General features: G+C 43.1%; 2 protein-coding genes across 3 annotated transcripts in view; one reads left to right on the forward strand and one right to left on the reverse strand.

The window, feature by feature from the left end:
* The first annotated feature begins 1,836 nt into the window (after positions 1-1,836).
* Positions 1,837-48,761, forward strand: ABCF3 (ATP binding cassette subfamily F member 3). Its single transcript, XM_077487716.1, has 21 exons — positions 1,837-1,992; positions 7,382-7,529; positions 7,662-7,738; positions 14,122-14,174; positions 17,907-18,004; positions 21,200-21,322; positions 22,811-23,077; positions 27,104-27,184; positions 27,259-27,318; positions 30,891-30,947; positions 31,055-31,077; positions 31,487-31,542; positions 31,630-31,830; positions 35,409-35,485; positions 35,574-35,618; positions 35,708-35,840; positions 35,930-36,018; positions 37,062-37,153; positions 45,076-45,208; positions 45,297-45,384; positions 46,728-48,761. Exons 1-21 carry the CDS (start codon positions 1,920-1,922, stop codon positions 46,884-46,886), a joined length of 2,133 nt encoding a protein of 710 aa, XP_077343842.1. The 5' UTR covers positions 1,837-1,919; the 3' UTR covers positions 46,887-48,761.
* A 2,376-nt stretch (positions 48,762-51,137) lies between these two features.
* LOC143988271 (uncharacterized) overlaps positions 51,138-72,089 on the reverse strand; it is a 25,406-nt gene continuing 4,454 nt past the window's right edge. Inside the window, exons 2-3 of one of the 2 annotated variants that reach the window (XM_077487718.1) lie at positions 60,584-60,649; positions 51,138-52,428 (exon numbers count right to left, since the gene is read on the reverse strand). In XM_077487718.1, coding sequence (XP_077343844.1) covers positions 51,288-52,403 — 1,116 coding nt within the window. In that variant the 5' untranslated portion in view covers positions 52,404-52,428; positions 60,584-60,649 and the 3' untranslated portion in view covers positions 51,138-51,287. The remainder of the gene's footprint in view (positions 52,429-60,583; positions 60,650-72,089) is intronic. The other variant, XM_077487717.1, reaches the window with a different exon arrangement.

Raw genomic sequence — 72,089 nt, forward strand, 5'->3', positions numbered from 1 at the left:
GTTCTTCTGGTTTGGACGATACAGCATAATAAAAATGAACATTATGCCCAGGCTATTATATCACTTGCAGGCCCTACCAGTTACGATTCAGAGTGCCTCCCTTAAAGCGGCGAATCGATCACTTGTCACGTTGCGTTAAATTTTAAAGTAGCTTAAAAGCGCATTAACATGCCTATAGTGTTAGTGAGCATTTAGGATGTGTTGTACAGGCTTTCATGTTGCAACAGACAACACTTCTCAAACACCCTGTGTATTTTTTTTTTTTTTTTTAGCCTGAAATGAACGAACGTCCAATCGCTTAACCTGTTGCCGACCACCCGCCATCATCATACGGCAGCAGGTTGGCATGGCTGCGCAAACCTCCGTAAGCGTATGTCGGGCGCTTTAGGAGTTGTGGGAGGCCGCGATGTCCGCCGGCCACCCGTGATTGTTCCACAGGATGAGGATCTGTCAATGTAAACAGACAGATCCCTGTTCTGACAGGTGAGGAGAGAGAGATCTGCTGTTCCTAGTAATCAGGAATAGCGATCTCTCTCTCCCCCTCCAATCAGTCCCATCCCCCCCACAGTTAGAAACACCTCCCAGGGACACACATTTGACCCATTGATTGACCTCTAGTGTTAACCTCTTCCCTGTCAGTGACATTTATGCAGTAATCAGTGTATTTTTTTTTTTTTTTAGCACTGATCACTGTATAAATGTCAATGGTCCCAAAAAAAGTGTCCGATCTGTCCGCTGCAATATCGCAGTCCCACTAAAAATCGCTGATCACCACCATTACTAGTAAAAAAAAAAAAATAATAATAATAATAATAGTAGTAATAAAAATGCCATAAATATAGCCCCTATTTTGTAGACGCTATAACTTTTGCGCAAACAAATGAATATACACTTATTGAGATTTTTTTACCAAAAATATGTAGAAAAATACATATTGGCCTAAACTGATAAAGAAAAATTTTTTTGGGATCATTTATTACAGAAAAAAAAAATAAAAAATATTGTTTTGTTTTTTCTAAATTGTCTGTCTTTTTTTGCTTATAGCGCAAAAAATAAAAACCGCAGAGGTGATGAAATACCACCAAAAGAAAGCTTTATTTGTGGGGAAAAAAGGACATAAATTTTATTTTAGTACAGTGTTGCACAACTGCGCAATTATCAGTTAAAGCGACGCAGTGCCGTATTGCAAAAAATGGCCTGGTCAGGAAGTGGGTAAGTCCTTCCGGGGCTGAAGTGGTTAAAGTATAACTAAAAGGCAAAAAGCATTTATTTTTTTTACTTTTAGATAGACCGGAGAGGGATTAGGTTGCTTGTCAGTTTTTATCGCTGAGACTCACTTTCTCTATTATCGTTGTACGTGAAAGTAAAAGAAAATCCCAACGTTTGGGTTGTCCCCCAGAACAGTAATAAATCTTCCAATGGTGACACTAGTTCTAGTGATCCCAAGGAATTCCCTTAATTTGTAGGGATTTCCTCTCACTTCCTCTTCTGACTTAGGGACAGGAAGTGAAGGGAAATCTCCCCAATGGGACACAGATGGTACAAAAGAAAAAAAAAACAGGGGTTATAACCCACCCTTCTTCTATCCAAAATTGAAAAAGGTTTTGCCCATAGTTTAACGCGTCTAAATGCACCAGAAAAACACGGCTTATGTGTATTTTTGATGCTGTCAGGGGAAATAAGCCATTTAATGTGCATAACGCCTTACTCACACTTTTTTTTACACCTCATAAAAACGAACTACCCGTGCTCACTGTATATCCATCGTAGCCGTCACACCTATTCTATTCCCACCCTCTCTTACCTCAGCTTCCCTCGCCTGACTGCAGTCACCACCTACCAGGCCGGCGAACTACATTTCCCGTCAGCCTCTCCGTTCCCGGTGTTCCTGTACTCATGCGCGTTGCCGGCCGGCCAACATGGCGACCTTCGTGGAGATTCTGAGGAGCGAGTTCCCGCAGCTGGATGCCGAGCTTTTCCAATACGTGACTGGTGAGAGGAATGGCTGAGACTGGAGCTGTGTCTGGAGGGCATACCCCGGCCACACCGACCTCACTGCCCCCCCACAGACACGTACCCGGCCTGAGTATTTCATGGCTAGGACACTGGAGCGTTAACACATGCGCCTCCTGTCTGGGGATTTCCTATAGGAACACGTAGCCGATCAATCTATGCTGAAACTACAAGTCCCAGCATGCCTTGCTAGCCAGAGGCGACCTACTGAAACTTGTAGTCCCATCGCAGCTGGAGGCGCCCAAGTAGACTCAATGGAGATCCTAGTCCCCATGTAAAAGTCAGCCCTCCTTGTATGAATAGTAGTGATGAGTGGTTATGGGAACTAGAAGAATTGTAACATCTTTCCGTTTTTTTTTTTTTGTAGTTTTATTGATCTGAATATCTGCAATCAGAAGCTGATACACTAAACGACTGTTATGCTATGTAAAATAGGAGAACTAGGGCAGGTTTATGACCTCCAGAGGAGTTCTGAATCTTCATACAATGAAGATCGCTCATGCCTACACATCCAGGGCTGTACATAACCTAGATCAGCCGATATCTGTTGGCAAGCTGTTTCTGATCAGCCACAGAGAGACTGTACAAATCAATAGGGATGAGCTTAGGCATCTTCAGATCCCAATCTGGATCCAGGTGCGTGAGCCTGCAGGGAAGCTGTCGCTGTCCTGACCAATCTTAAGCAGCTGAGGTATTCCCCATCCTGTGGCCCATACAAATTAATAGGGATGACCTCAGTCGTCTTCAGATCTCAAACCAGATATGTGAGCCTGCAGGGACGCTGTCGCTGTCCTGACCAATCATAAGCAGCTGAGGTATTCCCCATCCTGTGGCCCATACAAATCAATAGGGATGAGCTCAGGCATCTTCAGATCCCAAACCAGATATGTGAGCCCGCAGGGAAGCTGTCGCTGTCCTGACCAATCATAATCAGCTGAGGTATTTCCCACCCTGTGGCCCATGCAAATCAATAGGGATGAGCTCAGGCATCTTCAGATCCCAATCGGGATACAGGTATGTGAGCCAGCAGTGAAGCTGTCACTGTCCCGGCCAATCATAAGCAGCCGAGGAATTCTCCACCCTGTGGCCTGTACAAATCAATAGGGATGAGCCCAAGCATCTTCAGATCCCAATCCAGATATGTGAGCCCGCAGGGAAGCTGTCACTGTCTTGACCAATCATAAGCAGCTGAGGTATTCCTCATCCTGTGGCCCATATAAATCAATAGGGATGAGCTCAGGCGTCTTCAGATCCCAGTCCAAATCCCGGTGCGTGAACCCTCAGGGAAGTGGTCACTGTCCTGACCAATCATAAGTGGCTGAGGTATTCCCCACCCTGAGGTCTTGTCCACCTATGACTGGCTCAGTACAGTGACAGTTTTCTGACGGGCTTGCTCAGGTGGGTTGGAATAGGATCTGAACACGTCTGATCTCATCCCAACAGTGAGGGAAAAATTATTTGGTCCCACGCTGACTTTTGCCCACTGACAAAGAAATGATCAGTCTATAAGTTTAATGGTAGGTTTATTTTAATAGCGAGACAGAATAACGACAAAAAATCCAAAAGCAAGTTCAAAATAGTTATGCATTGATTTACATTTTAATGAGTCAAATACGGTGCCTTCAAAAAGTATTCACACCCCTTTAAATTTTCCACATTCTATCACAAAAAAAACGTAAATGTATTTCATTGGGATTTTATGTGATAGACCAACACCAAGTGGCACATAATTGTGAAGTAGAAGGAAAGTGATAAATGGTTTTCAACATTTCTTACAAATATGTGAAAAGTGTGGCATGCATTTGTATTCAGCCCCCCTGAGTCAATACTTTGTAGAACCACCTTTCGCTGCAGTTACAGCTGCAAGTCTTTTTGGGGATGTCTCTACCAACTTTGCACATCTAGAGTGACATTTTTGCCTATTCTTCTTTGCAAAATAGCTCAAGCTCTGTCAGACTGGATGGAGAGTGTCTGTGAACAGCAATTTCCAAGCCTTGCCACAGATTCTCAATTGGATTTAGGTGTGGACTTTGACTGGTCCGGTCTAACACATGAATATGCTTTGATCTAAACCATTCCATTGTAGCTCTGTCTGTATGTTTAGGGTTGTTGTCCTGCTGGAAGGTGAACCTCTGCCCCAGTCTCAAGTCTTTTGCAGACTCTTAACAGGTTTTCTTCTAAGTTTGCCTGTATTTGGCTCCATCCATCTTCCCATCAACTTTGACCAGCTTCTCTGTCCCTGCTGAAAAAGAGCCTCCCCACATGCTCCCACCACCATTTTTCACGGTGGGCATGGTGTGATCGGGTAATGTGCAGTGTTCGTTTTCCACCACATATTGCATTTGCTTTTAGGCAAAAAAGTAACATTTTGGTCTCAGAGCACCTTCTTTCACATGTTTGTTGTGTCCTCCACATGACTTCTCGCAAACTGCAAACGGGACTTCTTATGACTTCTTTCAACAATGACTTTCTTCTTGCCACTCTTCCATAAAGGCCAGATTCGTGGAGTGCACGACTAATAGTTGTCCTGTGGACATTTTCTCCCACCTAAGCTATGGATCTCTGCAGCTCCTCCAGAGTTACCATTGGCCTCTTGGCTGCTTCTCTGATGAATGCTCTCCTTACCGGCCTGTCAGTTTAGATGGACGGCCATGTCTTGGTAGGTTTGCAGTTGTTCCATACTCTTTCCATTTTCAGATGATGGATTGAAAAATGCTCTGTGAGATGTTCAAAGCTTGGGATATTTTTTTTTTTATAACCTAAGCCTGCTTTAAACTTCCCCACAACTTTATCCGTGACCCGTCTGGTGTGTTCCTTGGCCTTCATGATGCTGTTTGTTCACTAAGGTTCTCTAACAAGTCTCTGAGGGGTTCACAGAACAGCTGTATTTATACTGAGATTAAATTACACACAGGTGGACTATTTACTAATTAGGTGACTTCTGAAGGCAATTGGTTCCATTAGATTTTAGTTGGGAGAATAAGAGTAAAGGAGTCTGAATACAAATTCACGCCACACTATTTACATTTTGCCACTTTTGGTTGATCTATCACATAAAATACACTTACATTTTTCGTTGTAACATGATAAAATTTGGAAAATTTCAATGGGTGTGAATACTTTTTCAAGGCACTGTAAGTATTTTTACCCCTTTGCAAAACACGACTTGGTACTTGTTGGCAAAACCCTTGTTGGCAATCAGAGGTTAGACGATTCTTGTAGTTGGCCATCAGGTTTTCACACCTCTCAGAAGGGATTTTTTCCTACTCCTCTTTGCAGATCCTCTCCAAGTCATTAAGGTTTTGAGGCTGACATTTGGTAACTCGAACCTTCAGCTCCCTCCACTTATTTTCTATGGGATTAAGGTCTGGAGTCTGGCTAGGCCACTCCAGGACTTTAATGTGCTTCTTCTTGAGCCACTCCTTTGTTGCCTTGGCCGTGTGTTTTGGGTCATTGTTATGCTGAAATACCCATCCATGGCCCATTTTCAATGCCCTGGCCGAGGGGAAGGAGGTTCTCGCCCAAGATTTGACGTACATGGCCCCATCCATTGTCCCTTTTGATGCAGTGACTTTGTCCTATGCCTTAGCAGAAAAACACCCCCAAAGCATAATGTTTCCACCTTCATGTTTGTTGGTGTTCTTGGGGTCATAGGTAGCATTCCTCCTACAAATGCAGCATGTTAAGTTGATGCCAACAAGCTTGATTTTCATCTCATCTGACCACAACACTTTCACCCAGTTCTCTGAGGTATTCAGATGTTCACTAGAAAACTTCAGACAGGCCTGTACATGTGCTTTCTTGAGCAGGGGGGCCTTGCAGGTGCTGCAGGATTTCAGTCCTACAGATTGTAGTGCGTTACCAATTGTTTTCTTGGTCACTATGGTCCCAGCTGCCTTGAGATCATTGACAAGATTCTCCCATGTAGTTCTGGGCTCATTCTTCACCGTTCTTGTGATCATTGAAATGCCACGAGGGGAGATCTTGCATGGAGCCCAAGACCGAGGGAGATTGACAGTTATATTGTGTTTCTTCCATTTGTGAATAATCGCACCAACTGTTGTCACCCTCTCACCAAGCTGCTTAGCGAAGGTCTTGTAGCCCATTGCAGCCTTGTGTAGGTCTACAATCTTCTCCCAGAAATCCTTGGACAGCTCTTTGGTCTTGGCCATGATGGAGAGATCAGAGTCTGATTGCTTCTGTGGACAGGTGTCTTTTATACAGGCAATAAACTGGGATTAGGAGCACTCCCTTTGAGAGTGCTCCTAATCTCAGCTCGTTACCTGTATAGAAGACACCTGGATTACCTGGACTATAGAAGACAACTAGAAATCTTGCTGATAGGGAATCAAATACTTATTTCACTCATTAAAATGCAAATCAATTTATAACTTTTTTGAAATTTGTTTTTCTGGATATTTTTGTTGTTACTCTGTCTCCCACTGTTAAAATAAACCTACAGTTAAAATTATAGACTCCTCATTCCTTTGCCAGTAGGCAAACGTACAAAATCAGCCGGGGATCAAATGCTTTTTTCCCTCACTGTATATAGCACTGACATTGTTTGCAGCTATTAGCATGCAATCAAACACAGCTATTTACCTCCTAGGTAAGGCACAATGTGTGCCCCTAGATGCAGACATTTCACGTCCACGGGCGCACGTTTCTCCCTGCTCAATGAGCAATTACAGCTACAGATCCTATCAGCCTGTCATCGATTTGCACAGACTTCCTGCTAAATGGAAATGCCCAGCTGTACCTGGTTTAAAAATACATTATATTAGGCTATGTACGGTCCTGCGCGTGAGCTCTACATTGTGTTCATGTCCGTTATCTTATTAAAGCAGAACTCCAGGATTTCTATATTTATTTTTTTATTTTTTTGCACACTTACATTGGGCCAGCTGGGTTTGACGTACAGTATCTCACAAACGTGAGTACACCACTCACAAAAAGGAGGAATGGCCTCTACATTTACACCCGACTGCCATCTGATCCAATCTGCCAGATGGATGAGGAACTTATCCTTATGTTTTTGGTAGACAAGACTGGATCGGATTTCGGCAGCTGTCAACGGACACCTGCTATTCCATAGAGCGGACTCGAGGGTCCCATTAGGTCTGACCCATCGGTCCGCCTGCGTGAAAGAGTCCCAAGTGTGCAGGTAAAAGAAGTAGACGGGAATTCGATTTTTTACTTGAATGGATACTTTAAGTGAATATTCAGACATTTTATTGTGTGAAGATTGTTCCTCACCAATGTAAATCTACCTCACTGACTGTTGGTGTCTATAAATAGCACATCCTGATATGTAACAATATATTTCAATTCTATCCTCGTCACACTTGTAACATATTTTTCTATCCAGATGTCCTGGACAGTGGGATATCAGACTTTGAATCCGAGAATGATCTTTTTGAAGCAGTGGGGGAGCTACTACAGGATGTATCTGGAGATTCAAAAGATGACGACGATATTAAAAACATCTGTCAGAGGATGTACAGAACAATGCAGTTGTAAGTAGATCTGGTGAATGTAACTCATGAAAGCCATGAACTTTCCAGTATAGACTTCTAACTCTACAGTATATAATAGGTAATACAGTTCACACATGTAAATTAACATTGTGATATTTTAATTTTGCTAAGGGAGAATCATAAAGTTCCTTCACAGGACCAGGTGTTACTCGAGGCTCCAATACAGTTGTCCCAGATTGGTGATTACGGTAAGACTTGTTTTTGACTATCAGAGCCTATGTTACTTTCTTTGTAATAAACCTTTTTGGTCAGTTGATTAAGACCTAAATCCAGGTTTACTTTCACTTTAAATAGTTAGTGTTAGGATCCACATCTGTATTAAAAATAGTGAACTATTTAGGGTGTTTACTGGTTTAGGGAGAAATTAGACATAATACTCTAATTTAAAGGTGTGGTAATGTGAGGGGGGGGGGGGGGGGGGAGGAATCTAGCATTTTAAAGGATTTTTTTAATAGTGGATTGTGATTGCATATGTGATTGTCGATGTTGTAACATCTGGAATCAACTGTGCTGGTTTTGTTTGTTCTTGTTTCTCTCAATAAAATCTTTTGAGAAAAAAGTGTTCACCTATTCAGAAAAAAATGATTAGGTAAGTGAACACCCCTCCCCCGTTACCTCTGTGGGTGATGCACTGTCAGTGCTCAAGCAACCAGTGTAGCAGTCCAGGAATTAAACATCCCCACCTTTCTCCCTTTTTATTCTCTAGGGCAGTATTTCTCAACCTCTTTTTCAGTCAAGGCACCTGTGACTAGAGTCACTATGAGCGGGGGGCTGGTGGAACCCAAATCCTTTGGAGAGGTTGGGAAACCCTTGCTTCAGCTACCCATGCACCTCCTATGTCTTAGTCACCCTGTGTCTATTAGGGGCACAGGGTGACCAATAAAATATTGGACATTAAGAATGTGGCTTGGATTACATAAAATGGAACAGTAATATTTATCCACAATATCTCTCAGGAAAAATACAAAGACTATTCCTGGTTTGTTTGATTCTGAACTATACATGTTAATTGAAAGAACTGATCACATTGGCCTCTGTACAATGTAGGAAACGATCCGTCTGCTTCTGAAAGCTTTGCTATTGTGTGAAGGTGTATTGTGTTTATACTTGTGATAATGTATAATCTACTGTGTGAGGCTTGGTGACTACAAGTCTGACCTGTAGTGAAATCCTGATTAATCACAACAATGGCCAGGTGGGAGTCACCTTGGCTGCTTTAAGGGACTAATTAATTTGCTATGTTAATTCTGTTTCTGGTTAAAGTTTGTATTGCTAGGGTAATATGATCAGAAGGGGGGGGGGGGGGGGGAGGAGAGATGTTCTCCTGGTTTATATATTTGGGTGTGTTTGTTCAAATAAACATTCCATGTTCACGCTTTATAACTGAGCTAGTCTTGCCTGTTTTTTAGTAACCATATGTGTGGCTGTAATATCTGATAGTCCAGACTGAAGGAGGCTATATACTGATGGAAGCACTCAAGCGGAGTACGATGGGGGTTCTGTGACCTTATTCTTTAGGGCAGTGTTTCTCAACCTTTTTTCATTCAAGGCACCCCATTCTAAAATTTAAAAAACACAATGTATAGCTTTTCATAATGCAGCCACACCCATATGCGTAGGACTCCCAACATTAGCAGTGGTTTATTCTTCCACAGCAAACACCTTTGCACACTGGTACTGACTAGTATTAAAAGGTTTCTCTATCTCACTCAGCTAATATGACCCCAGTCTTGATGCAGAGGGACAAACGAGGGTGCTGTGCAGGTGCCCAATGTGCTCCTTATCGGCTGATTATGTCCTTGGTTATTAGGACACTGGTAGCTAGAAGGTTGTAATGCTGCGCAATGAAAACCTGTGGCTTTAGGTAACTAATAGGCAGGCTTGATCCACCTGTTGGCTTGTGTACAATTTTTTGGGGTATTTTCTAGGCATTTTGCCAAGACACCCCTGAGGACACCTTAAGGCACCCTGGTTGAAAAAGGCTGCTGCTTCTGGGACAGATCAAAACACTTCTTATTGGTCAGCACCAGTGTCGGCTAATCAAAAGTGCTCTGAGGTAACCTGGAATCCCTGCAGAGTAAAGGGGGAGAAGAGCAGAGATTTTAAATCCTTCAAACAGCTGCACACCATCTGCGTGGGCACTGACCATGTATCGCCCATCTTGGGTAGGTACAGCAGGGATCAGGGGATGGAGAGTGTAGAGCAGTGGTTGTCAACTTATGAGCTAAAGGGAACCTTAAATGCGGCCCTTGACATCACCAAAAGGGCCAAACATAATGTTAAATATATGTAATGCTTGAGAAGACTGAATACTTGAATATTGCCTGAATACAGGCTTCCTGTGAATGGCTGAAAAGTGCTCTGCCCGACTCAATTTCTTTCGAACTGCAGACAGGAAATCCCCGTACCTCTGCCAGAACACAGAACAAAGCACAGTTGCATCTATTGGTAAAGGAAATATTTTGTTTGGGCCAGCTTGGCCATTTTTTTTCGATTCGGCACTGCGTCGCTTTAACTGACAATTGTGCGTTAGTGCGACGCTGCACCCATTTTATTTTTGTTTTAAAAAGCAAATTTTTTTCTCAGTTTAGGTCGCTATTTAAAAGAATATTTTTGGTAAAAAATCACAATAAGCGTATATTGATTGGTATGTGCAAAAGTTATTTCATCTACAAAATAGGGGATAGATTTATAGCATTTTTATTTATTTGTCGGGACTGCAGCATTATGGCGGACACATCGGACAATTTTTTGACACATTTTTGGGACCGTTTACATTTATACAGTATACTAAAAATTAGAGGTCGACCGATATGGGTTTTTCTCTGGCCGATGCCGATATTTAGAAATCGCCACGGCTGATATATGATGCCGATTTTTTTTTTTTTTTTTTTTTTTTTTTTTTTTTTTTTTTTTTTTTTTTTTTTTTGGGGGGCCGATATGTTAGGCAGATTTATTTTTTTCCCCTTCATCTCATAAAATCTAACAGTTAGACACCTTTCCCACTGGGGCGTTTTTCAGGCGCTTTAAAATAGCGCCTGTAAAGTGCCTGCAAAACTGCTCCCCTGCAGTCTGTGTGGAAGCCCGAGTGCTTTCACACTGAGGAGATGCGCTGGCAGGATGTTAAAAAAAAGTCCTGCAAGCAGCATCTTTCGAGTGGTGTATACCGCTCCTCCACCACTCCTGCCCATTGAAATGAATGGGCACCGCTGCCGAAGCACCTGCAATGCGATTTGGAAGCGGCGCTTCACGGGCACATTTAACCCCTTCCTGGGCCGCTAGCTGAATTATAAGTGGCCCGCTAAAATGACGGTAAAGCGCCGCTAAAACTGGCAGCGTTTTACCATCCACGCCTGCTCGCTCCAGTGTGAAAGCAGCCTTAAGACCCCTTTCACACCAGGGCATTTTGCAGGCGCTATAGCGTTAGAAATAGCGCTTGCAAAACGCCCTAAAGAAGCTGCACCATTGTGTGTAGTGTGAAAGCCCGAGGGCTTTCACACTACAGCGGTGCGCTGGCAGGACGTCAGAAAAAAGTCCTGCCAGCAGCTTCTTTGGAGCGGTGAAGGAGCGGTGTGTTTACCGCTCCTCCACCGCTGCTCCCCATTGAAATCAATGGGGCAGCGCTGTAATACCGCCGACAAAACTCCGCTATTGTGGCGTATTGCCGGCGGGTTTAACCCTTTCGCGGCCGCTAGCGGGGGTAAAAGCGCCCCGCTAGCGCCCGAAATACGCGGCGGTAAAACGCTGCTAAAAATAGCGGTATTTTACCGCCCACGCTATCGGCGGTGTGGTGTATATAATTACACAAAAACAGGTAATCAAAACTTTTGGATGAAAAAAAAAATGGGCTAACTTTTTACAGTTGTGTTTTTTTTGGTTTGTTTTTGTTTTTTTATCTGTGTATTTTTTCCAAAAAAGTTTGAAAGACCGCTGCGCAAATACCGTGTGACATAAAATATTGCAACAAATGCTATTTTATTCCCTAGGATCTCTTCTAAAAAAATATATATAAGTTTTGGGGGTTCTAAGTGAATTTCTAGCAGAAAATACAGGATTTTTATTTGTAAGCATCAAGTGTCAAAAAAGATTTAGTCTTTAAATGGTTAAACTGAGAACTCTACACACTGAGTTGAGTTCATTCATTCAAGTGTAAACATTGTATCTTTTTGATCTTTTCTTGGCAGACTGCCCAGAGAGGAGACAAGTCACTTCACTCAAGTCTCCAGGCAACTTGCACTGACTTCTATTACTGAAGTCATTTGCAAGTTGTGCGCCTTTTTTAACAGCACAATCGGCCGATGCCGATTAACCACTTGGGTACCGCGCTATTGCCGAATGACAGCATTAGCGCGGACCTAGATTTCCGGGACTACGTCTATTGACGTCGTCCCGGTTACGAGCGGCCTGCGCGCCCCCTGAGGGGCGCGCGCGGCGCGCTCTGTGATCGGCGAGTCCGTGAGACTCGCCTGATCACCGATCCGTGTAAGGGGTCGATCCCGACCCCTTATCACGTGATCAGCTGTCAGCCAATGACAGCTGATCATGTGATAGAACGGAGCCGGTAATCGGCTATTATTCCTCCTCGCGCTGACAGCGCGAGGAGAAAAAAAAAAAGCTGATCGCCGGCGGCCGTGATCGGGACATCAGTCCCGATCACGGCCAGCAATGAAAGTCACCACATGCCACCTGCCAGTGCCCACCTGCCTCCCGCAGTGCCATCCTGAAGTTTAACAAAGTAAAAGTAAGTGCCCCCCGTCTGTGCCCATAATGCCCACAGTGCCACCCACAGTGCCACCCAATCTGCCTCAAAGGTGCTGCACCCCAGTGCCGCCCATCAGTGCCCAGCAGTGCCGCCCATCAGTGCCCAGCAGTGCCGCCCATCAGTGCCCAGCAGTGCCACCTATCAGAGCCACCTATCAGTGCCACCTATCAGTGCCCATCAGTCCCATCTATCTGTGGTACCTATCAGTGCCCATCCGTGCCACTTATCCGTGCCACCCATCCGTGCCATCTTATCTGTGCCCATCTTTGCCCATCAGTGCCGCCTTATCTGTGCCCATCGGTGCCGCCTTATCTGTGCCTATTAGTGCCGCCTTAACTATGCCTATCAGTGCCCACCAGTGCAGCCCATCAGTGCCCACCAATGCAGCCCATCAGTGCCCACCAATGCAGCCCATCAGTGCCCACCAATGCAGCCTATCAGTGCCGCCTTATCAGCGCACTTCAATGAAGGAGAAAAATGACCCGTTTGCAAAATGTTATAACAAACTATTAAAACATGATTTTTTTTTTTTTTTTTTTTTTGCATCTTTTTTTGTTTGTTTAGCAAAAAATAAAACTCCGAGCTGTAACTAAATACCACCAAAAGAAAGCTCTATTTGTGGGGAAAAAAATGATAAAAATTTCATTTGGGTACAGTGTTGTATGCCCGCGCAATTGTCATTCAAAGTGCATCAGCGCTGAAAGCTGAAAATTGGTCTGGGACTGAGGGGGGTTTAAGTGCCCAGTAAGCAAGTGGTTAATTAAACTCCAAATATTAGCCGATATATCGGTCGACCTCTAGAGCACACCCCCAACATGATGCAGCCAAAAAATTACTCCTGGCAGGAAAAATAAATAGATTTAGTAGGCAGACCAATAACAACATGGATTCAAAGAAGTGAGGCTTTGTAACACAGGAAGTCATTAGGGAAGGAAATTAAGCAACCTCCAGATACTGCAAATTTCATAGCTCTCCCTGTGGACCAGACAGCAGGCCAACAATGGAGACTAATATTTTCACAAAGCAGACATTGCTACTTGTTTGCAGAAAAAAGGCTAGTCCCAGTCCCAGTGACTAGTAGTTCATCTTGTACAAAAGTTAAACGTAGTATTGTTCACCATAGGACAGTGATTTGTGTATGGTGTTAGTCATACATTCAAATTACTTCATTTTTTTACAATTAATAAAAGGCTAGAAGGAGGAATGGTCATATGTTTTCTTTGGGGACTCATCTAGTATGATGTCAGAAAGATATTTTTCCTTATTGCAGATATACAGTCGGCATTATAGCTAATATTACAGGGGTTGTAAACCCTTTGCATTTAACCTTTAATGCATTCTATGAATTAAGGTGAAAAATCTTCTGTAGTGCAGCAGCCCCCCTTTTACTTACCTGAACCCAATCGTTTCAGCGATGGGGACGAGCACAGCAGCTCCAGCCGCTGTCTCGTGTCCTCGGTGAATAGATTGATAGCAGCAGGAGCCATTGGCTCCCACTGCTGTCAATCAAATTCAGTGACTCGGCAGTGCGCCCGCTTGAGTGCCCCCTTTGAATGTGTCTCTCCATGGGGGGCACTCGAGAAGAGGACGAGCCAGGAGCGCCATTGAGGGACCCCAGAAGAGGAGGATCGGGGCTGCTCTGTGCAAAACCCTTGCACAAAGGAGGCAAGTATGACATCTTTGTTAAAAAAAATAAATAAATAAATAAACCTTTACATCACCTTTTAAGCTGTAGGACTTATTGCTGTATTGTCTGTTCATTTCTAAGTGTAATGCATTTAATGCTTTTTCTTGTGTGTTTTGTTTTAGATGTTGAACCTGAGATTTTGAATGTCTTGCTTATGAAGAAGGGCCAGGGCTCGGTAAGATCATGCTCCTTTATTGAACCATGCAGTTGTAGTGTGCTTTTTATTTTATTTTTTTTATGGATCCGGAAAAACGTGACATGTGCCACTCTGCCATTCTGAGTCAATCGCCACAAGGTTAACTATAACCATTGCAGATTATAGTTCACACTCGTCCAGTTATTTGCTGACCATCTGCAGAGGCTACAAGCTCCCATGCCATCTGTAGATTCTTTATCTGACTTGCCTGCAGCCTTAGCGGCTTCAGAGCCATTAGCCACATAATCTGTCTGATTCTTAGTTGCTACAGTCCCTGACTAATGTGCTCTCTGCTAATTCTGTGAGTTCTTCTAGGACTTTTCTACATCAAGCGACTGTTTACCAGATTTTCCAGTCTGCTATATGTTCTCTTCTGTTCACACATTCTCTTAAGTGTTACCCAGTGGATGTTTTGGCCTCATCTGATGTCAGCTTTGGGTGTAAGGTCGTTCAGCTTTAGGCTGTAAGCAGTCCTCAGTTTTAGCTTGCATTTGTTTGCTGTGTTGCCTACCGATTTTTGACATCCTGAAAGTGAAAGGCTTGAGTGAACAAGAAAAAAAAATAGTATTTTGTAATCCACTTGCAAATCATTTTCCAGAAGTCAATTGAGGGAGAGATTTGTCCCACCCCTCTGTTTTAAAGTGGTAATAAACCCAAAAACAAAAATGTGCTTGTTAAATTAGTTTTCCCTTTTTTTTTTTTTTTTTTTTTCCAACTGATGATCTGGCCCATAACCCACTTCCTGTCTTAGGGTGGCTCCACTTTAGATGGAGGAGCAACAGAGCCACCCTTGGACAGCAGCTTTACCTATCTGGGGACAGGGTAGTATTCCACTAGCAGATTTAGAAGGACTTGACCAACAAATTAAAGTTGAATTCCAGCTTACACTTGAACAGGTACAGCAAAAGATTTTTTTGCTTTTGGGATAAAGGTTCTAACTGCCAATTGTGCTGGACAGCTTGTTCTGTTAAAGTGTAACTGAACCCTCCTATCCTTTATTGTTAAGGAAGCTACCATATTGGCCTCTGTTTGAGCTGCAGTTGCCATGTTTCTGCACATGTGATCAGTTATGGCACCAGTCATTTGATGGCTTGAAAGTTCTGTTGGGAGCACAAGCAACCATGACAGTTGTCATTCATGGCATGTCTTGAATGTAACTATTTTGGGAGTTGACGGGATTCATTGTGCTTTAAAGTGGGAGTAAACTCCTATGCATGAATTTTGCCTATAATAAGGCTTGCCTATAGGTACTGTAAATATCTCTTAAACTTGCACCGTTTAGGAGATATTTACTGTAAATGCAGCCGGTGACGTCACCGGTGCATGCACTCTGAAGGAACAGCCACCCGAGCTGTTTCTTCAGAGTCCTGTGCTGTACTCTGGCAACTCGCAAAGTGAGTCTGCGAACCCGGAAGGAAGACTGGGTGAAGATGGGAGTGCCTTCAGCAGTGACAGCACTCCGCTGGAAGGCTTCATTTTCAGGTAAGTTTCACATACTGTGCTAGTATGTGATGCATGCTAGCACATTATGACATTGCCTTTCAGGTTTAAGTTAGTTGGAAAAATAACCCCTCAACAGGTAAAAATAAAGGAAAACAACTAAAAAAGACTAATGCAGCCACTACCTCTAATGCCGCGTACACACGAGTGGACTTTTCAACATCCAAAGTCCGACGGAATGATTCCGTCAGACTATTCGATCGTGTGTGGGCTGCAACGGACTTTTGATTCGCAAAAGTCTGACGGACTTTAGAAAATGGAACATGCTTCAAATTTTTCCGACGGAACTCCGCCGGACCCAGTTCCTACCGAAAAATTTGCTTGTGTGTATGCTATTCCGACGGACTAAAACCGACGCTAGGGCAGCTATTGGCTACTGGCTATGAACTTCCTTATTCGAGTCCAGTCATACGTCATCACGTTCGAATCCGTCGGAGTTTGGTGTGATTGTGTGTGGTCAAGTCCGCTCAGTCGAAAAGTCCATCAGAACTCTGTCGGAAGTCTGTCGGACATAAGTCCTCTCGTGTGTACGGGGCTTAAGAATTGGTAAACTGTAATATAATGCCTTTTTGTTTTTGGATCTTATACTGCTTTTAAGATCCATGCTCTTGTTACTGCTGTGCTGGGCTGGCCTAAGGCTATTTTGTTTGCCTGTGGCTAATAATTCTGCAGTTGACATTATAACTTGATGGTAAAGTAGAAAGGATAGCGGGTGCAAAAATCCTATTTTCAACCAAAACATTTTATTTTAGTTTTGAATAGTGTGGGAAATGGTCAAAGGGGTCCTAATTCATCTTTGTTCTAAATGTTTTTTTAATAATGCCTGCATTCCCATTTGAAAGGTTTATAGTCTATTCCTGTCCTAGTTACACGATAGAACAGAAAGTAAAGGGAAATCTTTCCAATGGGATACAGACTGTAATAACATCAGTTCCAACCCTTTTTTAGTCTAAAGCCTTAATACTGATCAGACCCATCATTTTAAAACTACTATTACTTTAAAATTTAATTTGAAATAGTTTAGTAGGTAAGTCTTTTGAGAGCATGATTGCACTAATGCAGTTATGGCCCCATAAAGGATGATCAGGGAAAGTTGGTTACCACTGACAACAAGGCAACTGTACTAAATACATTCTTCTCTTTACAAAGGATAAGGAGAGGTATGGTAATCATGATTGTATTGTTAGTAACATTTCACGGAATACACCTTTTGTGGATGTGAAGCTAATATCTGAAAAAAAAAATCTTGAAATGCTTAACACAAACAGATCCCCAGGACTGGACGGCTTACACCAGGAAGTCCTTAAAGAACTTAGCCAAGTTATTTATAGCCAGACCGTTATTCCTAGTTTTTTACCCTTACCGGCTGGAATGGTACCAGCTAATTGGCGAAAAGCCAAAGTAGACCCAATATTAAAAAAAAATAAAGTGTATTTTTATTACACACCTATATTTTGGGAACTACAGTAGTATGTAGACTATTAGGGGGGGATATAAGGGACTACATTCAATAATTTTCTGAAAAAAAACTGTATCACTAGTAGTACTTATACACTCAGAGGCGCCCCTTTCCTTGTTTTCTCTCGCCTTTACTGGAATTGGCTTCTGGTCTCCGTTGGTGGCAGCCCTGACATACAGACTCAATACTCATCTATACCCGTTTGGACTAGTATGGGTTATTTATGGTTACTACTGAGGTACTAACGTTTTTTGCGCCTTTTACTTGTATATATCAATAGTGTTTCTAGTATAGAGAAACGACGATTCAGTTTCAGGGAATTTAAGAAGACACGTGGCCACTCATTCAAATTGGAGGAGAAGCAATTTAATCTTAAACTGCGTAGAGGGTTCTTTACTGTTGGGACGGTAATGATATGGAGTTCCCTTCAACAAGCGGTGGTGTCAGCAGGGAGTGTAGATAGTTTAAAAAAAAAAAAAAACTATTAGATGAGCATCTCGGTGAAAGCAGTATACAGGGATATGAGAATTATTACTGACAAACACAGATCCACACCCACACAGGTTGGATTGGCGTCTTTATTCAACCTTACCAACTGTGTACCAGTTTTACAGTATGGCTTTTGTTGAATTACTCCTTGGGTTTATACGTAGTGCAACCACATTTCACAAGATAGTCGAATAAAGGCTATAGTTTTATGATTATTTACTTTTTGATTGACGTCACAATGCTAATTTCTAATTTCTGTACAGACTGTTAACGTAAAGAAGCTAGAAAAGGCTGAGGCTAAACTGAAGTCTAAGCAAGAAAAGCGAACTGAACGTGACGCACAGAAAGTTGGTGGTAATATGTAAGTGTAAAAAATATATTTTTATGAGCAGATGGGTAATAAAAACCTTACTGTATGCTTAAAGCAAGCCTGCAAGCTCCCCGAGTCTATTCAAAATCCTCAGTTAATGTTTTGAGTGCCCAGGTACTTCCAGTACTCTTATATGAAGATTTGGAGCATGCACCTTCAGATGAAGGTAGAGTATGCTCACAGGTTTGCATTGTTGACCCTTCCCTTTGAACAATGCTTGCTGGCTGATCAAGCATCTTAAGTAATTTCTTGAGTTGCTGACCTAAACACGTTTACAGGTCTGTGTGTGTTCAGCTTCAGACTTTTTTCATTTGCTGCTTACTTATTCCTGGTCAATTATTCAAAGTTTTTAAATCAGTGGCAGCAAGGTAACGAGCACCTTTAGAAGGGGAACTGTAATGACAGACTTTTATGGGTTTTTTTTTTTTTTTTTATTAGTTTTTCACAGAACAAAAGTAAAGAGATTTCAGTATTGATTCTGAACAATACAGATCTACCACAAGGGAAACAAGATGTGTGTGTGTGTGTATGTGTGTGTGTATATATATATATATATATATATATATATATATATATATATATATATATATATATATATATATATATATTATACGCATACATATATACGCATACATACATGTGCACATGCACAAAAAAGCACAGATAATGTCCAGAGTTCCTTAGGTATGGTCCATAAAAGATCAAACTCCTAACACCAGTGGCAGCAACGGTCTTGAGAGGAGAAGCACAACTCTCTAGGAAATATAATGTAGAAAAGACAACAAGTGCGCCAAACTAAGTGTAGTATATAAGGTAAATGATATTTAATCTGATAAAATCACACAGCCAATTGACTACTCACAAAATGACATTGTAGTCAGGCATAAAATGTAATGGAGGGGAGGGTAATCGCAGCCACTTCTATCCGGAGGAGCGGAGATGATAAATAGCTGGAACGGCCATTAAAGATGTTCAGTAGCAGAGGCTTCAGTGTAGCAGCCTAGGTTTTGTAGAAAACGCCGCCTCGTGGATGTCCAGATGATGGCAATAGGCAGTATCAGTGCCTTCTAGCGTCCGGAGAGTCTGAGAACCGGAACCGGAAGTGCGTTTCACAATATCCATTGTTTTCTCAGTTCTAAAGGCCGGAGCAGCAGGGGAAGCATTTATATAGAGAGCAGGATTGTTTCACACAGCAGATTGATACATAGACATAATTGCATGGTAAATGAGCTGAATTAGTAGCCAGAATAGGGATTAGATAGGAAAAATTTGTAATAGAAAGGATTAGTAAATGGGGAAAAAAATTCAATTAAAATGAACAAACAAAAAATAAAAAAATATATAGAATGTAAAAAAATAATAATGAAAAATAAAAAAATATAATAATAATAAAAAAATATATGATATATATATAGATAGATAGAGATATAGATAGAGATATATATATATATATATATATATATATATATATATATAGAGGGTAAACAAGGGGAAATGTTTAGATGGATAAGTGATACTATAATCTAATGATAGTGAATTATATATACGAAATGTATTGCTAAAGGAGACTGATAATTATGCGGGCCCATATTATTTGTTAGAAGAAATAAATTTCAAGCACCATGAATTTTGGAAAAATAAATTTGTGTATGCGGATGGAATCCTATTCCTGTAATGTGTGCGGCTGTTGGAAATGAAATTTAGTAAGTTGTGCTAATTGGGCAGCATAAAAAGATTTCAACAGACTGGGGAATCCCAGGACTTCCTTCTGTTTTTGTAGTAAACTGTGTGTTTATTCATCCTGGGCCTCTTGTCTCCCCATATAAACTGAAGAAGCTTCTTTTGGAATATCATCAGGTCAGATCTAACAAGTGCCACTGGTATTGTGCAAAATATAAAATTCTTGGAAGAATAATAATTTTTACCGAGTGTAGTCTGCCGAACCACGATGGAGGGTGAAGCTGCCATGTAGCCAAGTCTGCCATTAAATGTTTATACAGTGCAGGGTAGTTATGGGAATATAAAGTATGCAAGGAAGGCGTCAAATGGATACCTAGATAAGGAAGAGCCTCTGGTTCCCAGTACATTTTATAAGATTGTTCAAGGGCTTTTTGAGTGCTGGTCTGCAAAGATCTATTTAGTACTCAAGATTTGTCACGATTGATTGTAAGGCCTTAAAGTGGTTGTAAACCCTTACAAACCACTTTGACCTACAGGTAAGAATAGATTAAGGCTTACCTGTAGGTCCAAGAAATATCTCCTAAACCTATACGGTTTAGGAGATATTTGCCCGAAGACGGGCACCGCTGTCTACGGCGCATGCGCCGTAGACAGCGGTGCGCAGGCGCACTGAGCACGGCATTTCCAACAATGGAGCTGCCGTGCGTGTCGGCTCCCGTGCGCATGCGCGGGAGTGACGTCATCGCGGCTCCGCCGAATGACAGTGGCGGAGCTGCGAGACCCCACCGAAAAGATGGATGTGCCGGACTACAGGGGACAGCGGTGACATCGCTGGCTCCTGTGTCAGGTAAATGACACATAATGGGCTACTATGCGATGCATGGTAGTCCATTATGCTTTGCCTTTGCAGGGAATGAAAGAGGAAGTAAACCCATCAGGGTTTACTTCCTCTTTAATGACAGCCTTTAAATTTCTCTCAATATAAAACCCCAATTCCAAAAAAGTTGGAAACTGTAAAATCTACATAAAAACAGAATGCAATGATTTGCAAACTTCCTAAACCCATATTTTATTCACAATAGAAACATATCAAATGTTTAAACTGAGAGAAATTTTAAGAAAAAATAAGCTTATTTTGTAATTCGTTGCAAATTTTATTCCAGCTCTTCCGTGTTACTACCACTTTGCCAGGTTTTTGTTGTCCTGTCACAATTTTTTGAGACGTGTTGCCGCCATCCATTTCAAAATGACCTTATTTTTTTCTCAAAATGGTAAATTTTCTCAGTTTAAGCGTTTGATGTTTTCTATTTTTTATTGTGAATAAAATCTGGGTTTATGAGATTTGCAGATCATTGCATTCTGTTTTTATGTAGATTTTACACAGCAAGGACGGCATCCCAACTTTTTTTTGGGATTGGCATTATAGGTTACTTTAATTTGTGTCAGTGTTAATGATTACCATTTTTGCTTCTTCAAACATATTTCATTTTCACTTATAACCTACAGAGTAATGGAAGAGGCATCAGCCAGTCAAGCTGCCAGTAAAAAGGAGAATCGAATAGAATCCAGTGGCAAGAACAAATCTTATGACATTCGAATTGAGAACTTTGATGTGTCCTTTGGAGAAAGGTAGGTTTCTAGGGTGACACAAAAACTGGCAACTATATTATCTTTACTATATGAAGAACGCCACATAATGTAAGGTTTTTTGTTTTGTTTTTTCCTCAAAATAACATTTTTGCTATTACCTGCTGCTTGAACTGAAAATTAAGTTAAAATATAATCTTGTCATAATATTAAGTATGTAGTTAAAGCAGAGTTCCACCCATTTAAAAGTTAGCAGCTACAAGAAGTGTAGCTGCTGACTTTAATAATCAGACACTCAGCTGTCCCACAGTCCAGAGATGCAGGTGTACAAAGCCCCACTCCTCTCCGCATCGTCTGCATTGTAACTGTGGGCGCCTGCTGTGGCTTCACAGCCGGGCACGAGCCGCGCTGCACACTGTGAATGGCCGGGCAATCTTCTGGGACCTTTAACATGTCCCAGAAGATGGGAAGGGGGAGACGTTATCTTCCTGGCACCAGGGAGGAGCTGCCTGTAAAAACAGGGTACCCGCTCCTCCCCCCAAAAAAATGACATGCCAAATGTGGCATGTCAGGGGTCACCTGCACTTAAAGCGGAAGTCCCATTTTTGGGTGGAACTCCGCTTTAATCTTAACTGCATAACCCTGAGAGCAATATTGTGTACAAGGGGATTGATTGGTTCAAGAAACAGTCAATGCCCTAACAATATATGAGGATCCCTGCCAGATCATGTGTTGATGTGATAAAATGTCCATGTAAACAAATCATTAATGTTTAAAGGCTATTATTTGAATATGTAAAAAAGAACAGGCGCCTCCAGGTTAGAACTAGTAGAATTTAATGTATTACAGGTGAAATTATCCAGTTACATGTAAGTCCGGCACATGTCCTATCCACACTGATGTGGCGTCCGTCGCTTTGGCGTTGCTGCAGCTTTTTCAGCCCAAGAGAAGGGAATCTTGTCCAGCAGGATTTCTGGGAGGCTGGAGAGCTGTGACCGAGGCTTGGTTGAAGCTGTGGGTTGGTGTTTGAATGCAACGTCAGGCGTGGCTGATCACTGGTGGACGCGACGACGTTTCAGAGCATGCGCGCTGGCTAACAAGGCAGGCGTGCTCCTTTCTCAAGCTTATCAAGCATGTTAAAAATAAAATAAAGTCCCAGATTAGTGAATAGGACACTAGATGAGATGTTGGAAAGCTGGAACTTTCACATCCTCCCTGGAGCAGCAGTAGTATTCTCTGTAATTGGACTGGAAATCCTGTATCCACCAGCCATTCTAGTAAAGAATGCTGGTGGGGAATCCTAATCTTGCAATTTTAATATATTCAGAACGTAGAGTCTGAAGGGAGACAGACATCAGGGAACAATGTGATTGTGCCTTTCAGGTAAGTGTCTGCTTTTCAGAAACGCACACCATATTCCATAACACTTTGAGTTTGTATTTTTGGGTGCAGTTAACCTTCAAAATTACTTGTAGTCTTATTTATATGGAACTTTTATAATGGTGGTGTATTCTATTATCTCTTCAATAGAGTCCTGCTCACAGGTGCAGAGTTGCATTTGGCAACAGGTCGTCGATATGGATTGGTCGGCAGAAACGGTCTGGGTAAAACAACGTTATTGAAGATGCTTGCTAGTCGTAGCCTTCGTGTTCCTTCACACATCAGCATCCTGCATGTGGAACAAGAGGTGGATGGTGATGATACCCCAGCACTGCAAAGTGTATTAGAGTGTGATACTTTACGTGAGAGCCTTCTATGTGAAGAGAAAGAACTGAATGCAAGGATCAGTGCTGGAAAGTAAGCTGAAGTTCATGCTTTAAAAAAAAAAAAAAAAAAAAATACAGAAGCATATATGGTGTTATATGGCTCACCAGATTTGTCCTGTTCATTTTGTCATGTATAGTGCTAATGTTGAAATAATAATACAGGCGGTCCCCGGGTTACAAACAAGATGGGGTCTGTAGGTTTGTTCTTAAGATGAATCGGTTTGTAAGTCGGAACAGGTACATTTGTTTTTTAAGTGTAGCTTCAGCCAAAAAAACTATTTTTAAGCTTTTTGGATAGCATAGGGAAGGGTTAACACCCCTGTAATATTTGTTTTGCTGCCTGTGCCCCTGGTCAGAAGATTTCATCTCACTTTCTGTCCCAATGACCATTGGATTTTGAAACTGTTGGGTTGTTGTGAAATCAAGCCCTGGTGATAAAGCATCAGTGGAGGTACCTTCTCCCATAATAACTCTTACAGGAGTGAATTCCCTTCCATAGGGTAGATTTCCTCTCACTTCCTGTTGTCTCCCTCCGTTTTGTAAGTAGGAGTCGTTTTCTAAGTTCGATGTTTGTAACTAGGGGACCACCTGTAAAGCTATAATTCTTCAGCCTCCTTACTTGATGAGTTACTGGAGGAGAATTACTAAACTGGTGCAGCTGTGAATAGTAACCAGTCAGCTTCTAGGTTTTATTGTCCAAGTTTAATTGAACAATCTGAAGTTTTTTTTTTTTTACTAAGCACAGTTGCACCAGATTCTGTGTGCACCGGTTTTAGTAAACCTCCCCCACTGAGGCCAAGGGCAATGTCCGAACCTCTTGCACTGGATCAGTGGCGCTCGTTATGTTGTGAAGCCAGAGGATCAGCAGAATGGCACAAAAGTGTTTTCAGAACAGTGTTGACGATGGCATCTTTTATCTTTTTTTTATGAAAGGTTCTCTTTTTATTAACTGATGTTGCATAACGTACTATGTTGCTAAATTTGCCTGTAACAGAGGTTGTATTTATTACTAGCGAAGTAGTATATCTGGATTGTCATCTTTACTCATTTAGTAACAAAATGGGGTGGAATAATTGAAAACAAAAAGCATAAATAACATAATTTTCCTATATTTTATTGAAGGAAAAAACAGACCTTAAGAGGGTATAGGCCATGCCACTAAAATGACGGTACCAAGAAAAGTGTCTCTTCTGCCTTAAAGCGGACTTTCACCCTTCCATGGCACTCTCCTCCTCCATCCTGCCCCCCCCCCTTTCTTTTTTGTCTTAAAAAAAGGTTTGGCCCACCTCCTGATTTCTGAAATTTGCCAAACCGAATGACCCGGGGCCCCTGGTGCATCCTGGGATGCATGACATGAGTCCCATTCAGTAAGGAGCAGGAGGGCAGGCCTAGAGGTGTGTGCAACCTAAAGAGCAAGCAGCTGTCAGGTTACATGGCACCAGACCCTACAGCAGCTGCACAAAAGAGGATCCCAGCAGCTCAACGTTGGATCCACTGATTAGGTGAGTATCCTTACTGTGCAAGAGACAGTAAAATATAGCCATACCTAAAGTACACCTGTTCTGGGACAAACATGTAAGTTACCATTTGTGTCTTCACCTTCTGAAAATGCTAGTTTCCTGGCTATGCTGATGCTTTGACTTTAATGATTTCGGAGTCACTAAAACATAACGGATGTAGAGATGTAAAATACTTATTTGAATTTTGTACATGCTTGATCCAGGTCTCTAACTCGAAATTACATTTTTAAGGCGTGTGTACAGAATACATTTTTAGGTTGCCATATTGAATTGAGTTTTTCAGAAAATTAAAGTGCTGCAAATAGAATAGAAAAGGTATTTTTTGATAACTATAAATTACAACATGGGTTGTGTAGAAATTGTAAATATTGTAAAAATATATATTTTTTTTCTACTGGCTATATTTTTTCCCACAAACTGAAGTTATCCTTTTAAATCAAGAAAGTTCATTCTTGCTTGAGACCATCTTTGTATACTACTTTTTATATTAGTCAATAACCAAGATTAATTTTTTTTTTTCTGTGGTATTTGCATTTTTATTAAGCCCTACAAGGTACATACAAAGTTCCACTCCAAGTTATCTGTATTGACTTTTTGCATCTTTTGGGATGGTACCTGTGTTGGGTTATTATTCCACATCCACCCCTCACCCTTGTGCAATACTTTTTATATTACTAGCCTCTGTTGTTTTCTCACCTAACAATGCTGCAGGGAAACAATGTAGTCTAGCCCATCCACAGAGATATATAATGGCATTCCAGTGAGCACTCTATATCTGAATGGGGCGGGGTGGGGGGGATATAGCCCAATAGGACAAAATAATCTGCACATGTGTTATGCCATATTTACTTCCCAGGGATTTTTTTTTTTTTTTTAAACTAGGGATGCACCTACTGCAACTGTTTTGTTTTCACTTCAGCTGTCAGCAATGGTACAACGCATTGAAATGTTATTTACAAATTAAATAAATTGATTTATTTTGCCTTTTTTTTTTTTTATGTGTAAATATATGTTAACCACTTGCGGACCGCTGCATGTCGATATGTCGACACAATGGCAGCAGTGGGCAAATGACCGTGTCAGCAGACTCCATGTCCGCCGGTGTCCCGCAATCGTATCACTGAGCCGCAGATCGGGGAGAAGCCTTTGTAAACAAGGCATTTCCCTGTTCTGCCTTGTGACATGACTGGAATCTACTGCTCCCTGTCATCGGGAGCAGTGATAGCTTTCAAGTCACTGGTAGCCCATCACTCCCTAGGACACACTTAACCCCTTGATCTCCCCCTAGTGTTTAACCCCCTTCCCTGCCAGTGTCATTTACACAGTAATCTGATTTTTATAGCACTGATCGCTGTATAAATTGCAGTGGTCCCAAATCAGTGTCAAGTGTCTGATGTGTCCACCATAATGACGCAGTTACGATAAAAAAAAATCCCAGATTGCCGCCATTACTGATTTAAAAAAATGAATAATAAAAATGCTATAAGTCAAAATCTATCCCCTATTTTGTAGATGCTATAACTTTTGCGCAAACAAATTAATATACGCTTATTGCGATTTTACCAAAAATATGTTGAGTACATATCGGCCTAAACCGATATTTTTGGGGGATATTTAGTATAGAAAGTTTTTAAAAAAAACTTTTTTTTTTTTTTTCAAAATTAGCATTCTTTTTGTTTTATAGCGCAAAAAATTTAAACCGCAGAGGTGATCAAATACCACCAAAAGAAAGCTCTATTTGTGGGTGAAAGAGGACTTAAATTTTGTTTTGGTTGCAACTTTGTACGGCTGCGCAGTTGTCAGTTAAAATAACGCAGTGCCGAATCGCAAAAAGTGCTCTGGTCAGGAAAGGGGTAAAATCTTCCGGGGCTGAAGCGGTTAATATATGTGCAAAAATATTCATTAACAAAGCAAACAAAAAACGTTTAATTGCTTATTGTTTAGAAAATAGACATGAACAAAAAAACAAGAAAATGATAATTAAATGGAGGAGAATAGGGAGTTAATTAAGGCTGATTATAGTAAATTAAGGGTTAATATGGGGTTAAACAGAGGAACATTTGTTCATCCCTTTGATCTACAGATGAATAAACAGAAAGATACAAAAAGAAACAATGTTTCTTTTTACTTTAGTGTTTCAGGCTGAGCAGTGTTGTTCATAAACATTGCTGGCTTCTTTTTTTTTTTTGACAGCTCCAATTACTGGACTTCTTTTAACACTTCAGCTGTCAACAGGGAAGACCCACTGACACCTATGGTTAAATATCAGACTCTTAGTGGAGATATTACACAGACATAGGTCAGATGCTCCCAGGAGCCATGATATGGAAACCGACTGTAAAAGGGTTTTTATGAATCATAAGATCAATTCACAAAGTTATAATGCATGCTTTATTGCTGTTACAATCCTTATTTACAGCAGATAGATTTTATATTTGTTATAAACAATGTATGCAAATTAAAGTATATATTTTGTGAGCAAACCTGTTTATAACTTAACTATTCTCGATTACCTTTTGTTTTATGTGCATCTTCAGGGGTGATGGTTCAGAGAGTGTTCGTCTATCAGAGATATACAGCAAACTGGAAGAAATTGAAGCCGACAAAGCACCAGCCAGGTACGGTATAATATTTTGGTTCCCTTCAGAATATTTGTTTGAGAGTTTAATCTTATTGTTTTCTCTCATTTCAGAGCCTCTGTGGTTCTCGCTGGTTTAGGATTCAAGCACAATATGCAGCAACAGATGACGAAGTAAGTGAATGTTTCCAACAAAATTCATGGTGATGTAATGCTATCATTGATCTTGCATTGAGGAACACTACTGACAGAATTTCAATTTAAGACCAGAATCTTGTAATCTAAACATGCAAAGAAGTCAGAATTTATCCATGATAACCAGGTTGTAGTCTTTCCATATTTCATCTTACCCTGACCATGACCTTAATCTGTCAAACTCTGACTGGTCTAAGGCTTTTAGGAGGAATCTGATTACCATGGCAGTTGATACCTTGGTCATAGAGCATTAGGAGCTTATGCATGCAGATTTAAATTACAGCGTGGATGGGCTTTTAGAGGTCCCTTTTGGTATTCCCAATCATAAACTTCTAAAGTCAAACCCAAATTTGGCTCTGTCTACCCATAACTCATGGACTTCCAAGTCCCCCAAATAAATCATCTTCAGCATGAGAGGGCTTCCCAACTTTCCAAAGCTGGGGACATCCGTTAGCCTTTGCGGACACTTGGACTACCAGCATTCTAGATGTTAAGGTGTGTCACAGCACAGGTTAACAAATGTCCATATAACCATGGTGGGTCTCCTGGAGCAGGACCTCTTTGCCCCAGTCTATGCGGCAGAAGGATACTAGGGGTTCTGAAGGCCATAAATGTCCTCATTCAAGCCAAAAAAATTCTGAATAGAATCCATCAGGGTAGGTCATAGCTTCCCTTCATCAGTGAGACTTTCTAGCTTCTGTGGCTATCAATGACTTCTCTCATTTTTACGGGTTATCAGCACAAAGAAAGGTCCATAAAGACATGGATGAGTGAGTTTGGGGTGGAAGAACTTGTCTGGCCTTTACAGAGTCCTGACATCAACCCGATAGAACACCTTTGGGATTAGAGCGGAGACTGCGAGCCAGGCCTTCTTGTTCAACATCATTGCCTGACCTCACAAATGAGCTTCTAGAAGAATGGTCAAACATTCCCATAGACACACTCCTAAACTTTGTGGACAGCCTTCCCAAAAGAGTTGCGGCTGTTATAGCCACAAAGGGTGGGCCAACTCAATATTGAACCCCACGGACTAAGACTGGGATGCCATTGAAGTTCATGTGTGTGTAAAGGCAGGTGTCACAATACTTTTGACAATATAGTGTCAATTTCAAGGCATTTCCTCGAAGAGCCTATCTGCTTACCACTCTGCAATGGCTGCAACTGGTTGTCAGGATTATTTGGGTCCCTCAGTAGAAGATGGCAGCAATGGCTATGGGTTTGAATTTTGCTGATTAATCAGGACTAGTGAAATGAGAATTAGGCCTCATGCACACGAGACGCAGATGAAACCTCTGTTAAAAAAAAGCTGAAACGCGCGTTTAGAAACGCGCGTTTGCATGCCGCGTTTAGACGCGTTTGCGTTTAAACGCGTTTATAAAGATAACATCATGTAGACCCTCCCCAAGCTCTCAAAGCATTTTTTTTTAACTATTTCTGCTATTTTGATCAGAGTGAGCAGCAGCAGCATAGAGAGCAGTTGTACACTTGCATTTGCCGTGTCACTTGCCACGGCACCTGCCACAAGTTGTGGATTGTCCACTTGCCACGTCACTTGCCACAAGTTGGGGATTGTCCACTTGCCACATCACCTGCCATGTCACCTGCCACAAATTGTGGATTGTCCACTTGCCACGTCACTTGCCACATCACCTGCCACGTCACTTGCCACGAGATGTGGATTGTCCACTTTCCACGTCATCTGCCATGCCACCTGCCACCAGCTGTGGATTGTCCACTTGCCACGTCACCAGCCACATCACCTGCCACAAGTTGTGGATTGTCCACTTGCCACGTGACTTGCCACATCACCTGCCACGTCACTTGCCACGAGATGTGGATTGTCCACTTGCCATGTCACCTGCCATGTCACCTGCCACGTCACCTGCCACGTCACCTGCCACGTCACCTGCCACGTCACCTGCCACGTCACCTGCCACGTCACCTGCCACGTCACCTGCCACGTCACCTGCCACGTCACCTGCCACGTCACCTGCCACGTCACTTGCCACGTCAGCTGCCACGTCACTTGCCACAAGATGTGGATTGTCCACTTGTCACATCACCTGCCACATCACTTGCCACATCACCTGCCACGTCACCTGCCACAAGTTGTGGATTGTCCACTTGCCACGTCACTTGCCACATCACCTGCCACGTCACTTGCCACAAGATGTGGATTGTCCACTTTCCACGTCACCTGCCATGCCATCTGCCACAAGTTGTGGATTGTCCACTTACCACGTCACCAGCCACATCACCTGCCACAAGTTGTGGATTGTCCACTTGCCACACCACTTTCCACGTCACCTGCCACGTCACCTGCCACAAGATGTGGATTGTCCACTTGCCACGTCACCAGCCACATCACCTGCCACAAGTTGTGGATTGTCCACTTGCCACGTCCCCTGCCACGTCACCTGCCACAAGTGGATTGTCCACTTGCCACATCACTTGCCACATCACCTGCCACAAGTTGTGGATTGTCCACTTGCCACGTCACCTGACACAAGTTGTGGATTGTCCACTTGCCACGTCACTTGCCACATCCCCTGCCACAAGTGAATTGTCCACTTGCCACATCACTTGCCCCATCACCTGCCACAAGTTGTGGATTGTCCACTTGCCACGTCACCTGACACAAGTTGTGGATTGTCCACTCGCCACGTCACTTGCCACATCACCTGCCACAAGTGGATTGTCCACTTGCCACGTCACTTGCCACGTCCCCTGCCACAAGTGGATTGTCCACTTGCCACGTCACTTGCCACGTCACCTGCCACAAGTTATGGATTGTCCACTTGCCACGTCACATGCCAGTCACCTGCCACAAGTTGTTGATTTTCCACTTGCCACGTCACCTGCCAAGTCACTTGCCGCGTCACCTGCCAGGTCACTTGCCACGTCACCTGCCACAAGTTGTGGATTGTCCACTTTCCACGTCACTTGCCACTTCACCTGCCACGTCACTTGCCACAAGTTGTGGATTGTCCACTTGCCACCTGCCATGTCACTTGCCACAAGTTGTGGATTGTCCACTTGCCACGTCACTTGCCACAAGTTGTGGATTGTCCACTTGCAATTGCAATTGTTTAAAATATTTTTCTAATGGTTTTTCATCATTTGCAATCATTTTTGAGATTTTTAATGTAAAAAAAAAAGGTCACCTTTAAAAACGCATATAAACGCAAACGCGGCTAAACGCGGGTGCCGCGTTTAGCCGCGTTTAGCCGCGTTTTGCATCTGAAACGCAGAAATTTTTGTTTCTGAACGCATTTTTTTGCTTCTGGAAAAACGAGATTAAACGCAACTGCATATAAACGGAAAAAAACGAGACTGTGTGCATGGACACATAGGATAACATTGAATGAGTTCAGGTGCAGTTGAAAAAACTGTCCAACTGCATCTGAACGCGCGTTTAACTGCGTCTCGTGTGCATGAGGCCTTAGGGTCGAAAACCTCTGTTACAGAAAGTATTTCTCGACATTGCTAATGTAGCAAAACAACATTTTGTAGGTAGCTGTATGTATGTTTTCATATGTTTTTGTTTTCAGGGAGTTTTCTGGTGGTTGGCGTATGAGGTTGGCATTAGCTCGTGCTCTTTTTGCAAGGTAAGTGTTTGTTTTTGTTTTACTTTTAAATTATTAGCAGTAATGGTGATAAAAAAAATAATATTTAGACATACAGAATATTAACATATTATATTTTATTTTATCAGACCAGATCTGCTGTTACTTGATGGTAAGTATTCTCATGTGCAGGCTTCCTATCGTGTTATTTATAAAGTGTCAATATTACTAAATAAGTAAATACATAAAACAATTCATATATACTCTTTCCTCTAAAGCGCTTATAATATGTCAGTTTCACAGTCCTAAAGCTTTTACGCACAAACCAGGGCCCATTTGCTTAAAAAACAGGTAAACTATCAGTGTGTTTTGTGGTGGTGAGAGGAAGTTCCCCGAGGAAACCTATAATAATACATAGAGCACATACACCATGCAAAGAGTAACCTTTAAGTTGGTAATGAGTTCAGGACCCATTTAATTTTATTGACCGATAAGCCACTAGACCAATCACACCACCACCCCAGATGCCTTCTCAGTCATACGTTTTTCATTGATTAAACTTTTTTTTTTTTGTTGCACAGAGCCTACAAACATGTTGGATGTGCGGGCCATTTTGTGGTTGGAGAACTACTTACAGGTCTGTATGCCAACTGTCTGTTTCCTAGCTGGCTTTTAGACATTGTCTTTGCATTTTTGTAATGTAACATCTTGAACCATTTTACAGACCTGGCCCTCAACCATCTTAGTTGTTTCCCACGACCGTAACTTCCTGAATGCAGTCGCCACAGACATTGTGCATTTACATAGCCAGCGGTTGGAAGGGTACCGTGGCAACTTTGAAAGCTTTCTAAAAACAAAGGAGGAGCGCTTGAAGAACCAGCAGAGGGAGTATGAGGCACAACATCAGTATCGTGAACATATACAGGTAATGCTGGGGATCTTCCATTTATAGTTCTATAAAGTGTAAGTCCATTTAGGTTTTGATATGTTGAGTTGAAGTGGAACTGAAGTGTCTAGTTAAAGAACTGCAAGCAGGAAGGCTCTATATAGCGGAAGAAACATACAGTGACTTGTGAGTAAGTATGAGCTCTGGTGTGTTCGCACACCCCACGTGTAGAGCCTGCCAGGAAGTCTGCACTGTGCTGCGCTAATCACAGGCAGTGAGACATTTCCTGATCTCTGCAGCCACGCATCGGGACAATGTCTCACTGCCTGTGTTTAGCGCAGCACAGTGCCGACTTCCTGGCGGGCTCTGCATGTAGGCTTTGCGAACATGCCTGAACACATCCTTACTTGTGAGGGACTTAAGAGAATTAAAGTGGCAGTTCACCTTTACAAAAAATCTGTAAGGTGAACTTACACTGGACACCCTCCCCACCCCACCCCCGTCTTGCTGTACCTGAGGCAGGTGATCACCCGCTAGGAGACATCGGATGTTGGCACTTCATCGGTTCAGGGATTAGAAATCCCTGTGGCTTTCTACTCTTTCTCCCCCCACTGACAGAACAGGCTAGGCTGGTTCTGATTGATCGGCGCCAACCAATTAGAATACTTCCTATACGTACCTTTTACAAGGTACGTTTAGGAGATTAAGCCACAGGGACCGGTGAAGAGGCAACTCGCTGTCTCCTAGCGGGTGATCGACTGCCTCAGGTGCAGCGGGACTGGGGGGGGGGGGGTGAAGTGGGGGGATCCAGTGTAAGTTCACCTTACAGATTTTCTGTAAAAATGAACTTGCCCTTTTAAGGAGAGGTAAGTGCTTTAGTTCCACTTTAATCCACTTGTTTTTTTTAATCTACTTGTACATCTTTCAGATATTTTGAGAGTTAGATGTAGTTAGATCTAACATACTTATTCTAGGTATTAGAAGGAGATTTAATCATTTTTAATACTTTCCGATATATTTTGGAGAAGTGTTATGGAGAGTGGCTGTAGCTCCCGGAACCATTGACTAAGAAATAGTGCTGCTGGAGCCTCCGAGAGATATAAGCCAGTGAATGACTAGCACTTTTAGCTGGGCTGTTCCTTTTTAAAGGGTATTTCCACTCTTTCAGTCATATTTAGGATAACCCCACTTTGTTTGTTATGTGTTCCCATTCTCACAGCAGAAAAAGAAATAATAATTGCTTGCCTTTTAGATGTTTCTAAAAAGAAGGTGTCATTGCTGATTCTAAGAATTTCTGGACAGTCTTAAGCCAGCCCATGGATGATGATGCAATTTTCTTTCCTGCCACCACGGGTTGCACTTGCAAGAAAGAGAATCAATCTATTCCCCCATTAACACAGTCAGGTTTTATAGGGAAATCTCTACTATGGCACTATTGTGTTCTCCTGGGGATGGGATTGGGGGGTACAGGGAACCGTCCCTGCCAGGAGAACACGGTGAATATCGCTAGTGGCTATAGCTGCTGGCAGTTTTCGCATGTAAAAATGGATTGACTTGGGTGCAATCAGCCTGCCCATAGATGGATCGAATCACGGCCGGTCCCTGCTCAACTGGCCAAGATTCAAACTGTCTATGGTGGGCTTTTACAGTATCTTGTCCCCACACAGAGTGCGCTTTGCTTCATTAACATACAATAAAGGAGGGTGGTCTCTAAATTTTGAACCCTTTGTAAAGACAGTGTTCAAATCTAGTCTACATCTGATAATAAAGAGCTGCAAATGCAATACAGAAAGGGTTCATTTAGTTAAACATTACTCCACAGCTGCCTTCTAAACCTCACAAAGCAGGGAGCACGTGTAAGGATTTTTTCTTGTTCAGTAATTTTTATTGCATTTCAAGAAGAGGCAGAGTAAAGTAAACCTCAATCAACAGTATTGGTTGCATATTAGTATAACATAAGGGCATTTTGTTTCAGTACTGGGTATCCCATTGGGTTTCAAATTTAAGCTTTGCCAAATAGGGAAAGGCGAAGCACAAAGAAAAGCGTGAAAGAGGAAAGGGCAAGAGGGTAGGTGGGAAGACTGGGAGAAAAGGCCATTTTTAAAAATAAAAAAAAATCACAGGTTTTTTTTTATTTATTTATTTATTTATTTATTTTTTTTTGTTGGAGAAAATCACCCAGCTCTAGCCACTGAGCAGGTTCACCAGATATGTAGAAAGGAATCAGTATCTGGGCAGCTGTGAAAATTTGCAGAAAAGTTGGCAGTGGCATGTGCCAGCCTAGTGGGGACCAAGCAGCACTTTGTAGTTGGTTTCCACAGCTGATGCTTTCTGGGATAATGATTTTATGGCGGCGCCAGTGCATTTGATCCAATGTTTGTTGTAGGTCCTGTTCCCATTTAGTCACCATATCTAATGGAAGGGATGTCTGTTTAGCAGTTAAGTTGTCATACAAGAGGGGGAGATCATTCCTGCTGAGTAGGGATCATTTTTGCATTTGGATTCAAAGGGTGTAAGTATCAGAGAGAGTTTCTGTCAAGGTGGCACTGAATAACACAAAAGGTCTGTCTTATGGTATCAAAATAATTTGATTGCTATAGATGCAATAAGGACTGCAAATCCGGAAAGGATTTGAAACCTCTAAGGTGTGGAAATGAGTCACCTTTGAAGAAATCCAGTGATGAAAAAACCCCAAGAGATTTAAATCCGTGTGGAAATGAAGGGTTGGGAATGGTTGATAGTATTTAAGGATTTTAAAAGCAAATAAAAAAAGCACTTTAAAAAGTTAACCAGTGTTTTTTTTTAAATCTTTTTTTTATTTTATTTTTTTTAAGTTTGCTATGTTAATGGGAACATGTAACAAATATAAAATGTGTTATGCCAATATGGCACCAAAAGTGAAAATACACTTTAATGGAAACGTACTTAAAAAAATAAAAATAAAATAAAATAAAATATGGAGGTTTAGATTGCTAACCTCTTCTAAAGTAGTAATGGTAGGTTATAACTCCGTGTTTTTTTTTTTTTTTTTACTGTATGTTCCTTTGATGAGTTTTCCCTTCACTTCTTGTCACCATAGCCACATAGAGAAGTAAAAAGAAATCCCTCCAAAGTAAAGGCAATTCCTGGTAGTCACCAAAACTAGTGTCCTCACTGGAAGATTACCCCTTGATTCCATTTCTGGTGACCACTCAAGATTTATGATTTTCTTTCAATACTGGGGATAAAGGGTCATCAGAACAAGTAGAGTAGGTGGCTGTCCCAAATGGGGGGCACAGACAACAGTAAAAACCCGATCTGTGTTCTAATCCCTCTGCACGCAATCTAAAATTGAAAAAAAAGATTTGCATTTGGTTATACTTTAAAAGTGCTAGTTTCTGACTGTCTCTGGTTTTAATGCTTGCTTAGTCACGGACCTAGGCTAAGAATGCAGAAATTGGTCATAAAAGTGATCTCTTCTTATTTGAGGTCAGTGACTCACTCGGCTTAAAAATCTATTGGATCTGCAGGAGAGCCAGCAACTACCATTTCCAAAAGGAGGGCCAGCATTGGGAGCCTACATATATCTGTCATGAAAATATTCCTTTCAAGGACGCTTAAGACTGTTTTTGTTACAGGTCTTTATTGATCGATTTCGATACAATGCCAACCGGGCCTCTCAGGTGCAGAGTAAGCTGAAACTGTTGGAGAAATTGTAAGTTTTTCATTATAACCTGATGGGAGTTATTTTTTATTTTTTTTGTAAAAGGGTGTCAACTTATTTATTTATTTTTTTTCCTAAGGCCCGAACTCCAACCTATAGAAAAGGATACTGAAGTGATATTAAGGTAAATAAGCTAAAATATAAGCATGTTTTTAGCAAGGTACTGAAAGCGATAATAATTTCTGCCATTTACTTTTTTTATGATCCCTTAAGGTTTCCTGATGGCTTTGAAAAATTTTCTCCTCCAATTCTACAGTTGGATGAGGCTGATTTCTGGTATTCTTCAGATCAGCCAATCTTTAATAAACTTTCAGTATCTGCAGACTTGGATTCACGAATCTGTGTGGTAGGTTCTAATATAGTGTGTCTGCATTACAGAATTTTGTAAATGTATGGCTATGGCCAATGATCTGTGTTTTACATTACATATTTTAGGTGGGAGAGAATGGAGCAGGAAAATCCACAATGCTAAAACTACTGATGGGTGAACTGTCTCCTGTCCGGGGGATTCGACATGCACACAGGTAAGCTGTGTTTAGAACCTTCAAATCACTTTTAACTGATAACCCCACTTGAACAACAATGTTCAAACAAATCCTAATTGTTTAGAACTAAACATTCAAAGTGCCACAGTTCACTGTAAACTATGGTGTTGAGAGTGAATGCTGCTATCTGCTCTCCATTATACACCAAAAAAGTATTCTATACCATGGCCTGCATTTTATGACCAATTCATAAAATGCAGGCAGGGGATTAGGAGCCTGCAATGTGTCTTGTATAACCTGATGGGTGTGTCACGGAGTTCTCTCCGCTTAAAGCTGAACTTCAGAGAAAGTAAAAATCCTCCATTCGAGTGGGGCTGTGTCCATACTGCAAGGGTTAAAAATGTATGTCTAAGGGAAGTGGAAAAGCAGTTTTACTTTCCAATTCCTCTGCTACATTTGTTTTCAATCGATAGCGAGATAAAGACCGCTATTGCTGACGTCACTTCAGGCTCATGAAAGATCCCAATGGTCGGGATCTGCCCAGAAGCCTGGCCCCTTCTGCCACCCTTTACAGCCCAGCGCTGAAGGGTAGAGCAGAGAGCCGCTGACTGACGGTCATGGTTATCTGCTCAGAGCGGAGAGGAGAACAGCGCAGTCAGCACGGTTTGACCGCTCAGTTCTCACTGCAGAGTTGGCAGGGAACATATGCAGCATCGGATCAATGCTGCATCCACCTAGGTGAGTATACTTCTTTTTCTTTCTTTTTTTTTTTTTTTAATCCCGAACTCTTTTTTTTTAAAGCTCCAGAGGGAACTTGGCCATTGGCAAATAGGCCACTCGTATGACAGGTCACAAGGCTGGGTTCTACTACCTGCTTTTTTCTTCATTTATTTACTCTAATTGCTTTGAAATGTAATGCACATCCTGATGTGTTTTATTAATATTTAATGCTTTTCTTTTGTACCATTTTTTTTTTTTTTTTTTTTTTTTTTTTTTACACATCTTGCAATTGCAATACTTTGGATGAATATACACTGCCACTTTGTCTCGTTTCTGATGACTCCCTGCTTTACTGTGTTCAGGAACTTGAAGATTGGTTACTTCAGTCAGCATCATGTGGATCAACTGGATCTTAACATTAGTGCAGTGGAGCTTCTAGCAAAACGTTTTCCAGGTGATTTTTTTTTTCTTTTTCTACTTCATCAATTTTTATTGCTGGACTAGTTGTGTCTATTTGTGTTTGAAGTAAATTGATTTTTAGATCTCAATTCAGTGAAGATTTAAAGATTGAGCCCATTTAGGTGGATAACTGCTATGTCCTATCTCTGGAGCAGACGAGTGTGACTAATCTGCTGCAATTTACAGCCTGCCACCTTCTGCTCTAAAGCTGCTTTCACACCTTTTTGGTGCACTTTTTTTATTTTTTTGCGTGCTGCATTTTTAATTGAAGGAAAAGGAAACCTATGTCACTTTGTGTTTTAAACATGCATTGTAAACCACTTTTACATAGTACATCAGAACATGTCAATATACAGTTTGAAAGATATTACACTGCTCGTTAACATGTGCTTTGTATGGATTTTACTGGAAAATGATCACAGTGAATCCAGCTTTAGAGAAATGACCTAAGAACAAGCTATAGCTTTTAAATATAAAAATGAAACATTCATTGCATTTGAACATTTACCACATTACTGTGTATTTTCATGTTGTCTTTAAGAATGCTTGTCATATCTAATCAAATGTAGGGAAAGTAGATCTATGTTCCGCAAATTAAGACAGCGTCCAATACGACGGTCAACCTGCCACGGCACATTGCCAATACCTTTTAAAGAATACTACACTAACCTATACAATATTCCAACCCCCACCAACAAGCAACTCCTGATTGAGGCCTGACTGACCTCAGCCCAAATTCCCACACTGACAGCGGAAAGTATATCCGAATTGGATGCATCAATCATGACTGACTAACTAGAACTTGCACTAAACTCCACCAAACCAGGTAAGGTCCCAGGGCCCAGAACCTACAGTATTATAAAACACTATGCTCATCCCGTAGCTCTCACATGGCATCCTTTTTCAATAAACTAGGAGACACAACAGCCTTTTTTAGCAATACGCTACGGGCACATATTACGGTTATACTGAAGGAGGGTAAAGACCCCACAGTATGCAGCAGCTACCAGCCGATTTCCCTCCTTAACACAGACCTTAAGTTATTCACCAAGATTCTAGCGACCCCACTAGCCCACCACTTACAATCACTGGTCCACTTAGACCAAGTAGGCTTCATCCCCACTAGAGAAGCTAGGGACAGTACAATTAAAGTACTAAACCTAATACACTTTGCCAACAAGACACAGACGCAGAAAAAGCCTTTGATCTGGTTGACTGGGGCTATATAATCTTGGTCCTTGGACGCATAGGACTTGGGGAAACCATGATGAGATGGATTTCTCAAATTTATTCTACCCCCTCCGCACAAGTTAATGGTATACTGTCAGACCCCCCTCTCGATCAACGGACTAGACAGGGCTGCCCGCTGTCACCCCTCCTCTAAACCCTATCTCTAGAGCCATTCTAAGACACTACACAGACATCCAGGGACTTACGATAAGAGACACACAATACAAGGTTTCAGCTTACGCCGATGATCTGCTTTTTTCCGTAACGAACCCGGTAATATCCCTCCCGAACCTCCTCCGTGAATTTGACACATACGAAATATATCCAACCTCAAAATTAATTATAACAAGTCGGAGGCCATGGGAATAGGCATACCCAAATCCAAATATGCAGACACTATTCGCCAACTTTAACTTTAAATGGAAGAGACTGCCCTGAAGTACTTGGGCGCCTACGTACCAGCTAATCTCAAGCACACCTTTCATCTGAACTTCCCCCCTGTACTAACTAAAACCTGATCCTTGTAGGTAATTAGACTCTGGATGGCCGCACTCCAAAACAAATTCAGTGCCGTTATTCAAAAAACCAAATGACATCACAGCAAGAAGCGACAACAGCTGACGCGTTTCACACTACAGGGAGTGCTTATTCATAAAATCTGATCCTTATTGGAGTTGTGGCATGGGGGCCTCCACTCCTGGTTTGGCAGGTGTAATCTCATTAAAATGTGCATACTACCCAAGTTCCTTTACTTGCTGTGGGCACTTCCGATCTTCATTCCAACAGCATTTTTTAAACAAGTACACGGTCTGTTTTACAAATTCATATGGGCAAACAGGAAACCGAGAATAGCCCGCTCCCTACTCTCATTACCAAAAATTAACGAGGGACTTTCAATCCCTGACGTGAGGAATTACTACCAAGCCGTGCAGCTCGGTAGGATGATCATAGACTGGAACTGTCATTGGGATCTGAAATTGTGGACACGCCTAGAACAGGCGCAGTCACAGGTACCCCTGCAGGGCGCTGCATGGTGCTATGAACACCTCCCTGCCGAAGTCCAAACTCACCCGTTGATAGGGATGACACTCCGTATTTGGTCACAAATATGTCTTACACAATCATTATCCACACTAAATTCATCCCTATATCCTATCCTAGGAAACCCAAAATTTCTCCTGGGACTCGACTCCCAGACTAGAAATGTCTTTAAAGACATAAATTGTACACAATCAAGACATTTTGTGCAGAATAACTCCGGGCCCTCCCTAGAAGCACTTAGAAGTGAGACAGGTACTTTCAAACTGCCATTTTGGGCGGCAATACGACTAAGACATTTTTTCGCATCTATACCTAACCCGCAAGAGTTTGACAGACCCCTCACCTCTTTGGAGATTCTCTGCTCGGAAGAGGAAAGACTCCCGAGGACATTGTCCACAATGTACAACCTCCTGATTTCCCTGACGGAAAGCACACCTCCGCTATACCTGAGTAATTGGGGAAAAGATCTAAATTGCACATTCACTTCGAGCCAGACTCGACGTGTGATAGCCCTAGCCCTCAAATCCTCCATATGTACGAAAGTAAAAGAAACTAATTATAAGCTTATGATAAGGTTGTACTTGACCCCGCCTGCCCTGCATACCTATTATCCGTACACCCCAGAAATGTGTTGGAGGTATCAGGGAGACGGGTACGCTATTACACATCTGGTCCTGCCCAAAGCTATCCCATTTCTGGTCCACAGTCAGAACGACTATACAGAAATTTACAGACTATGTAATCCCAAACAACCCGGCATTTTTTCTTCTACGTGTAAATACATTGTCAATTAAGAAATATAAAATCTGTCATTTCTTTCTCGTACATCACGGGACACACAGACTCAGCAATTACTGATGGGTTATAGGGTATCGCTAGGTGATTGGACACTGGCACACCCTAGACAGGAAGTTCAATCCCCCCCATATAACCCCTCCCGCTACTGGAGGTACATCAGTTTTTTTCGCCAGTGTCTTGCGTGTTGGTCACAAGTAAAGATGTGCTATGCTGAGCTCCGCTGGAATATTCCTTACTGGGGCTAGCTATGCAACCGGATCCATTCAAAGTGTCTTTTCCAGACCGAATTGGATGGTACCCGGGCCTCATGTCCGAAGAAACAAGGTTTTACCTGTAACACTTCTCTTTTTGAGAGCTGGACCCTGGGACCCAGTATCTGTTTTTTTTTTTTCAGCCATATTCCTGACAGGGTACTTTACAGGCCCAGAACTGCTGATCCCCCTATTGAAGGGGGGCCCAGTCTCTGAAGGTTTTTCCTAACGGAGCCCACCATGAGAGGTGAAGATTGGGTCTGTTATTCAAACATTGCAGCTGGATAAGGTAAGGGAGACTCCTCAAGAATTTTTCTAATTCTACGGTAGTAGGTTTTCTCCTTTTTAAGTAAATGTATGCTATGCCTATAGTCGTCACGGGGGGCTGCCAAGAGCACATACCTTTCATGCCTGTTATGTCTGCTTGGTGTCCACGCTCTATGCTCCTCCAGCCGTGTTCCAGGAAGGATGAAGGTAAGGGGGTTATTTCCTTCCGGGATTCTCCCTCCACGGATTAGAGGACTGAGACAGGCCTGGGCAGAGAGCTGTAGCCATCCACCGCCGCCATTACAGCAGCTTCACGTCCACCGGCCCTTCCCTCTCCTCTGCCCCAGCCTCCCCTCCATGCTTGTCAGCAGGGTTTAGAGCCTCTGCTCGCACGGGAAACGCTTGTTTTTAAAAAAATGAGCCGTAGCGGGAGTGGTCGGAGGAGGGGGGGTGGAGCACTAGGCTACACAGGCTTTAAAGTGCACTCTTTTTCAGGTGCACACAGCCTATGGCGGGACACAGAGCTGACAGGCGCATGTGAGTGTGGAGGACACAGGCATTCCCAGGCAGCATTTACTTAGGTACCAGACTGAGTCTTGGTAGCAGTGGCAGTTGCTGAACTACAGTGTTCAGCAGTCGGTGCATTTTTTTTGTGGTACCGCTACCTTTTGTTGCTTTGCACTATGGGTAGAAGAGGTACAAATACCCCAGAGAATAAGGGCTCAAAGGGGTCCCCTTCAGGACCCCCCCTCTGCAGCACTTCCCCCCCCCCCCCCGCAGGACCCGTTGAGGCTAGGCCAGGGAGACCCGTCGGGGGTCAGGGGCTGCAGCTGCTTCTGGCATTTCAGCCCCTGTATACATTCCTCAACCATAAATGGTTTAGAGGAAAGATTAGTGGCCTTAATCGCATCATCACTCAGTGGAAGAAAACGCACTAGGTCCCTCTGTCACCCAGAACCCTCAGAGTGAGGAACTCTGGGATAAAGGAGAGGAATCCCCCTCAGAGGATCGGGAGGAGACTGATGATTCCACTTCTGAGGAATCTAGTGGAGAAGGGCCCTCTTCAGCTTCTCGGGATGAGAAGATGTTTGTGCAAATTTTTGCTGGATTGGTCCGCTCCACATTTAAGTTACCCATTCCTGAGTCAGTTAAAGAACCCACTTCTTCTCTGGGTTCACTGAAGCCTCCTCAAACTGCACATGCCTTTCCTGTTCATGGTTTGCTGGAAAAGCTTATCTATTCTGAGTGGGATCACCCAGATGAACATTTTTTTCCTCCTAAAACATTTTCTACACTTTATCCTATGGAGGAAAATTTTACTGAGATGTGGGGTATACCAGCAGTTGCCGCCGCCATTTCCTCCGTAAACAAAAGCCTGACTTGGGGATCCAACTGATAAAAAATTGGAATTCCTATTAAAAATGTTTTCTCCTTGGCAGGTTCAGTAGCTCAACCTGCAGTGGCATCAATTTGAGTCTGTCAATATTTCTCCAGTGCCAGGGTCATCAGCCTCCAGGCAGTCACGACGGCCTCCTCCGTCAGGCTCAAAAGTTAAAACTCAGAGTCAACCCCAGGGACAAAAAAAGTCCTGCGGGAGAAGGTCTTCAAGACAAAACGCTAAGACCTCCTTATGAAGGGGCGCCCCCGCTCACTCGAGTGGGGGGGAAGACTACTAAAGTTCTCAGGGCTGTGGCAGGAGGAATTTCGGGACAAATGGGTGGTCTCCACAATAACTCTAGGTTACAAACTAGAATTCCCTTCTCATTTCCTCAGATCAAATATACCCAGAGAAAAAGAAGTCTCTCCTTCTAGCATTGGAGCGACTATTGTCGCAAAAAGTTATCATGGTAGTCTCCCACGCAAGAGCAGGGAATGGGATTATATACAAACCTTTTTACGGTACCAAAGCCAAACTGAGATGTCCAACCCATTCTAGATCTCAAAGATCTAAACTGATTTCTAAAGATACAGTCCTTTCGCATGGAATCGATCCGATCTTGGACCCTACCGTCCCGTCTGCTATCCCAGGGACCAGTATTCCATCCTACCTTACAAACGCTAAATTTAACGGTTTGGCTATTGAAACCCACATTCTGAAGAATCATGGGCTTTCGGGCCCTGTAATATCTACCTTGATTAATGCAAGAAAGTCGGCTTCCAGAATGATTTATCACAGAGTCTGGAAAGCATATGTCTCTTGGTGTGAATCCAGGGGTTGGCAGCCCAGAAAATGTCATAAGCAGAATCCTCGAATTTCTGCAAAATGGGTTAGAGATGAAACTGGCCTTGATTACCATCAAGGGCCAAGTCCCCGCCTTATCGGTTCTGTTTCAACGTCCACTTGCTTTGCATTCTTTGGTCCGAAGCTTTATACAAGGGGTAACGCACCTTAATCCTCCAGTTAGGGCACCTCTGAACCCCTGGGATCTGAATTTGGTTCTGTCAACTTTACAGAAGCAGCCTTTTGAACAGATGCATCAAATTCCCTTAGTTCTGTTAACAAGGAAATTAATTTTCCTGGTGGCCATTTCTTTTGCTAGAAGAGTATCAGAATTAGTGGCCCTCTCTTATAAAGAGCCATATCTGATAATGCACAAGGATAGAGTATTGTTACGCCATCATCCTAGTTTTCTACCGAAGGTGGTCTCAGGTTTTCATCTAAACCAAGATATTCTGCCTTCCCTTTTTCCAAATCCCTGCTCTATCGAAGAGAAGTCACTACATTCTTTGGATGTAGTGAGAGCAGTCAAAGCCTATCTGGTAGCGACTGCTCAGGTTTGCAAAACTGATGTTTTGTTCGTATTGCCAGAGGGTCCTAAGAGGACAGGGCGCGTCGAAATCTACCATTGCTAAATGGATTCGACAAGTAATTGTTCAAGCTTATGGTTTGATGCAAAAGATTCTGCCTTTTCAAATCAAGGCGTACTCCACTAGGGCTATCAGTGCTTCGTGGGCAGTCCATCACCAGGCCTCCATGGCTCAAATCTGCAAGGCCGCAACCTGGTCATCAGTTCATACATTCACCAAATTTTATCAGGTGGATGTGAGAAGGCATGGGGATATCGCCTGTGTGCTGCAGGCAGCGGTACAGGGTCCTCAGGTCTGATTACACCCTATGTTGTGTGATTACCCCACCCCTCCCCCAGATAGCATTGCTCTGGGACATCCCATCAGTAATTATTGAATCTCTGTGTCCCGTGATGTACGAGAGAGAAAATAGGGTTTTTATAACGGCTTACCTGTAAAAATCCTTTTCTTTTGAGGTACATCACGGGACACAGAGGTCCCTCCCCTCTTCTAATACACTTATATTGCTTTGCTACAAAACTGAGGTACCTCCGGTAGGGAGATAGGTTATATGGGGGATTGAACTTCCTGTCTAGGGTGTGCCAGTGTCCAATCACCTAGTGATACCCTATAACCCATCAGTAATTACTGAGTCTCTGTGTCCCATGATATACCTCAAAGAAAAGGATTTTACAGGTAAGCTGTTATAAAAATCCTATTTTGTCATCTGTTAAATGCTGCAAAATCCTGTATCCCAATTAAATGGAAAAGTCAGGCCCCGCCAACGGTGGCTAGCTGTATCCAGAGAGTAGAAGACATTAGGAGAATGGAGGACCTGGTGCTCACTGCGAAACAACTGGAAGGAAAATATAAAGTGACGTGGGATTTGTGGCTCCAATTTGTCCTCTCCTCAGAGGGTATTGCCCTAGAACTTCTTGACGAAGCCAATTCCCCAATGTCTGAAGAAACCAGAGGCCGCCCTGAACCAACTAGGGTTCCCCTGACACACCCCCCCCCCCCCATGCCTACCCTACCTGTGCTTTCCCCTTCCCCACCCAGGTATCCTCTGCACTCTTTGGGGATCCTGGTCCCCCTCCACACACCCCCCACCCATTGAGTCCCACCCAAACGGGGGACTGACGGAGGGTCAATCTTCCCGGACCTGAAGCCTCAGACTGAGAACTTACTGATGGGAGGGGCCATTGGCCCCATAACGACAATTTCAGAAGTTTGGACTGCGGGTACACAGCAAACCTAGAAATATATGCATACCCTTTTGTATATTACCCCCTTGTATGTGAATGTTGTCTACGAGGAACTCCCCCCCCCCCCCCCCCCCCTTCCTTATTGAATGAGATATATATATATATATATATATATATATATATATATATATATATATATATATATATATATATATATATATATATATATATATATATATATATATATATATATATATATAAATGTATGTTTTACCTATTGTCTTCGCCCAAGTTGGGCATTAATAAAACTCATATTTGATTTTTTTTTTTTTTTTTAGGTAAAACAGAAGAGGAGTACCGCCACCAACTTGGAAGTTATGGGATCTCTGGTGAACTTGCAGTGCGGCCAGTGGTTAGTCTGTCTGGAGGCCAAAAAAGTCGCGTTGCCTTTGCCCAAATGACCATGCCATGGTGAGATTATATTAAGTGTTTCAGGAAATTCCAATGTAACTTTATTTTTTTATTTTTTTCTCACATATCCTTTGCATTATTATTTCAGCCCAAACTTTTACATTCTCGATGAACCAACGAATCATCTTGATATGGAGACTATAGAAGCCTTGGGTCGAGCGCTGAACAAATTTCGGGTATCCTTTCTTTTGTTCCATCCTTTCTAATCTCTAAATAATGCTTTTTGCAAGAATGTTAAAATTATATTTAGCAAATGCCTAATCCTGTGGCTTAGCTCAAAGGATATGCTAATATGCTAGTTCCTTTTAAAGCAGAACTTTAGACACCAGTGAAATGTTCACCTCGTTTGACAATCCTTAAGTTTCAAAACAAGTACTGTCCATGTGCAACATACAGAGACATCAAAATGTGCACCCTACTCTGCTGCGGGGGGGGGGGGGGGGGGACAGCTATTTCAATGCTACAGTTGTTGCTCTATGAGCAAGCCTCATATGTTCTATGAAGCCATCACTCTTTAAGGTATAGTGACCTCAGTACCCCTTCGTTTAGGAACGACACCATGGTGGTAGGATTAAGTTATAATTTCTGAAGCAGAAAGCCATTTTTACATTGGTCATTCTTTCTGCAATAAAGGAAGCAACTCTGCTATAATTAGCAAGTATATTGAGAATAGTAATACAAGTACTGATGACTACTGGCCCTGATCCATACATCAAGGAATAGCGCTTGTTCCAGTCTGTAGATTTTGTCTCCAGTCAACTGTGGTGCTGGGTGACAGGCTGGATTTAGAATATATAGATTTGAGTAGTATCCCCCAGCACTGCCACAGTGCGCATGCAGTTACCTGCTATGGTGGGATCGGCTGTCGCAAAGTGGGCTGACCCCTTGGTAGATGTGTATGACGGTCGGACCAGGTTCTCTCTTGACAGCACTTACAACACATGGATTACAATAGAATTGGAGGTGGGCCCTACTTGTGGTCGCTAAACTGACACATTTGCTTGTCTCATCGGAGGTGGCTTCGATATTCTGTTCTGCTGTCCAGGAAGTCCTTTCTTCACTTTGGACACCACCCTCTTTGATAATGGACTCTGCAGGAGACCAGAGTCCCCATTACACTCCCACCAGCAGGTGGCTGCCCTGAGGGCATGTTTTGGTTGTAAGTAGTGTCCTGCTCCTGCAGGTGGTGACATAAAATCCATCCCTCATGAAGATCTAGGGGTGTCTTTCAGTGAACTCGGAGGAAAGGATTTCATGCTGAACTGGCATCATTGGATTTATGCTCACAAATAACTTGTGAGGGCATTTCACAAAAAAACTTCAATTTTGTATAGGTGCCGATGGGTTAAATCATCCTTCAGCTTCTCAAGAACCCCTGGACATGGGGTGTGATTAATTCCACTATTGTCTTATAACAGAAATATCAGTCTTGGGTGGACCAGTAGCTTAGCAATTGTTTGTATAGTTTTCTTTATTAGTAATAGGTAATTTATCATTTATTAATTTTATTTTTATTTAGGGTGGAGTAATCCTGGTATCCCACGATGAACGATTCATCCGTATAGTTTGTCAAGAGCTGTGGATCTGTGAAAATGGAAGTGTAACAAGAATTGAGGGTGGTTTTGATGAGTACCGGGACATCCTGCAGGAACAGTTCCAAAAAGAGGGCTATCTATAAATCGTCTTGCACAGGAGTGTGTCATTGCTCTTGTTGGTGTCATCCAGCTTTGTGGGTTTCCTGTGCATACTGTCACATACCTCAGTATGTGATGGTCCTGACCCTCAGTGAAGTCAGCATTTTTGCCATGAATATGCTCTGGGAGCCTGTAGCTAAGACTGGTATATTATATGTAAGATTCAAGGGAAGGTATTTATTATGAAAACAGCTGAAGCCAAGCAGAGATAGATGTGACATAATGCTGCACATTACCAATAAATTACAAAATAATGAAAACCATTGTCCCACATACATTTTTTTGTTTAACTCTTTAGTATTAGTATTGTTCCATTGTAGTATAATATGTAATACTACCATCGCCATACAGACAGACATTGGGCAGACTAATCTAAGTGTAATAGAGAAATCCTTGAGAACATGTGGTTCAAAAAATAGTGGTAAGCAAGGTATTTCCTTTATGCAAATGTGCCGTGAAGAAATGGGGGCTTTCCCTAGCAGCTGCATTTAGTCACTATGCCCTGATCTTAAATATTCTACTTTTTAACTAACTTGCTGCTTGCCTATAGATATTGTTTTGCCAACATTTGTTATTTAGACCTCCATTATTTCAGTGATATATAGTCACAACTATACCATGTAAAAGTATTTTACAGTAAAATATATAATTGAACAGAAGGATTAAATAATTAACAAATTAAATATATTTGTATAAAACAACGGAGCATGACATCCATCCATCCATGTGCATGTCAAGAGATGTCTTGTAAGATTCTCCAGTTAATTCAATCTATTGACCTCTGACCTCTGCCATATTATGCAAAGTAGATTTTATTGCCTGACCACAGACCTCCTCAAATCCCTATCCCCATCTTTTACCTACCCCTCAATGGCTCTCCACCGCTTGCCACCCACCAGCAAATCTGTAAAATGACACATACGGTTGCACAGCATAGCTTCTTAAAATTGTGAGTACTTGTACCATCATGGAATAAAAAAAAAAAAAAAAAAAAAAAAAAACACATGTACTGCAACCCTGTCAATTAAACTCTCTCTAAGTTGGGCTATACTTTTTGTATTTAAACTTTGTGTTACTTTATGAAATAAAATGAAAAAACTATTGAACAGACAAGTAGATATTATTAGTAAACCATTTAGGTTGGTAAAAGATTAATATAGATATATACATATTATAATGGAATAATACTCTAAAGATAAATAACATAAAAGTAAATTCTCTTCTGGAAAATTCTCCAGTTTTTTTTATTGTTTCTGCTTACCACAGGTCCAATTTATAAATTATAAGTTTCCATTATTTATTTTATAAAAAGTTCTAATGTAATGCTAATTGTTAACTAATACTGCCAACATATTCATTTTTTTTTTAATAGTGCAAAGCTTTGATTAGTGATTTATCTATAGTTAACATTATGATGTCTTGATTTTGTGCAGGAATCTGTGTTTTCTTATCTCACCATGTACATCAGAAATGAACCTTTTTACTATTGTACAAAATAAGTAGTGGAAACATATATCTGTGATTTTAAATTTGTGCTATACTTGGTAGAGTGCTTTATAGATGATGGTCTCCAGCTAAGGGCTAAGCTTCTCTGACCAATAAAGGTTAGAGGCCAAGTCTTTTTCTTAGGTGTTAAGCCTGTCAGTGTTCCTCAGCATCCACACTATATAGATATATGGCCTACTGAGAATATCATCCTCATCTGCTGAATGACTTGGGTCTCTCCCAAAAGTGGTAGGGCTGATGTTGGTCCTCTGTGAATAACAATGTGCAGCCAACATCATGCTCTGAATGCTCTCTTGCTTCCTAAGTTATTAAAGGTGTCAGATGATGTGTAAATAAAGAGCAAATCTCCTCAATTTTGTTGTTGGGTTGTTTTTTTGATTGCATGTTGTAGAATTTCATTCATCTATTTCTATAAAGCAGTTCTTTAATTTGATATATCTGGGTCACAGATTTCTGTTGTTTACACACTACACTGCCCTTTCTTCTCTGAAGCCTACTTAGTGGATGTGTATTTTATATGAATGTCTGAATATTAAAGGACTGGGGAATAAATTGTTCTGCTACCCAAAGTAGCCCATGCAATCTCTAATTTAGAATTTAACAGACAAATTTAAGTGTGAAACTTAAAAGGCTAAAGTTTTTTTACACAGCATTTTAATCACTTTCTGCCTGCAATATAGCAATACGACGTGTGGAAAGTGGTTCTGTTATCCTGACCAGATGTCATATGATGTGATCAGGATAACCCATGATCGGGCGCAGCGATCGTTGATGTGGTGTCAGTTTGACACTACTAAGCCTCCAACAGACTCTTTACTACGTGATCAGCTGTGTCCAATCACAGTGTAAACAGGAACAGATTTGAGTAGAGGTGATCAGCTAGTCTCCTGATGGGGGGGGGGGGGGGGTGCGCTGATTATCAGTGCAGCCCCACTGAGGAGGACCACCAGGGATGCTGACCATGGATGTCCGCCCAGGGTCACCAGGGATGCCACCAAGAACCACCAGGTATTAACTTTAAAGATACCAGTCAGTGCCCATTCTAGATGCCAATCAGTGCCCAGCAGTGAAGCCTGCCAGTGCCTCCTCATCAGTGTCGCCTCATCAGCACCCATCAGTGAAGGAGAAAAATTACCTTATTTACAAAAGCCAAGAAAAACTTTATTTTTCTAAATTGTCAGTCTTTGTTTAGCAAAAAAAAAAAAAGCCCCAGTGGTGATCAAATACCCCCAAAAGAAAGCTCTATTTGTGGGAACAAAATTATAATAATTTTGTTTGGGTATAACGCAGCATGGCTGCGCAATTGTCATTCAAAGTGCGACAGCGCTAAAAGCTGAAAATTAGTCTGGGCAGTAAGGGGGGGGGAAGTGCCCAGTATTGAAGCGGTTAATGAAACTTGTGGCACAGCACCAGTTTTTAAATTGTTTCCGCAAATTGTGATCACTGAGTTTCAAACCTGTCATTTCTCAAATGAAGCCTTGCAAATTCTCCTTGTTTAAGCATAGTGCACATTTTATTATGTTTTAGCAACATTTCTCCTATTCTTTTTCTCTGTAAGCTATTTTGTTCATTATTATGTAGTAGGTGTAGACACTAAATAAGTCGTGGGGGTTATTTACGAAAGGCAATTCCACTTTGCACTGAAAGTGCACTTGGTAGTACAGTCGCCCTAAATCTAAGGGGTAGATCTGAAATGAGTGGAAGCTCTGCTGATTTTATCATCCAGTCATGTGCAAGCTAAAATGCTGTTTTTTATTTTCATTGCATGTGCCCCTCGGATCTACAGCGACTTTACTTCCAAGTGCACTTTCAGTGCAAAGTGAATTTTCCTTTAGTAAATAACCCCCATGGTGTCAAATCCTGGACTACAAATTTAAAGGGAACTTTTGGCCCTTACAGAAAAATTCTGACTTGCTCTGTAGAGTACATCTCCAAAAGCCCACCCTGAGACCCCCAAATAGCAGGCTGCATTGATCTAAATTACCAACATGCTTAAATGGTGGCCAGCTCTGAACTCCTCTGCCTTTAGGCTGGGTATACACTAGTATATTTTCAAACAAAAATGTTCACTTTAAATATGTTTTGATTGTTGTGATCGATAGTGGGCTGAAAATTACTGTAGTGACAAGAAAATTGAAAGGAGCAGGAATTAGCCCATTTGTTCCAAAATCAAATGCTAAAAGCAAGTGAAATCTTAAACTACTTTAGAATGACGATCATCAAGTTGAATAAACTGAGAATTTGCCTACAAACTTTCAAGTGTATACCCAGCTTCTGGGTCCATCTCTTAGCACCTCCCCTAACTAATACTGGGCACAGAAAAATTAAGGCAAAGCTGGTGACCAGGATGCTTGCTACATAGACAATTGGGGGTCTTGATGAGCTTTAAAAGAATCCCAAAGGTGTCTGCTATACAGAATATAACATTTATTTTATTTTATTTTTCCTGGCCACACTTTCCCTATAAAGGAAAACTTTATGCAGTCTGCTAATGCTAACTTTTGCTTCTAAAAATACTAGTTACCTGGTGGCCACTGTGCCACTCCAATGGCTTCAGTGATTAATCTGGAGCAGTTATGCAAGCCAGATGTTTAGCTTTCATTCAGACTATACTTGTTCTAAATTGGTGACTCAGATGAATAAAGCCTCGTTCTTAAAACCAAATTATTAGTGGCTCAAATTATTATCAGCAGGGCAAATAGCATTTTCAGAAGGCAGTTGCCAACAGCAGTTTTTTAAAAATTTTATTCTCTTTACAAGGGTAGTATATAAACTTTTATTTTGTAATAATTTCAACAGCTGCTTAATTTTGAAATGATTTTCCACTTTTTCTTGTCTGTCACGTTCCCTCATATCTTGAATATAGCGTACTCCCACTTTTATTCCTCTGGTGCATGGATAATATATTTCTGTTCTTCTGCGTCAGCTGCATATTGCTTCTTTATCTGTGGCACTACTGCCTCTTTATAAAATATTTCCAGCTTTGATTCTTTTTCTTTCCAAAACTCAGGGTTAAATTTCAGTGGGACAACCACAGTCTCCTTATTTGTATGCACAACAAAGTCTGCATTTCTCACTCCTGTTGAGGCCAGCTGGCATTGTACCTGAGTATAATATGCATGATTTGTCTTAAGGACATAGGAATCCTCATTCAAAGCCAGGCAGAAGTTGCGGTCAGCACAGGCCTCCCGTATTGTGTGATCTTTGTGCTTGTATGGACACTTCACCTCTAAGATGCACAGAGTTTCTCCTGTAATCTTATCTTTTACTATCCCATCCGGACTTGCTGCTAGCCAGCTTTTGGTTGGATGAACGAATAGGCCACAATCTTCTACCTTCACTTCCCTTCCCTTATTTTTTAATGCCTGTTTTTCATAATTCCGCACAGCACATTTCTCATTTCTAATACCCCAGCTCATAGCTGCTGTTTGCACTTTGGGTCCTGTGCCCAGCACAGACTTTAGATAGGATTGTGGAATATCATTCGTTTTTCTATTCGCAAATTTGCTGTTAGATATCTGATGTGCCACGGATGCCGTAATGCGATTTTGACGCCAATAGTGCCAGTCCGGATTATCCCTCTGCCCTCGGGTTAGACGTTCTATTTTCTCAGTATCGTTCGGAGATAAATGGGATTGAGCACTAGCTTCCCATGTCCTTGTCTCAGATGAAATTTCTTGAAGGAACTGCTTGGGATATTCAGCTGCTTTTGAGGTTGCTGCATGCTGACTTCCATCAGTCTTTGGCTTTGCACCAGCAGAGGTGGATCTGGTGATCTGTGTTGTAGGATGAATATGTCTTCTCACCAGCACTTCAGGTGGTTCACTGGCACTCTGTGGTTCTTCACGCCTCCTGGATGGCGCAGACTTGCTGTGTGCTATTTCATGAGCGGAGCTTCTGCCAGTGGGCAGTTTGGATGCCTTGTGTGCTGTAGTTGCAACACGATTTGCTGCTACAGTGTTCGTCAGTTGTTCCTTTGTTGTAGGTGGTCCCATTTTTAATATTCAAAGGCAGGAATACCTGTAGTGAGATAAAAATAGGTTTAGATTGCAGACACTACAATCCACTTGCAAATTTGCTAAACAGCAAATGTATTAAGTCTAGAGGAAAATAAAAATAAACCAGCAAGCTGTTAATGTTATCCCCGAAAAACTGTAACTACAATCAAAGACAAACCAAGAACTATGTAGGCTGTTATTGTAGACCTCCTGGAACAACTAGCAGACTGACAGTATCTGGCTGCAGTCATTTCAGGGCTTTTATTTTTTTGTAACACATGGGGGTTTATTTACTAAAGGTAAATCCACTTTAAATCCACTTTGCACTGCAAGAGCAATCGCTGTAGATCCGAGGGGGACATGCAAGGAAAAATAAACAGCATTTTTGCTTGCACATGGTTGGATGATAAAATCGGCAGAGCTTCCCCTCATTTCAGATCTACCCCTCAGATTTACAGCGACTGTACTTCCAAATACACTTGTAGTGGAGGGTGGATTTGCCTTTAGTAAATAACCCCCCATAGGTTTTAGGCTGTTTGGCAGCCTTGTCAAATGCAGTGACAAGGCATCTTGTCTTGATTTCTTTGAGCTCAGGTCACACCAGTGCTCTGAAAAAAGGTTAGGGGATGCTGAGATGGATAAAAATGAAGGAAATGCAATTTTGTGATTTTTCAGTAAAGTTGCAATGTGTCGTCTTATTGCATCAGCTCCTTTCACAGCGCACACCAGCAGCTGCAATATAATGCAGCCATTGGTGTGCAATAACCTTCAAACGGTTTTTTTAAGTTCCTTTTCAGATGGCTGAATAGCAACAGATGGTTTGCTGCGTTCAGAGGCACTCTGCTATAACCACAAACAGACTGGCTGATCAGCTGCAGTTTGTGTGTGGCCAAAATGCCCTAGAAATACCGGGTACATGCAAACAAAGGTGGCAAGAATCTATTGAATCTGGCTGCAGCTGTTTGGCCATTTGTATATAGACTAAGGCCCCTTTCACACGGGACGGATCCATGATGATCCGCCCCGTGAACATCCGCTTACTCAGCGGGGATCTCTCCATTGATCCTCGCTGAGCCGGTGGATAACAGGGCGGTCCCTGCACACTTTCCCTAACTTTCCTTTTTCACACAGCGCAGTCCACCTTAATTGGTCAGACTAATAAGGTAGAGGCAGCTCTTGCCAAAGGTGTTTTTGCTTACTTAACAAACAACCCATAGCGCAATCTCGTAGCGCAGATGGTCGCCGGAGTCTCTGATCGTTCGGAGGTCAGGCACGATGTTATGACGTCACGCCCAGCCTCTGCATTCAAATAACGGCGGCCTTGGCTGGGAAGCCGTGATCGTGTTTTTAGAGGTGAGATGTGGGGTCTTATTGATCCTATATCTCACTGTAAATAGGTCCGATCATGCCATATTCCTATTACAAGGGATGTTTACATTCCTTGTAATAGGAATAAAAGTAATTAAAATTATTATTTTTTTTTTTTAAAGTGTCAAACTAAAAAAATAAAAGTAAAATTAACAATAAAAATAAATAAATTTAAAGCTCCCCTGTCCCTGTGAGCTTGTACGCAGAAGCGAACGCATATGTAAGTTCCGCCCACATATGAAAATGGTGTTCAAACCACACATGTGAGGTATCGTCGCAAACGTTAGAGCGAGAGCAATAATTCTAGCCCCAGACCTCCTCTGTAACTCAAAAAGTAACCAGTAAAAAAATTTACAGCGTCCCCTATGGGGATTTTTAAATACCGAAGTTTGGCGCCATTCCACGAGTGTGGTCAATTTTGAAGCGTGACATGTTGGGTATCCATTTACTCGTCGTATCTTCATCTTTCACATTATGCAAAAAAATTGGGCTAACTTTACTGTTTTTTTTTTTTTAAAGCATGAAACTCTTTTTTTTCTGAAAAAAAACGTGTTTGAAAAATTGCTGTGCAAATACCGTGCGAGATAAAAAGTTGTAACGATCGCCATTGTACTCTCTAGGTTCTTTGCTAAAAAAAATATATATATATAAATGTTTGGGGGTTCTATGTAATTTTCTAGCAAAAAAATTATGAATTTTACATGTAGGTGAGAAATGTCAGAATTGGCATGGATGCAAAGTGGTTTATTTATACCTCTTGAAATTTTCCACATTTTGTTACAACCACAAAGGTAAATTTTAGTGGGATTTTATGTGATGGACCAACACAAAGTGACAAATAATTGTGAAATAGAAGGAAAATGATAAATGTTTTTCAACATATTTTACAAATATGTGAAATGTGTGGCATGCATTTGTATTCAGCCCCCCTGAGTCAAGACTTTGTAGAACCACCTTTCACTGCAGTTACAGCTGCAAGTCTTTTTGGGGATGTCTCTACAAGCTTTGGTACATCTAGAGAGTGAAAATACATTTTTGTCCATTATTCTTTTCAAAATAGCTATCAGATTGGATGGAGAGCGTCAGTGAACAGCAATTTTCAAGTCTTGCCACAGATTCTCAATTGGATTTAGGTCTGGACTTTGACTGGGCCATTCTAACACATAAATATGCTTTGATCTAAACTATTCCATTGTAACTCTGGCTGTATGTTTAGGGTCGTTGTCCTGCTGAAGGGTGAACCTCCACCCCAGTCTTTTGCAGGTTTTCCTCTAAGATTGCCTGTATTTGGCTCCATCCAGCTTCTCTGTCCCTGCTGAAGAAAAGCATCCCCACAACGATAGGGAGGGTAATGTGCCGTGTTAGTTTTTGGCCACACATAGGGTTTTGCTTTTAGGCCAAAAAGTTCAAATTTTGGTCTCAACTGACCAGAGCACCTTATTCCACATGTTTGCTGTGTCCCCCACATGGCTTCTCACAAACTGAAAATGGGACTTCTTATGGTTTTCTTTCAACAATGGCTTTCTTCTTGCCACTCTTCCATAAAGGCCGGATTTGTGGAGTGCACAACTAAGGCTCCTTTCACACTTGTGCGACTTGGGACTGTAAAGTCACACCCCATGATTTCCAGTGAGTACCATTCATATCTCTTTAACTTCAAAGTAGTCTCTGCGCTACTTTGGTCCAACTTTGATGCGATTTGAAGTCCATAGACATCAAGATTACACAGGCATTTCTTGAAGTCGCATCAAAATCGCTTGACTTTCATGTCGCACAAGTGTGAAAGGGGCTTTATAGTTATCCTGTGGACAGATTCTCCCACCTGAGCTGTGGATCTTTGCAGCTCCTCCAGAGTTACCATGGGCCTCTTGGCTGCTTCTCTCATTAACGCTCTCCTTACCCAGCCTGTCAGTTTAGGTGGACAGGCATGTCTTGGTAGGTTTGCAGTTGTGCCGTGCTCTTTCCATTTTCAAACAATGGACTGAATAGTGCTCCGTGAGATGCTCAAAGCTTGAGCTATGTCTTTATGACCTAACCTGCTTTGAACTTCTCCACAACTTTATCCCTGACCGGTCTGGTGTGTTCCTTGGCCTTTATGATGCTGTTTGTTCACTAAGGTGCTCTAACAAATCTCTGAGGGCTTCACAGAACAGCTGTATTTATACTGAGATAAATCTACACACAGGTGGACTCTATATACTAATTAGGTGACTTCTGAAGGCAATTTGTTCCACTAGATTTTAGTTAGGGGTATCAGAGTAAAGGAGGCTGAATACAAATGCATGCCACAATTTTCAGATATTTATTTGTAAAAAAATGTGAAAACCATTTTATCATTTTCCTTCCACTTCACAATTAGACAAACACAAATTGACACGTAGCACATGAAATCCCAATAAAATACATTTATGTTTTTGGTTGCAACATGACAAAATGTGGAAAATTACAAGGAGCGTGAATATTTTTTCAAGGCACTGTATATCATCTTCACTTCAGGTTTCCTTAACCACTTCCCGACCAGCACACAACGATGTACGTCGACAGAATGGCACGGGAAGGCATATTGGCGTACAGGTACGTCCAATATTCGATGCCGCCCTGCCGTCGGGAGCGCGCCGCCGGCGCCGTGCTCCCGCGCTGGTTGGGACCCCCGTGAGTCCGGTCGCGGGACCCGCGGACTCGATCGCCGCGGGCATCCCCGCGATCGTCTCACGGAGCGGCCGAATGGAGGAAATGCTGTATAAACAACATTTCTCCATTCTGCCTAGCAACTAGTGATGCTGATCTCTGCTCCATGTGATTGGAGCAGAGATCAGTGTACACTAAATGAAAGCCCAACCCCCCCACAGTTAGTAACACACCCCTAGGGACACTTAACCCCTACACTGCCACCCACTGGTTAACCCTTTCACTGCCAGTGTCATTTACACAGGAATCACTGCATTTATATAGCAGTGATTACTGTATAAATGACAATGGTCCCAAAAATGTGTCAAAAATGTCCGATGGGTCCCCCACAATGTCGCAGTCACAATAAAAATCGCAGATTGCCGCCATTACTAGTAAAAAAAAATAATAAAAAATTATTAATAAAAATGCTATAAAACTATCCCTATTTTGTATACGCTATAACTTTTGCGCAAACCAATCAATAATCGCTTATTGTGATTTTTTTTACCAAAAATATGTAGAAGAATACGTATCGGCCTAAACTGAGGGGAAAAAATGTTTTTTTATATATTTTTGGGGGATATTTATTATAACAAAAAGTAAAAAATAATGTGTTTTTTTTCAAAATTGTCGCTCTATTTTTGTTTATAGCGCAAAAAATAAAAATCGCAGAGGTGATCAAATACCACCAAAAGAAAGCTCTATTTGTGGGAAAAAAAGGACGTCAATTTTGTTTGGGAGCCATGTCGCACGACCGCGCAATTGTCAGTTAAAGCGACGCAGTGCCGAATCGCAAAAAGTGGTCTGGTCTTTGACCAGCAAAATGGTCCGGTCTGCAAGTGGTTAAAGTAGAACTATAGGCAAAACTTTAGTTTTTTTCATTTTTGATAGAGTAAGGGGAGAGTCATAACCCATGTGCGTTTATTTTTTATTTTTTTGCCTTCTATGTCCCTTTAGGGAAAATTCTCTTCACTTCCTATCACACAGCCATAACAGGAAGTGAGAGGAAATCCCTGCAAATGAAGGGAATATCTTGGGGGTCCTCAGGTCACCAGAACTATTGTCCCCATGGGAAGGTTACCCCTCTGTTACTTTTCTGGGGACAACCCAAAGTTTGGGATTTTTTTTTATGTTCCCTTTCATTGATAATAGTAAACAGGAGAAATAGAGAGGGTGAATCTTCTTAATGGGGGCACAGGCAGCAATAAAAACTGATAAGTGTTCGAATTCCTCTCCACTGTGTGCAAAACTAAAAAAAAAAAAAAAAAAAAAAGAGTTTTAGCTTTAGTTGTACTTTAAAGCAAATTATTGGCCACCTAATTGGAATAAACTAAAAGTTGCATGGAAGCAAAGGCTTTTAATACTCCCCTGCCCCACTGCTGAAACTTGCTGTAATAGAGATACCACTGCTTGAAGAAAATTGTGCATCTTACACTTCCTAGTGTTTTGAACGCCTGGTGCCCCAACACCTGCTGTGGTTGGAGTGTTGCTCCTGTACTCTGTGTAGGTGCTGAAGGAAGGAAGCGGTGTGTAGAGGTTGGCCAGGCATCTAACACACCTGCAAGTCACTGATGCAAAATATTATTTAGCCAGCATTTATTCATTACAGTAGGGTCATGGCTCAAGTCCTGCGGGAAAGCATGGGGACGGAGTTCCTGTACTTTTTCTACAACAGGAGCTCAGTTCCCGTTCGCAGCCGTGTCCTGCAAGATTTTGAAGTATGCGAGCTGTGTGGCAGGTGCTACACCAGCAGCTGCCGACACAGCTCGCAATAGTAGGGGGCCCCATGACAGCTTCCGCTTCGATCAACCTGTCAATCACAGCTAGCTGACGGGTAGATCAGGTCTACTAAGAGATTGTATTTATTCATACCTCTCATGATGCGCTCCTCCGGCCTCTCCTGATTTTCTGCCTCCTCATCTCCCCCCCCCCCCAGTCTCCTGCATACTTGCTCTGTGTGCCCTGCTGAATCCCCCCCTCCTCTATCTTCAGTGCCATATGATGAGAGAACCCAGAGGAGGAGGACAGCTATTCTGCTCACAGGACATGCAGGGAGAGAGGTGAGCTGAGGGAGGAACATCAGTTTGGGGTGGTAAGCTGAGCACAATACCTGGCAAAGTTTAATGCCAGGAGGGAAGTTTATGTGGAAATATGTGAAGGGTTTGAATAGCAGCGAGTGTGTGTTGGAGCCCTGCAGAGTTTGCAAGCTAACATACATCTCCTAAGCAGGAACACATCACTATCTCCCCAAGCATTCTGTCCAGATAATGAGCAGTTCATTTATGACCTTTCCGTTTAACCCTGTGTTATCCAAACTCTATTCAATGAAAAGAGTAAACTCACCACACAAACACTCTATATACAAAATAACATTCCCCAATAAAGATCAGAACATGATGGTCACATTTGCATGGAAGCACAATTGAATGAATGCTGATTATTCAGAGAATTACCGTATTTATGTTTATTGAGGATTGTTTTTTTTTTATGTACTAACAGTTAAGCTCCATACACACAATACGAAAATTGGATGAAAAATACCACTTTTGAAGCGTTCGAGCATATGAGCGTATCATTTTATTTTTTTGGTGGGCGAGTGGATCTTGGGTGGGAATTCCCACACCTTTTTCCCCAGGACTTGACCCCTGAGTAGGGTGACCAGATTTTTAAAAATGAAATCCGGGGACATATTTATTTATTTTGTTATTCGAAAATGGTAAATTAGTTTATGAGCATATTTTTCTCAAATTATATATGCAGTTTATGTGTCTATGGAATGATTGTATGATATATACATTATTTCTCACATTTCGTCCATGAGAAATAAATGCCAAAAGGTGCCACAAGTGGCCCCTGGGCTGCAGGTTAGACACCAGGACTCTGTATCTATAAACTCACTTTGGTGAGCTGTAAAAAAATTGCTGTTGAATCTTACATTATAAAAGCTGTTTACTATTACGGTCATATACTGTACATCAGTGATGAATCATGTTTCATCAATTAAAAGAAACCACTAAGAACATTTACAAGTACTAAACAATAACTTCTGGAACAAATGCTCAAACCACTGTGGTGCCTATGGAATATAGAGACTGTTAAAACATTGACAAGTTTACTGACTCATTTGTTCACACTCATTTGTTCCAGTATTGGGTACTGTTGCCAGAAGTGCCCTGTTGTGTGTAGGTGGGTGAGTCAGGCATTGAAAGTGAAACATTTTGCGTTGACATGCCCAGGTTTAAAGTGTATTACCACTTTTGCAGTCAGATTTGAGAAAAGCACACTATGTTTGTTATGTGTTTCCATTCACACAGCACACCGATAAAGAATTTCAAAAAACAATTTATTATCTTTCTAGTTGTTTCTTTGGAGCAGATTTATACATAGAGCCCCAAAGGCCGCTTAAAATTGTCCAGAATAGTTTGCAATATGCAATTAGGGACAGATTTAGCTAAAAGTGTATTAACATACAATGTACCACAAAAGCTTTGAAATCTTTAAGGCTCCTGTCAATACAAAGTTAGACACCCCCAGATCGGTTCATAAATTGCAGTACGAACTGTGAATTTGGACAGGAATTGGGTCCCACGTGATTTTGGCCCGAATACAATGCAAATTTAGCCATATAATCCGTATTTCTGAATTCACATCGCACAGACATCACATGTGATCTGCACAGCAGTGCTGTGCAAATTACATGCAATGTCTGACATTGCGCTAGTGTGAACCGCCACTTAGTGTGGATGGTGGAATTGGTCTTTCGTTCAGCCCACAGTCCTTTAGGCTGGATTCACATCTATGCAGTTTTAGTGCTTTTTGCATTTTGCAGATTTGCACTACAGTCCATTTAACATGGTTTCCTATAGAACACATTCTGTAGTACAAATCTGTAAAATGCAAAAAGCACTAAAAATGCATAGGTGTGAATCCAGCCTTACCCGCTGGCTGATTAAAAGAAATCTATATCCTCATGGCCAGCTTTGAAATAATAAACCCTCATCCTTTTCTTAGCCTAACACATTGAGCAACAATAATAAAAAAAAATATTCACCAGTAAACCAATTGTTAAAATTCCTACCCCAGCACTTACAGTTTACAACTTTCAATGTGCTGGCTCCTGCTCTCTCAGTGCTACTTACCTGAAATTCCAATTGTCACAGGTAAGAGTTAACACTAGACCGTACACTCTGGAGTCCATCTGTTGTCTTGGGGAAGAGAGGGAGAAGAAAGGAGCAGAAGATTAGTGATGGCCGAACGGTTCGCCCGGCGGTCGTTTCGCGGCGAATTTCCGACTTTCGCCGTCCGCGGGTTCGAACGCCTTTTTCCGTCGTTCGCCCCGGCGGACTTACGTGTTTAATGTATACAAGAACTTTAACCTTTCGTGACACGTTTATCATGTGTTACAGGACAACCAATTGAGACATGACAGCTCATGGACACTTGGACATTCCCCCTAACCTATAAATACACCCGATCCGGTGGCCATTTTACATTCTTTCTTCTGTCACTGTAGGGAAAGGATCCTGTGTGGAGTAGGGACAGAGAAAACGCTAGCTATTTGGTACACAAAAGTTCTTTTCAGGACTGGTATAGGTGTTAGGTCAGCAGCCTGAGTTTCTTTTGTCAGTTTAGATAAAGGGACAGAGCGCTGTATGCTGCTATTTTAGGGACAGCTCAGCCAGATTAGTCTTTCTTCATCATCATCATCATCATCATCATTAGCTGTTACTATCAGGTCCACAAAAGAGCTATTCCAGCTAATCGTTCCAGCCTACTCTTTTTTGCCAATTTGTATAGGGACAGGCAGGAAGCAGTGTGTCAGGCAGTGAGGATAATTTTAAAGACTTGCTGTTACTATTAGTTCCACAAAGGTTCTTTTCAGGACTGGTATCAGTGGTACGGTAATAGGCTTGTACACGTATAATATTCTTTCTTCCAAATATAGAAAGAATATTATACTTGACTGCTGCCCTTCTGCTGCAGTCTGCTAATCATTCACAACTCACTTGTTCCACAAAGCTCTTTATCAGGACTGGTAACTTGGTCTGTCTAGGGTGCTACGGTACATAGGCTTGGGTGCGGTACAGTCTGCTGTTCTGTAAGGACCGCTATCGGTCCACAATACATAGGGTTGCCGTGCACTACTGCTGACCGCTGCCCTATACTGCAGCAGTCCTTCAGCGGTATAGGGACTGACGCACAGTCTGCTAAACACTAATACACAACCTGCTTGGTCCACAAAAGTTCTTATAAGGACTGGTAACTTGGTATAGGGTGCTACGGTACATAGGCCTGAGTGCGTTACAGTCTGCTGTTCTGTAAGGACCGCTATCGGTCCACAATAGATAGGGTTGCCGTGCACTACTGCTGACCGCTGCCCTATACTGCAGCAGTCCTTCAGCGGTATAGGGACTGACGCACAGTCTGCTAAACACTAATACACAACCTGCTTGGTCCACAAAAGTTCTTATAAGGACTGGTAACTTGGTATAGGGTGCTACGGTACATAGGCCTGAGTGCGTTACAGTCTGCTGTTCTGTAAGGACCGCTATCGGTCCACAATACATAGGGTTGACGTGCACTACTGCTGACCGCTGCCCTATACTGCAGCAGTCCTTCAGCGGTATAGGGACTGACGCACAGTCTGCTAAACACTAATACACAACCTGCTTGGTCCACAAAAGTTCTTATAAGGACTGGTAACTTGGTATAGGGTGCTACGGTACATAGGCCTGAGTGCGTTACAGTCTGCTGTTCTGTAAGGACCGCTATCGGTCCACAATACATAGGGTTGACGTGCACTACTGCTGACCGCTGCCCTATACTGCAGCAGTCCTTCAGCGGTATAGGGACTGACGCACAGTCTGCTAAACACTAATACACAACCTGCTTGGTCCACAAAAGTTCTTATAAGGACTGGTAACTTGGTATAGGGTGCTACGGTACATAGGCCTGAGTGCGTTACAGTCTGCTGTTCTGTAAGGACCGCTATCGGTCCACAATACATAGGGTTGACGTGCACTACTGCTGACCGCTGCCCTATACTGCAGCAGTCCTTCAGCGGTATAGGGACTGACGTACAGTCTGCTAATCACTAACACACAACCTGCTTGTTCCACAAAAGTTCTTATAAGGACTGGTAACTTGGTATAGGGTGCTACGGTACATAGGCTTGAGTGCGGTACAGTCTGCTGTTCTGTAAGGACCGCTATCGGTCCACAATAGATAGGGTTGACGTGCACCACTGCTGACCGCTGCCCTATACTGCAGCAGTCCTTCAGCGGTATAGGGACTGACGTACAGTCTGCTAAACACTAATACACAACCTGCTTGGTCCACAAAAGTTCTTATAAGGACTGGTAACTTGGTATAGGGTGCTACGGTACATAGGCTTGAGTGCGGTACAGTCTGCTGTTCTGTAAGGACCGCTATCGGTCCACAATAGATAGGGTTGACGTGCACCACTGCTGACCGCTGCCCTATACTGCAGCAGTCCTTCAGCGGTATAGGGACTGACGTACAGTCTGCTAAACACTAATACACAACCTGCTTGGTCCACAAAAGTTCTTATAAGGACTGGTAACTTGGTATAGGGTGCTACGGTACATAGGCCTGAGTGCGTTACAGTCTGCTGTTCTGTAAGGACCGCTATCGGTCCACAATACATAGGGTTGACGTGCACTACTGCTGACCGCTGCCCTATACTGCAGCAGTCCTTCAGCGGTATAGGGACTGACGCACAGTCTGCTAAACACTAATACACAACCTGCTTGGTCCACAAAAGTTCTTATAAGGACTGGTAACTTGGTATAGGGTGCTACGGTACATAGGCTTGAGTGCGGTACAGTCTGCTGTTCTGTAAGGACCGCTATCGGTCCACAATAGATAGGGTTGACGTGCACCACTGCTGACCGCTGCCCTATACTGCAGCAGTCCTTCAGCGGTATAGGGACTGACGTACAGTCTGCTAAACACTAATACACAACCTGCTTGGTCCACAAAAGTTCTTATAAGGACTGGTAACTTGGTATAGGGTGCTACGGTACATAGGCCTGAGTGCGTTACAGTCTGCTGTTCTGTAAGGACCGCTATCGGTCCACAATACATAGGGTTGACGTGCACTACTGCTGACCGCTGCCCTATACTGCAGCAGTCCTTCAGCGGTATAGGGACTGACGCACAGTCTGCTAAACACTAATACACAACCTGCTTGGTCCACAAAAGTTCTTATAAGGACTGGTAACTTGGTATAGGGTGCTACGGTACATAGGCCTGAGTGCGTTACAGTCTGCTGTTCTGTAAGGACCGCTATCGGTCCACAATACATAGGGTTGACGTGCACTACTGCTGACCGCTGCCCTATACTGCAGCAGTCCTTCAGCGGTATAGGGACTGACGCACAGTCTGCTAAACACTAATACACAACCTGCTTGGTCCACAAAAGTTCTTATAAGGACTGGTAACTTGGTATAGGGTGCTACGGTACATAGGCCTGAGTGCGTTACAGTCTGCTGTTCTGTAAGGACCGCTATCGGTCCACAATACATAGGGTTGACGTGCACTACTGCTGACCGCTGCCCTATACTGCAGCAGTCCTTCAGCGGTATAGGGACTGACGCACAGTCTGCTAAACACTAACACACAACCTGCTTGGTCCACAAAAGTTTTTATAAGGACTGGTAACTTGGTATAGGGTGCTACGGTACATAGGCCTGAGTGCGTTACAGTCTGCTGTTCTGTAAGGACCGCTATCGGTCCACAATACATAGGGTTGACGTGCACTACTGCTGACCGCTGCCCTATACTGCAGCAGTCCTTCAGCGGTATAGGGACTGACGCACAGTCTGCTAAACACTAATACACAACCTGCTTGGTCCACAAAAGTTCTTATAAGGACTGGTAACTTGGTATAGGGTGCTACGGTACATAGGCCTGAGTGCGTTACAGTCTGCTGTTCTGTAAGGACCGCTATCGGTCCACAATACATAGGGTTGACGTGCACTACTGCTGACCGCTGCCCTATACTGCAGCAGTCCTTCAGCGGTATAGGGACTGACGTACAGTCTGCTAATCACTAACACACAACCTGCTTGTTCCACAAAAGTTCTTATAAGGACTGGTAACTTGGTATAGGGTGCTACGGTACATAGGCTTGAGTGCGGTACAGTCTGCTGTTCTGTAAGGACCGCTATCGGTCCACAATAGATAGGGTTGACGTGCACCACTGCTGACCGCTGCCCTATACTGCAGCAGTCCTTCAGCGGTATAGGGACTGACGTACAGTCTGCTAAACACTAATACACAACCTGCTTGGTCCACAAAAGTTCTTATAAGGACTGGTAACTTGGTATAGGGTGCTACGGTACATAGGCTTGAGTGCGGTACAGTCTGCTGTTCTGTAAGGACCGCTATCGGTCCACAATAGATAGGGTTGACGTGCACCACTGCTGACCGCTGCCCTATACTGCAGCAGTCCTTCAGCGGTATAGGGACTGACGTACAGTCTGCTAAACACTAATACACAACCTGCTTGGTCCACAAAAGTTCTTATAAGGACTGGTAACTTGGTATAGGGTGCTACGGTACATAGGCTTGAGTGCGATACAGTCTGCTGTTCTGTAAGGACCGCTATCGGTCCACAATAGATAGGGTTGACGTGCACCACTGCTGACCGCTGCCCTATACTGCAGCAGTCCTTCAGCGGTATAGGGACTGACGTACAGTCTGCTAAACACTAATACACAACCTGCTTGGTCCACAAAAGTTCTTATAAGGACTGGTAACTTGGTATAGGGTGCTACGGTACATAGGCTTGAGTGCGGTACAGTCTGCTGTTCTGTAAGGACCGCTATCGGTCCACAATAGATAGGGTTGACGTGCACCACTGCTGACCGCTGCCCTATACTGCAGCAGTCCTTCAGCGGTATAGGGACTGACGTACAGTCTGCTAAACACTAATACACAACCTGCTTGGTCCACAAAAGTTCTTATAAGGACTGGTAACTTGGTATAGGGTGCTACGGTACATAGGCTTGAGTGCGGTACAGTCTGCTGTTCTGTAAGGACCGCTATAGGTCCACAATAGATAGGGTTGACGTGCACCACTGCTGACCGCTCACCTATACTGCAGCAGTCCTTCAGCGGTATAGGGACTAAGAGTTTTGTCACAGGGTCATTTAAAAAATGACATGCAGAGGAAGAGGCAGGCCCTTCCGCAGGGGTGGTAGGGGTAGGGCAGGAGCAACAGGCTTGAGCCAAAGTGGGAAGTTGCAGAAGGTGCGTTCAATTACTTTAAAGGATGCACCAGACTTGGTTGAGTGGCTCGCTCAGCCTTACTCTTCTGCACCCTCCTCATCCTCTCGATCTGCACCCTCTTCTTCACTCTCTGCTATGTGCACCCCCAAAGACACTACCACCAACAACACGACCACCACCACCACCACCACATACCTTCCGCTTGAGTCACTGGAATTATTTTCCGATCCATATCAAGAGGACATTTCTGATGCGCAGCCACTCTTGGTATTGGATCAGGAAGAGGAGGTAGCAACAAGCGCTACTCAGCAGTCTGACGCCAGTACCCAGATCAGCCCAAGGAGGAGGTTGGTCCCCGGTGTTGCTGCCTACTCTACTTATAGCGGTGGGGAAGGTGACGTTGATGATGACGTGTCTAGTGATGTCACGTGGGTGCCCACAAGAGAGGAAGAGGAGGGGAGTTCAGAGGGAGATATGGACCAGCAGATAGGGAGGAGAAGCAGCAATGACTTACATTGCACAGCAGGGACAAAGCAGACTGCAAATGTATCAGGAGCGAGTCATCGACCATGTACGGTCACATCTGGCGCTCCCAGGACACCGGCACATGGCTCCGCAGTGTGGGCTTTTTTTAACGTGTCCGCTGCTGACAATAGCGTTGCCATCTGCAATCTTTGCAGTCAACGCGTTAGTCGCGGTAAGCCCAATACTCACCTAGGGACGACCGCCTTAAGAAGGCACATGAGCAGCCATCACCGAGCCCAGTGGGAGCAACGGAACACACAAAGCCACACTGCAGGCTCTCACCGTCCAGCCTCGTCTTCTACTTCTCCTTCTCCTCTCTCCTCACAATTGTCCTCCACTCCACCTTCCATCACGCCAAGCTCACATTTTTCTGCAAAAAGGCAGGCTTCCGTGGGCCTAATGTTTGAGCGTAAAAAAATGATGACGCCGGATAACCCTCTTGCCCAACGGTTGGCGGCTGGCTTGTCAGAACTCATAGCCCGCCAACTACTGCCATATAAACTGGTGGACTCGGAGGCCTTTCGCAAATTTGTGGCCATTGGAACACCACAATGGAAGGTCCCAGGAAGGAAGTATTTCTCAGAGAAGGGCATCCCAGAGCTATATGGCCATGTTCAGCGGCAAGTGAATGTATCTCTGGCACACAGTGTCGGTGCCAAGATACATCTGACCACAGACACGTGGTCTAGCAAACACGGGCAGGGAAGGTATATCAGTTTTACTGCCCACTGGGTGAACCTTCTGACGGCCGTCAAGCATGTAACCCGTGGCACCCGTGTAGATTTGGTTTTACCGCCACGGATTGCATGCAGGCCTGACTCTTCTTCTCCTCCTCCTACTCCATCCTCCTCCCTCTCCTCCTCAGCTGCCTCCTCCTTTTCCGCTGCTAGCGTCTCTTCCACTGCACCGCCCAAGCTCCCCAGAACCTATTCCACATGCCAGGTGAGACGTTGCCATGCCGTGCTGCGTCTGTTGTGCCTGGAAGCAAAGAGCCACACTGGCCCGGCACTCCTTTCAGCTTTGCGTTCACAGGCAGATGAGTGGCTAACACCGCTCAATTTGACAGTTGGTAAAGTGGTGTGTGACAACGGTGCCAATCTGCTTAGCGCATTGAAACAGGGCAAAATCACGCACGTGCCGTGCATGGCACACGTCTTAAACTTGGTCGTGCAGCGATTCCTTGTCAAATACCCTGGGGTCCAGGACATCTTGCGGCAGGCAAGGAAAATCTCGGCCCATTTCAGAAGATCTTACACGGCCATGGCTCGCCTTGCTGACATTCAGCGGCGACACCATCTGCCGGTCAGACGTCTTATTTGCGATTGCCCGACGCGATGGAACTCAACCTTCTATATGCTTGATAGGCTGCTCCAGCAGAAACGTGCAGTTAACGTCTACCTGTATGAACTCTGCGAAAGAAACGGTTCTGGGGAGCTGGGTTTTTTTTCACCGCGCCAGTGGCTGCTCATGCGCGACACATGCAGACTTCTGCGGCCATTTGAGGAGATCACCAAACTGGTCAGTCGCAGCCATGGCGCCATCAGTGACATGGTACCTTATGCCTTCTTTCTGGAGCGTGCATTGCGTCGTGTCATTGATCAGGCTGTGGAGGAGCAGGAGCGGGAAGATGAGGAAGTCGCAATGCTGGATGAATTCCCAGGGGGGGCTACTCTATCTGAGACAAGTCAACAACAGGAGTCTGATGAGGAGTCAGAGGAGGATGGTGCCGGGGCGGATGAGCAGGAGCAAGAAGAGCATGCTTTAAACCTTTCTGGGATCCCTGTTGTGCGAGGATGGGGAGAGGAGAATGAAGAGGACGACATTATCCTGGATGATGAGCAGGAGCCAGGCCACCACACCGCTTCCACTTTAGTGCAAATGGGGGCCTTCATGCTCCAGTGTTTTAATAGGGACCCCCGTATAAAAAGCATGAGGGTCAAGGACCAGTACTGGGTGGCAACGTACTTAGACCCCCGGTACAAACACAAAATGGCGGAAATGTTACCGCCGTCGCAGAGGGCTGTCAGAATGCAGCACTTCCAGGCCTTGCTTCGAGAAATGCTGCATTCTGCTTTTGCGTGCGCTGGCAGAGGAGCAATTCCCACTCCCAGAGAAGGATTTGCGGGTACCAATCCAACAGCGCCTGCAAGAAGAGGCCGGTTTGAAGATGTGTTGGTGACTTCGGATATGAGGTCATTCTTTCAGCCGACCCATCGACAGGTGTCATCCGGATCCAGCATCAGGGAACGCCTAGACCGTCAGGTGTCCGACTACATTGGGTTAACGGCCGATGTGGACGCTCTGAGGAGTGATGAACCCCTAGACTACTGGGTGGGCAGGCTTGACCTCTGGCCAGAGCTTGCCCAATTTGCAATCGAACTGTTGGCTTGCCCCTCATCCAGTGTCCTGTCCGAAAGGACGTTCAGCGCAGCAGGGGGGATTGTGACCGATAAGCGTACTCGCCTAGCTCACCACAGTGTTAACTACCTCACATTTCTAAAAATGAATGAGGCATGGATCTCGGAGGAATTCAACACATGTGATCAGTAGACCATGTATATGTCTATAAACAATTTTTGGAATCAAGCACACAGACCTTCTTAATTCATTTGGCTCACTTCCCTGACCCAAAAAAGCACACCGTACTATATGCCCCTACCCTCCTCTTTGAAGAGGTTGAGCGGTGTCATATTTCTACTGGGGCTGCTTATTATGAGGGGTTCCCACCATCCCTGTGCTGTGCTGACTTCCTCCTGGGTGTTCTTATTATGAGGGGCTCCCACCATCCCTGTGCTGTGCTGACTTCCTCCTGGGGGTTCTTATTATGAGGGGATCACACCATCCCTGTGCTGTGCTGACTTCCTCCTGGGGCTGCTTACGGTGCTGCTGTCAGCGCTGTATGTCACGGAGCTGCTGTCAGCGCTGTATGTCACGGAGCTGCTGTCAGCGCTGTATGTCACGGAGCTGCTGTCAGCGCTGTATGTCACGGAGCTGCTGTCAGCGCTGTATGTCACGGAGCTGCTGTCAGCGCTGTATGTCACGGAGCTGCTGTCAGCGCTGTATGTCACGGAGCTGCTGTCAGCGCTGTATGTCACGGAGCTGCTGTCAGCGCTGTATGTCACGGAGCTGCTGTCAGCGCTGTATGTCACGGAGCTGCTGTCAGCGCTGTATGTCACGGAGCTGCTGTCAGCGCTGTATGTCACGGAGCTGCTGTCAGCGCTGTATGTCACGGTGCTGCTGTCAGCGCTGTATGTCACGGAGCTGCTGTCAGCGCTGTATGTCACGGAGCTGCTGTCAGTGCTGTATGTCACGGAGCTGCTGTCAGCGCTGTATGTCACGGAGCTGCTGTCAGCGCTGTATGTCACGGAGCTGCTGTCAGCGCTGTATGTCACGGTGCTGCTGTCAGCGCTGTATGTCACGGAGCTGCTGTCAGCGCTGTATGTCACGGAGCTGCTGTCAGCGCTGTATGTCACGGAGCTGCTGTCAGCGCTGTATGTCACGGAGCTGCTGTCAGCGCTGTATGTCACGGAGCTGCTGTCAGCGCTGTATGTCACGGTGCTGATGTCAGTGCTCTGTATTACGGTGCTGCTGTCAGTGCTCTGTATCTCCTGCACCCTCTTGTTTGCCTACCCTGGTCCCTGACCTTCCCTCTCCTCCATTGCCTTCATTAGCTCCATAGTCCTGAATTGTCAGAACAATTTCCCAAATAAAAAAAAAATGCTTGTAGTTATCGATCCCAAATTCACCTCATACATGTATTATGCTATTGTCCAGGTGGTGGGACTACGTGCTACCCCCTAATAATTACCCCGTGGCCGCAAATTCGACCTAAAGGTTTGCGAAATTCGCCTCCCATTGAAGTCAATGGAGCCCGCGGCGAACGGTCGTTTTCGCGAACGTTTGTGTCCGTTCGCGTTTCGCGTTCGCGAAACGTCCCGTCGGAAGTTCGTCCATCACTACAGAAGATTGCCTTGTTAAATTAGGTTACAGGGGGTGTGTGTCCATAAATGTACACAGCATTGGGAGACATAAGTCCCTGCATAAAGGGTGGCTCCATAGTATACAGCAAGTGAAAGGAGCCACCCTAAAACAAGATACCTGTGGCAGTGCTCAGAGTAGCAGCTTAAAGGATATGTAAATGTTAATTTTTTGTTTTTTTAAAACAAACATGTCATACTTACCTCCTCTGTGAAGTTTTGCACAGAGTGGCTCCGGTCCTCCTCTTCTGAGGTCCCTCAGTGGCGCTTCTGGCTTCTTTCATTCGGAGAAGCACTCTCCCTTGGGCTCTTGTGTCCTGCTGCTGCGTCCATTGACACAGACAGCATGACTTGGCTCCGCCCCCTGGCTCCCGTGTCATTGAAGCCAATGGCTGCGCTACTATCAATCTATTAAAAAACGGGACCTGAGACACTGGCTGGAGTGGGTGTGCTCGTCTCCAGCGCAGGAACTATCGGGCTCAGGTGATTAAAAAGGGGGCTCTGGGGGGCTGGTAAACTACAAGAGGTTTTTTTAACTCAATACATAGAATGCATTGAGGTGAAAAACCGCAAGGGTTTACAACCCCTTTAACAAGTCCAGCTCATGATTAGTACGTAGTACATCCAAAGAGTAAACAGTCAATCACAAGCTGATGGCTGCTACTGTTCAGCCGGTTCCCAGCTTGAAAGTGATGTGGTGGTTGTATAGCCACCAATCACTTTAACAGAGCGGACAGGGCAGTGCCCCTCATGGGTCCTGGGCTCTCCCACTCTTTCCAGGAGCCCGTGACCACAACCGCCAGCTTCAGGTTGGAGAGTGGTGTGAGTGAGGCATATCCAATGAAAACAAAGGAACCAGAAGCCATGATGATTTTGTCACTTCCAGTTTCAGATCCACCATTTCCTCGGTACAGCCAGGGGACACATCTAAATGAGGAGATCTCTGTATGGTTAGGTGGTGTGAAGGGAAAGGTAAACACTGGGGTTTATTAACCACTTGTGATAGCAATCAAGTAAAAATAAATGTAAAAAAATTGTTTAAAAATATGTAATTCAAATAAAATGTATTAACATTTTTTTTTTAATTGCCGCAAACCCTGTTGCCCCGCACATATATACAAGAGCAATCATTTTAGCACAAGAGCTCCTGGTTTACTCTAAACTGAGTTGTAAAGGCTTTTAAAGCTTTACCTATTGAGAGTTTTGGGTACCACGGTTTGCTAAATTTTGTCTGCACGCAATTGTAAGACTTGGTATTTATTTACTCGATACAACCTCATCTTTTATATTTTACCAAAAACAATGGGTAATATAGTGTGTATGTTTGCACTAAACTTTATTTTATTATATTTTTTTCCTGAAAACTTGCGCTTAATATGCTTTCATAAATATAATGTTCTGGGGGTTTAAGTAATTTTATTGCCAAAAATGTAGATTTTTACATGTGTGCAAAAAATGAAAAAATTTCCTCTGGAGCCAAACTTGTTAACCACTTGCAGTCCAGCCGCCGCAGTTTTACTGCGGCAGAATGGCATAGCTGGGTGAAACGATGTTATGTAACGTCGCTTAGCCCTGTGGCCACTAGGAGCCCCCAAAGCCCATGCGACGCGATCGCTGGTGACACATTGAGATCCTGGTTCTCTGAGGGGAGAAGTGACGGATCGTGTGTTCGTACAAAGTATGAACAGTGATCTGTCATCTTCCCTAGACAGTCCCATCCCCCCTTCAGTTAGAACACAGAGAGGGAACACAGTTAACCCCTTGATCGCCCCCTAGTGTTAACACCTTCCCCGCCAGTGACATTTTTACAGTAATGTAAAAGTACATGTGTCCGCCATAATGTGGCAGTCCCAATAAAAATCACAAATCGCCGCCATTACTAGTAAAA

This window comes from Lithobates pipiens, unplaced genomic scaffold (assembly GCF_037356315.1).
Source record: "Lithobates pipiens isolate NorthernLeopardFrog02 unplaced genomic scaffold, aLitPip1_a1.2 Scaffold_18, whole genome shotgun sequence".
In the NCBI taxonomy this organism is placed as follows: Eukaryota; Metazoa; Chordata; class Amphibia; order Anura; family Ranidae; genus Lithobates; species Lithobates pipiens.

Coding starts and splice junctions, on each gene's coding strand:
- ABCF3 (XM_077487716.1), top strand. CDS start 1,920: ATGGCGACCTTCGTGGAGATTCTGAGGAGCGAGTTCCCGCAGCTGGAT. Junction 14,175..17,906: donor TGAAGAAGGGCCAGGGCTCG/GTAAGATCATGC, acceptor ATTTCTGTACAG/ACTGTTAACGTAAAGAAGCT. Junction 30,948..31,054: donor GCTCGTGCTCTTTTTGCAAG/GTAAGTGTTTGT, acceptor TTATTTTATCAG/ACCAGATCTGCTGTTACTTG.